Source organism: Strongylocentrotus purpuratus, unplaced genomic scaffold (genome assembly GCF_000002235.5).
Source record: "Strongylocentrotus purpuratus isolate Spur 01 unplaced genomic scaffold, Spur_5.0 spur5_scaffold_4, whole genome shotgun sequence".
NCBI classification, from domain to species: Eukaryota; Metazoa; Echinodermata; class Echinoidea; order Camarodonta; family Strongylocentrotidae; genus Strongylocentrotus; species Strongylocentrotus purpuratus.
Genome location: NW_022145610.1, coordinates 4,559,542 through 4,631,630, shown reverse-complemented (window position 1 = coordinate 4,631,630; position 72,089 = coordinate 4,559,542). Strand labels below are relative to the sequence as shown.

The window sequence follows — 72,089 nt, the reverse complement described above, 5'->3', positions numbered from 1 at the left end:
AACAACCTTCAAGTAAAACTTAGATTAGTTAATATAGGTTGATATACCAGTGGAAATTTTGTGTTGTGGTACTTACATGCATCAAAGCAATGTTGCTAGTTTATGTTATACATGGGATAGGATTTTTTGTAATAGAATCAAGTTGTGCGAGTACATTCCTGACATGCTAATGTCACATCTCTATGCAAACACTTTTTGAGAAAATTAGACCATATTGTTATATAGTCCTGCCCTAGTCTGCATGCCAGTTTGATACATGTATTTCGTTTTGATGTACCCATGTAATTCACTAAAAGGGGAAGGAATGTATGTATGACTTCTGAAAATAAGACTATGCATGTCTTGACTTGTCAGTTTATGTATACGCACGCATTGTACAGCGCGCAGTTTCCTTCGATGCCTTTATCGAATAAAGTCCATGCTACAACCATTTAGTGTAAAAGTTACGAATAAGTCTTTATTTGTCATAATATGGTCAAAGCAATTGCCTCCCATCCTGGCGACCCATATTTGATTCCCGGTAGTAATTTTTTTTGTTTTTTTGCTTTCGTTTTATATTTAATCTTATCGTTGATACTAAGCTGAAACTTGACATAAAGGTAAAACATGACGGGTGGAGCATTTAATGAAATAAGATGAAATTGTGAAAATGCATTCTTCATTATGTTGATAAGGGTCAAAAGTGTATCTGCTTATTGTACAGGGTCAATGATCATATTGTCTCTCTATCTATCTTCCATATAGATCCATAATGATCAATGCTACACATGCAGTTGAAACTTGACATATGGATAGAACTTAATGATAGGAGCATTCTATAAGATATGTAATCTTAAAGATGAATTCTTCAATATGTTTATTTGAGGAAACGTATCACCTAATTCGTCTAAGTGACGAATTAAAGTCTAGTTTCATATTGGGTCATTGAAATGATTGTGGTTGTGAAACAAAACAAAAAAGGGATTAAGCAGATGGAGGATAGATTCTTGCAGAGATGTAAACTTGATTTACTTTCATATCATTTGGTGTACATGTCAAGACAACTTCAACTTAGGGATTATGTTACGTTATGTATTTCTTTGTATTTTAGCTTTGGCTTTTTGGGTCGCAAAATTTGAAAATTTGGCCGATCGATATTTCGTCTCTTTGGGGGGGGGGGGGGAGGAGGGTTAAGATCAGCTTTTCGGGTCACCTATTACCACAATTATTTTTTTTAATAAAAAAAATTTAATTAATTACAAAAAAACAAAAGGGGGGAGGGAGGTTTTCCTCCAAAACATACACATACAAAAGTTAAAGGTGGGGGGGGGGGGGGGGTTAAACCCCCAAATCCCCCCCCCCCTGCGTACGCGCCTGCATCTTACAATACAAATCACACCTACCCTGTGGCCTCTCACAGATGTATGGTCTTTGACCCGGACACGGGATATCATTCCACTTCCCATGATATTCAACGGAAGGGTGCGTGTACATGCAGGCGCAGTCTTCTATCCCAAGGGAATCGTTTGGTTCTGATGGAGCCCATGAAGACTCAGTTCTTCTATTATACCAAATGGTTGATTTGGAAACAATGAATATAAAAGATAATCATCGTTCAGTATCACAAGGCATTTCTTTCAACACATTTATCTCAATGGCAATATATTTTATACTGATTGCACAAAGTATCTGTAGAAGAACCATGCCATGAGGAAATGCATGAGAAATCTGACAGTAAGCCCAATTATTGTACCCCGGTATTGTACTCACTAATCCTTAAAGTGAAACCAAAAAAAAAAAAATTTCGATGAAGCTATAATTGCATGTAATATGACTATGAAATATGTGTTTGTCATTAATAAAAAAGAAAAAGAAAAAAGAAGTAGAAATTCGATAGAAAATAAGAAGAACAATTTGAAATCACCTTTCCAGAGTGTCATCTAGCCATACAAAATTGCCACCGTTTTCTCGTCTAAGTCCAAACAAATAGCAAGCGCTTGATGGGTTCGAAGTTGATATGATTTCTGCCAGGAAACTCTTGACAAGATACCGTGGGGAAAGAGGACAAAACAATGATAAACGGAGGGAACAAAGATTCTTTTTTCCCCTCTCGTCTGAAAATAATATCCTTAACGTTGTCAAAAGTCAGTAGGCCTACTTACGACATAGTTTGCCATTAATGGAAAGTTCCTGTTGAAAGAAGCGTTTTCACGAATAACATTTATATGACATCATCAAATGATATGCAACCAGGCGCGTACGCAGGGGGGGGGGGGGGGGTTAAACACCCCCTTTGTTGTTTTTATGTGTGTATTTTTTAACAAAAAAAAATTATGGCAATGGCTGACCTAAAAAAAGTGACCTAACCCCCCCCCCCCCCTACAGAGCAAAATATCAAATGTTCAAATTTCGAGACCAAAAAAAAAAAAGAAAAAATGTCCTCTTACCACCCCCACCCAACCCCCCTCCCTCCCCCGCTTATTCAGCGGCTGGCTGAGTCTTTGCGAAATTTTAGGCCCGATTTCAAAATGTTAACCCCCCCCCCCCCTGCGTAAATCCTGCGTACGCCACTTTATGCAACAATATGAACATGTTTTTGATATACGTTTTTCAAATGTAGGCTTAAAGCTTATAGCTCCAGTTTAAAAAACTATTATAAGCCGGGTTATATTATCATATTATGGTTTATATAACCTATGGCTAAAGAGAGTTCCCCAGTGCCGTGACCTGTTAAAATGATTATGTATGCTCCTTTTCAATGAAAATAAAATTGAATGATATAACTCATACAGGTGAAAGCGTAGGGTTATTTTCTCTTACATTAATTTCCTCTGATTTGATTATGGCCAGGTCACCGCCATTGCTCATGCAGTTTGCTCTTGCATCTTCAAAGGATCGTGCTTCTCCGTAGAACCGATATGACGATTGGCCGAAACGATGCCACGAAAAACGAGAATCTGGCGATGTAAATATGACACAGGTATAATTCAATTTTCTCATTTAAAAATAAAATAAAATATTACTTTGTATTATTGGGCTGTTTGTTAGGTTATACGTACGGTACGTATACGTATCACCTTTTGAATTCAAGATTTGTATTATTATTAGGTTATCATGACGTCATCCAAGCGCCAATTTGTGAAAATCAAATGAGAACGCATTTATGATGATATATAAATGCGTTCATAACTTAGCACCTTCTTACCTTCAGGTAGGCTTAATCAATCCTAATGATGTACATGAGCATCATACAAGGCAAATAGACAGTGGATGTTTACGTGTGCCTAGATTTCACACTAATTGTTATAAGTGTAGCCCAATTGTTTCTTCCATATTTGAATGGAATAAGCTAGATAATTCATTGAGAACGGCTTCCTCTGTCAATTCATTTAAGAGATTGTTTAAACAAAGTTGTAATTTGTGAATGGCTCAGCCGTACATACCTTACGTGCATGTTCTGTAATATTTACATGACTTATTCACATAATTGCGACTTAATTAATATTTTCCTATTGACATTACTGTTTACTAGGTTGATGATTATATTTATTTTGCAAACGAGTTTTATTTTTGTAACTGTTCTGTATAAATGTTATAAACGATGTAAATATGTTCATTCAGGGCCCCATGGAAGACCACTACTTGTTGGTGAATGGGCTACCCTGTCAAAATATTAGAAATAAATAAAAATAAATAAATACAATTATATCTTCATAACGGAAGGGCATTTCTCATTCATATTTATCATGATCAAAGTCGATATCCGTCCGGTCAATTTCCGATAAAAAAACGCGAGCGTATGGCCCACGTCCATGTGTAAACGCACGCGAAAAAAATTAAATGTCGTCTCAAATTCATTTTTACGATTAAGGTCATTTTGAGCATATTTCAAAAGATCTCGTACACGCACATGCGCGCGCGTTTTCGTTCGTCATGTCTGTACACATCATAGAATCGACATTCCTTTTTCTTTCATTATATTTTCCATACTTTTCCGAACAATTTATACCATGTTTTTATCTTTATGACCATTAATAACGAAATGAGTGTCCGTTCAAGATAAATGTCCGTCTGCGCGAGCTCTTATAATACATATCATATATGGTCAAAAAATGCCTATAAAAAGTCCATTATAGCTCTTTGGTATGCTTGGGGACCGTCATTTTGAGTCGGAGATATGATGTCACGTCTCATTTTATCGTGGCATTATCATAATAGCCCTGGCACTCCATATACGAATTTGCATTATTATGACGTCAGCATATTTATGGGAAATTGAGTATACATGTATCTCTCTATATAGATGATTATCGTTTTACACTCAATTTGTAATATGTTGTAGCTAAGAACATTTTCTACAAATTCAACAGCCATCATTTATAATTTTGATGACGTCATCATAGTGAAAATTGCGATTAAATATTACATGTCAATATTATATTAATTACGTGTTATGCCTATGGAAGGTGAATTTCGTTAACATCATGAATCTACATGACATTGTCCTTTGAGCAGTATCTCGCTTATTCTTGCTCTTACTGGTTTCTCCAGAATTGTGGTATGTTATAGCTGAGACTACGGGTTATAGATACATGTTTTTTTTTTTATCTTGTTCAGATGTTATCATTATGTCGAAATTTAAAATTGAAAGTTGAATTACAAACTCTGTAGAACTTTGCAGAAATTATGAATATGTCACGTATGTCCCATCTGTGAAATTTAAACGTCAGCAGTGTCCTAGTATGCCTATTCAAATCATACAAGGAAACCCGTTTACTTTCTAGACTTTACTGTATATACTGTCAGACACTATTGAGTAAATTAATGACCTCTTTTTTTCTGGTAATAAATATACATAAATAAAATGAGCTTCAAAGGGAAGCCTTTACAGTCATGTACATGCGCATTTGTCTACATCAACCCATATCTTGTAATGGCCTAAAATGAACTGATTGAATCTCTACGCAGCACAATACAGTGCGTCCCAGAAAAAACGAAACCGAGAATTATTGATGTTTTATCTTAACTTAATCACAATAATAATTGATAAATGACACATATTTGGAAAGCTTAGATAATCGTCTTTCATTTGATGCAACCATGTACGACCATGCATTATGGCTCAAGGCATGGGCACACAGATTTTTTTCTGTTGGGGACCGAGAGGAAATTCAATGAATTATTGAAAATTTATTGCATTTTATTATTATAATTTTTTTTAAATTGTGGTAACTGCCCCCTACCCTAGCCCCGGCTGCGTACATTCATGGTTCAGTGGCCAAGCAATGGCCTCGAAACTGTGAGGCCCCATGATCAAAACCGTGTCGATATGCAATATTAGTGCCTTTTGTGGGGCATTAATCCCCATTACTGTCATTTATGACTTAAGGGCGTAGGTCCCAAAGTTGATAAGCATAGTAGCATACACATGCTTTAGCAGTCACGCAAAACAAACACTGGCAAATTATCATTCAATAAAATCTGAGAATGTATACTATTGTTTAGATCTATTAGGAATAAATCAGTGTCAAAATAATTCCATAAATTGGGGTAAAAAAAATATTCCAACTATATGAGCGATAGTGTAGATGTGAATGTTGTAATGACTAACAACCTTCTTTTATTATTCTTATTTGTTCATCGTCTCCAGACTCTATAATGCCATTAGAAAAATATTTGAGTCACAATGTAGAGTCACACTCACAGTGCAGATAAATTATTTTCAGTACCAGGTCTAATAATTTAAAGAAAACTGAATTTAAACCTGGGCTATTCTTTCTCTCTCTTTTGTCATTGCCTTCCTTTTCTCCCTTTTACTTCCTTTTCACCCCGGAGTATGATACAAACATTGAGAATATAATCACTTAAAAGGGTAAGCTTTAAGACAATAATTTATGACATGTTCTCTATTGTCATGATTGAGACAGAGCCTAGAGCTAACTAGCTCACTGGAGTGATTGCCTCGTCGAGATTAGTGATTTTTTCAAAAACACTAACTCGCACTAAATCTTGAAAAAATTGTGTCAAAGGGGATTTTAACACGATCGCAAAGAATTTTAAGAAATCAATTTAAAATGGCAATTGCAATAACCTATTACAGGGCTCCTCTTATTCTGGACCGCCCAGGAGGCTCTGTTTTTCAAAATCCTAAAAGGGTAGGGAGTAGAATCCACCCGGTCCCCTATCTTTTGATATCAACATTTGCATCAATGCCTTCGTCTTCCATTAGTCTATTTGCGCCAACGTTTACTGGTTAAAGCAGCTTATTGCCGGGAAACAGAGCCCCCTTTCCCACTGATAAACCTGCATACCAGAACTTCAGCTGTTGACTGTCTTATCTCTCGAAATTAAGGTGCGTGTATAAAAGCACGTATGTATAATATCAGATACATAATTTAAATCATTGATTAATTCAAACTAAATTTGCCCATTGTTTCAGACCTTTTAGCTTCCACGGAAATCACATCTGGTCTGTCAAGGAAAAAGTTTAAGAACCCCTACTCTACATGCATACGAGAACTTCCACTTTTGACTGTATTATCTCTTGAAATTAAGGTACGTGTAAAAGACACCTATGTTTAACATCACATACATCGTAAAAATCATAGATTAGGTCAAACTAAATTTGCCCATTGTTTCAGACCTTTTAGCTTCCACGGAAATCACATCTGGTCTGTCAAGGAAAAAGTTTGAGAACCCCTGCCTTACATGCATACCAGAATTTCCACTTTTGAAGTTGATATAACTCTTGAAACTAAGGTATGTGTAAAAAGACACGTATGTAAAATATAACATACATAATGTAAGAAGTTGATTAAGTAAACTAAATTTGCCCATTAATTCGGACCTCTTAGCTTTGATGGAAATCACATTTGGACTGCAAAGCAAACAAAATTGAGAACCACTGCACAAAAATCATGTCCGATTCACCCAATTCATCATTTCAAAAGTTCGAATATTTCAAAAGGTAGCGGACAATGCTAATGAAATACCATAAGGTTTTGCGATCGTGATTTTTTAAATTTTAAATGTTTCAACTCATGACCGAAATGTAAAACATTTTTTGAATTTGAATTTGCATCTGAAGTGAATTTAAGTTTTCATTTTAATATGAGTTTTGGTTTAAGTTTGAACTTGGAATATGAATTAAAATTTAAATCTAGATTATTTCACCTGTAAGATATCAATGGATAAGTAGGAAAAATACCATCAGTAGTAAATCATAATACAACTATAATACAAGCGAGGCAGTCATACAGGTTTTTACACATTTCATATTTCTCACAAGTTTGGATGATTATTATTTTGCATACTTTAATTTTAACGGACTAATATTTAAACAAAAAATGTGCAAGCCTGATACGTGATGCATCAACAATTGACAAACCAACATAATTTCTTACCTTGTACAGACGGAGCACTTTGTACAAGAAGATAAAAAAGAAAGGATAACACAAACCCTTTCAGATCGGCCATCCTTCAAACAGGACACCGGAATGGGTATGGGCATATAAACCTGACTGAATAATAACGACTTTAGTTTACTGCTGAACGTGGCACCCGTCTGCTGCCGACGAAAATGGTTCAATGAAGAAAGGAGGAAGTAGTTATGGCACTAAATTGCCTCTCCCATCAAGATGTTAAAAATAGCTATGACGCAAATACTTGAAATGTATGCTCGTATGTTGATTGAGACAGATTATTATGTATTATTACCCGTATCAGACATCTGAGCGGTGGTTTAACAAAATCATCATATGGCTCCGAATAGTCTCATTGGACAACACCCCTATCGTCAGAGTCCAGCAGTCTAACATGTTAGCCTATGGACTTTTAACAACAAACAAAATCGTTAAAAGCACATCCACCCCGACGTACGTTGACACTAGCTCTTTCATTGGAACCCTCATGTCCTATTGACTTTCGAAAGTTCACTCACCGTAATTTGATCAAAATAGGTCGCCAGCTCGTCATTGCCTATATAACACATGTGCAACGAGTCGAAGTTTGGACGCAATTTGCAACGCGATTGTAAGGTTATAGGTCAAGCACACGAAGGATAACAAGTACGAATTATCATAGATCAGTTCTGATCGGCTCATTATGTCCATTTAAGCCAACCCCCCACCGTATTTTTTTCCATTTAGTAAAGGCAAACATTTTGCCAAGTCAAGCCAAACATGAATATTCATGACACGCCATGGACTATTCGATTATTTACAGAGGGGTGCAATTGTGCACCACATCAAACTCCCCTACTTTCCGTCAAATAGTTCATTGTATTATGTAGTTCGGTAGGTTTATTTTACTAACTGTTTAATTATCAGATATCAATGATAGTTTAAAGATATGGAAATATCTAGGCGTCGTGGCGTGCGCCTGTAATCCAGCTAACAGTGGAAGTTACCAACTGATTCAGCCGAGGACGCAAGTTCGAAACTGAGTCACGTCTTTCGGATGTTGACGTTAAAAGTCGGTCCCCAGATGTAAATAATCATATCTAATTGATACACATTTGTAAAAACCCAAATACACACACACACACACACATACAATTGTATTTATGTTAAGCAAAGCAATCTCACTTGTTGACACACTCACAATTATCACACCACACACACGAACACTCTCACTTCCCCTCCCCAGCACACCATTTCCGCACACTCGGTTCACACGGTTCACACAGTTTACACATCATACCCAATGGCCCTGAAACATAGTGGAACATTCTAGTTTGGTACGACGTCGAACTAGCTACGTTTGTGCGGGCAATTGGTCCAGCGAAAATGAGACAACCGGAGCAATATGATTGGCTACTCGTGAACTCATGTTGGCAAATACATAAATGAACTCATGAACTCATGAACTCATGTTGGCTACAGCGAACTTTCTAAAGCTGGTTTTCTTGAAGTCGAATAAAGATCAAAACAACTCGTCGTCGCGGTTGAAATCGAATCTAAAGTCATGAAATTGAAAATAATAATTCTTTATGTTGTATAGCCCCCTCTCAAGGTCAAAATATAAATTAAGATATTAAAAAAATATTTCTTGACTAAAATCGACCGATTTTAGTCATTCACATCTGGAAATTATACCTCACAACTACATATTCAAACGGACGTAGGCGCTATTTGAAATTTATCAACATTTACCGGGAGCACCGATTAATATTTATATTCAATTTTTCTCGAAAGCAGAAGTGTTTTAGGGGCTAAATTTTCTAGTGCTAATAATACATCCACAGGGGCATCCAAATATATCAAAATTGTAAAGAATCACTATCCACCCAATTTTCAAAATTTCCCAAAATTTTGCATTACCTTTAAGTATGATATCAATTGCATATTCTCCAAATATATCTGTTAAACACACAAACAAATAAAAGTGCTTAGATGCCTCGTCCATAAACTGTACTATTTTTGGGGTTCTTCTACGTTTCATTTTCTTTCTTATTTTCTTTAATTTTAACTTGTAGGATCCAATAGCTCTCGCGAAGCAAGGAATTAAATCTGTGACAAGTTTCTGGCGTTAAACAGGTTCAAACATCGTCAAATTTATCACCATTTCATCGTAGCAAGCGACACAGAGAATATTTAATTCGTGTTCGATTCTTGCGCAGACGTTATCGTAAAAGGTTCTCTCGAATCCATCGGGATGTTGTAAAGACATGGGAGAATTGCATCGATTCTTACTGGTTGTGTCTTGGATATGAATGCATCTGTGACTTCTCTGCATTCTTGAAGTGGCCAAATGGTTCGTCTACATCAATCATTTGATGCCCACTTTCTGTTGAATTTGCAGGGGGGTCAGAGTACCAAAGTTTTCCTTATACGAGGAAAATAGAAAGAGATCTGGGATGTATTATCAATCGGGTCATTTAAGGGTTTCTCGAGGGGCTTGTGGAAATTTCAGATTTTTTTTGTCGAAGGGCAAGTTATTAAAAATATGAGATATAAAGGCAACTCAGGCAATCTAGGGACTGAAACGGTATAAGAAACATGGACGATCGTACCGATATTGAAGCCCTTCCCGTTCATATGGCAGAGATTTTATTTTTAACATTTTCTATTAAGGTAGGGAATTTATGAGAAAAAAATGTAAAAACACTGCATACTCGAGGATTTTTACTACCAATGGATTGCTTTGGCCTGAAAACAAATTTAAAAAAGAAGAAGACCTTCATCGGAAAGGAATGATAAAATGATAACACGACGAAGGCATCGATGTGTATATATCACTTTGCATTTAGTGCTTCAATGCTTAGATTGCATTTGGATTTTATACTGTTTTTATACTGTTTTTTTCTAACTAAAGCATATTAGTGAATTTGAATAATAAAGCAACTTATTTCAGCTAGCGCAAAGTGGATGATAGGTCGCCTAGATTCTAAGGGCAACAGCTCTATACAAGAAGCCATTAGTGAAAATGTATTGAGCAGCAAAAGCTAGACGGGATGATTTTATTCAAATTGCAGTAGGCAATTGAAAGCAGAAGAACTAAGTAAACTAGTTCAAAGAGACGAAGAATGTAAAGGTAGGTATAACACCAAAGGGTGGTAAGAAATGTTATGAAGTTTGGAAACATCCATATTTGAAAGAATCATGCAAACCTTTATATTGATAAGGTAGCCATACAACAAGTCAAAACTTTATTTTATTTAGGTTTTAACATAGATGTTGACATGAAATGGAAAAGTTATGTCGCAGAACATCGAAGTCAATCTTTAGGGATATTAGCGTCCTATTAGATTAAGAGAATTTATTCCGCGTAATAATATTATTGTTGTTGTCTTCTTGACATCTTATTGAAATAACATATTTGAATTGTTAGGATTACTACAAATTCCGATTTCCTGAGTTATTCCACGCCTCTCTTTAAGAAACTTAATGTCGTCTACGTGCATAACTTCAATAACTATAATTTAAGTATTTTTACATGTTTTTGTATGATGATAAACTCTTACCCAAAGTATTCAACTAATTGCATAATTATAATAATGGAGGGAGATTTGAATATCGAGTTGATTATGGTTGTACATACATATCTAGATCTTTAATAACATGCAAGGGGCCCATTTTTTAAAGAATAATATACCTCAACACATCAAGAACACTAATTCTTTAAACTCTTTCAAACGTACATTTAAAGAGTATTTATTGCTAAATGTATTGAATATTTAGATATACAAATATTAAGTTATAACAAGTTTGAATATGGTCTTTAATTAAGAATTCTCTATGCTATATGTTTTCAATATTGTATATTTTCTGCCCTTATGATGCATATTTTGTTTTTGTATTAATGGGATCATGTTTACAAGTTATACTAAACTTGTAATGATCAAATCGCATTTATTTTAATTAAATATTGTCTTCTTTGTATATTTGCTTGTACCATATTATTGCTGTTACGTATATTTTGTCATGCTTTATACACGATTCTAAGATGGAGATATGGAAATAAATAAAATGTAACATTCTAAAGAGTTCCACGTTTTATCGACTTATTAAATCGTGATAAATCTCATAGACGTTGCTAGAGAGGGAGGGATAAGTGACATCCCAAGTCTATGATTTCTTTAGCAAATTTGTGTTTTCGAGAATACTTTCATGCCTCCGCAACCACAGAAAGTGCCAGAGGCATTATGTTTTCGGGTTGTCCGTCCGTCCATCCTTCCTGCTTTTCGTTACCGCGATAATCCGAGAGCCATTGAGCGGATTTAAACTTAGCTTGGATGAAGAGTGTATGAGCATGCAAGAATGAACTGATAGATTTAAGAAGAAATCAATGGTCACCAGGTCATAACCATGTTTGAAATTACCAGAAAATAACTCGTTCCCTAGATAACTTGAAAAGCATTCAAGCGATTCAAACCAAACTTGGATGAATTGTGTATGAGTATGCAAGGATGAATTTATTCGAATTTCGGATGTAAAAGGTCAAAGGTGTCAGGCTCTTACAAGTCTTTAAAATGCCAGGGAAAGGAAAACATGCATTCAATACAAAGGAAAACGGGCACCTATCAGATTAAAATAGAGGAACTTATCAGAATTAAAAAGGAGCACTTATTAGAAAGAAAAAGGAGCATTTATGTGAAGTAAAAAGGGTCACTCATTAGAGGTGAAAAGAATCACTTATGGAAAGGAGGAGGGGGCACTTATTATAAAGAGAAAGGGGCACTTATCTGTAGTAGAAAGGGGCACTTCCTCACATAAATAAGATTTTGGGGTACTCGAAAAAGTGGAGGGAGAGCTGCCAGTACATTCACAACACAACCTCCCTTACTTAAATACTGTTATACTCGCCTATACAGTGCGTCCCAGAAAAAAACGAAACCGAGAATTAAGAGTTAAGTCTTTTGTCAATTTTGCTTGTTGCTACGGCAGGCGGCCAGTGAAAACGAACTTTTAAAATCAAATTATGGAAATGCAAGCATCACTTTAAATATACAGAACTCTGTTATTCCTTGCTCATTTTTTCTGATTTAGGTGTCATATGAAAGGGTAAAAACTGACTTTTTAGAAATGAGCTTTTCTCTTTAAAATTCAGATACCGTCCGCCAAATGACTTTTTGGTTTCCTCTCTTCAAATTGATTTTAATCACTCATGCGTGAAATATGCATCATATAAGTTGCATTAAATGAAAGAGGAGGATCTAAGCTTGACAAATATGTGTCATTTATTCATTATATCTGCAAGAATCTTCAGCAGTGAAGGAGGCAGATTATTTTGAAGAAGAAGAAGAAGTTATGATAAAACATCGATAATTCTCGGTTTCGTTTTTTCTGAGACTCACTGTATAGGAACTTCTATTTATGTGGCTATTTACTTTTGACTCCGATCGTCGCTTTCTGCTCTTCCTTCTTTCTTTTCCCCCTTTTCGGATTAGGTACAACAGTCCCCTCAACTCTAAAGTTTCTTGCATTCTTTTCTCTGAAACTACTTTTGGGTACAGCAGGTCCAGTAGACTGCGTTTACAACGTGCATAAGGGTTATGCACACTGTACCACCATTTAACGTCTTATCCCAGGGACTGGGTGTTTCCAACTGAATTCACAACGTCATAGGAAACTATTAATAATAAAATTCAAAAAACGTCCAACAAGCAACTTAAAAACAAAACTATCTCGCGATATCTCATTACCGTTAACGAGGCGGGATTCGTGTAAACGTAACGTCAATATCCGGCGCGTTTAACTAGGCTAGGTCAAGACAATGTAACATTATTTTCCATTTTCATCAATATTTTGATCATATTCACAATCGAGGTGACAACACTTGTATTAGTTACACTCCTCTGAGGTAACCTTACACCATTGTTTATATAGAAAAGGGTACTTTTAACTAGGCTTGTTAGGCTTTCATGATTATAAATCGAAAGTCCGGGTTGTTAAAGGATAATTCAATCTTTTTAATGAGTTTACTGGTATGCCGAAAGTAGAAAAATAAGAGTAACTGAATGGCAACAATTTCAAATAAATCGGACTTAATGCTAGAGAATTAGTGAATTCTTGAAATATAAGATCACTAAACCTATGTAAATTTCAAATTGGGAAGTTGATCAGTGGATAAAAACAAAAAAACTTACGATATCTTTTCAATTAATGTTGATTTTTTTTTCCTTTTTTTCTTTTTGAAAAGCCATCCTTTCTATATAACGGAATCAGAGAGCTATGGAAATTGATATAGAATGAGTTTTGAAACTTTTTTCACTTGCGTTGTTGGAAAAACGTACGTTTGGCAAGAATTAAATATATTGCCAAATAATTTTTGAAAGGAGTTCTTCCAGGAAAAAATAAAATAAAATTGTTTTGGATATACAGGCATATCGGACATTTTCGTAAGGGGGTGGGGAGGTAGATACCTTACCTGAATATCAACTTTCCAGTTTCAAATGTTACGAGTGAGCAAAGCGAGGGACAAAATTATAACAATTTTATAGTGATATCATAAAACGAACGAAAGCTGAATGAAATACAGACAAAATGAAATAGCTTGCAGCTAATCTTTTGTTAATATCGCAGAATTTAAATATTTTGTTCAATTAATTGCTTCACTGTGGGATACAAAGTGCCACTCTGGATTATTTTCAGAATTAAACAATATCTGAACTTATGATTTTGTGTGCGTGGGCATTGTATGTAATGCGCTTGTTAACGTGTGTGTGTGAGAGGTTTGACTCGTGGGTGCGTGTGTGTAATTGTTGTTTTACAATCATGTATCGATCAGAATGATGTGACATATCAATAACCCAAACTTTTGCATGACCCCACACTTCGAATTGATTTTACCCGTGCAAACGACCTGGATTATTTTGTCACGTTAATCCTAGTATGCGGAAGTCTACCGGAACTTATTTGATAGGGAGCTTGATAGCAATATAGATCAGGATATGGTTTACATTACAAGTGTTTATTAAGGACTGAAATATGACTGTCAATGCAATAATATACCGCCCGCGGATTGACAAAATGATCGTGTTTCAACATGCCGGAGGGGCGTTTAGATCCTTGATATCTCAACATCCCTCTTCACTGTTTAAAAAAAAAAAAAAAAATAATAATAATAATAATGGAGAAATGCCAGATCATATAAGATCCTTGATACCGCAACATCCCTCTTCACAGTTAACAAATAATAATGATAATGGAAAAATGCAAGATCAAATCAGATTGTTATTGAAATAAATCCTGGTGTGATAGGACTATCATTGAACCCCCTATAAATCACGACCGCATTAAGCCTAACGCATTTATTCCATACCTAACACTCCTCTCCGTTTTTATACTATCTTTTCCTTAGTTGTTATGGGCTTTCATCGAAAGGGTGCGGTGCGGTGCGGCGCGGTGTGGTGTGCTCAACGCACCGATTCGATGAAAGAGGGGGGGGGGGGGGGGGCTTTTCTCGAAAGGGTGCGTTGAGAGCGGAGTACCGTTTTAACACACCCTTTCGATAAAAGCGGGGGGCTTTCTCGAAAGGGTGCGTCGACTAGTCTTTCGCATCAGTCGTTTAAAATGAGGATCTGGGACAGAAGGTAATAGAGTTGCTAATTTAAGTATATCGATAATTTATTAAATAAAATGGAATGGTCTTGATTACAGAGTGGTCTCTTTCGTTATTATTATGTTGATGGGGGAGACAGAGAGAAGGAAAAAAGGGAAAGGGAAAGGGAAGATAAAAGGAAAGAAAGAAGAATAAGAAGAAAAGAGGGAAACGGGGGGGGGGGCGAAGGGCTCTTGCCTCCTCCTCATCCCCCCCTCCCCCGCCAAAAAATAAATAAGAGAGAGAGAGAAGACAAAGGGAAAAGGAAAGAAAATATAAAAGGAAAGAAAGAAGAGGAAGAAGAATAAGAAGAAAAGAGGGGAACGGGTGCGAAGGGCTCTTGCCTCCTCCCCCCTCCCCCGCCAAAAAATAAATAAGAGAGAGAGAGAGAGAGAGAGATTGGAAAGCGAAAGGGAAAGAGAAGATAAAAGGAGAGAAAGAAGAGGAAAAAGGAAAGAAGAAAAGATGGAAACGGGGGCGAAGGGCTCTTGCCCCCCCCGCCAAAAATAAATAAGAGAGAGAGAGAGAGAGAGAGAAGGGAGAGGGAAAAAAATATAAAAGGAAAGAAAGAAGAGGAAGAAGAAGAAAAGAGGGAAACGAGGGAAGGGCGGAGGATTCTTGCCTCCCCCCCGCCAAAAAATAAATCAGAGAGAGAGAGAGAAGGGAAAGGGAAAGAAAATATAAAAGGAAAGAAAGAAGAGGAATAAGAAGGAAAGAGGGAAACGTGGGAAGGGCGAAGGGCTCTTGCCTCCTCCCTCCCCACCCCCTCCCGCCAAAAAATAAATAAGAGAGAAAGAGAGAGAGAGAAGGGAGAGGGAAAGAAAAATCTAAACGGAAAGAAAGAAGAGGAAAAAGAATAAGAAAAGAGGGAAACGGGGGCGAAGGGCTCTTGCCTCCTCCCTCCCCCGCCAAAAAAAAAAATAAGAGAGAGAGAGAGAGAGAGAGAGAAGGAAAGGGAAAGAGAAGATAAAAGGAAAGAAAAAGAGGAAGAAGAATTTGTGTCCTGCCAGTGTCACAAATAGGTATAAAAATATGCTTATCTGACGATAATTTGATGTATAAAACCCCTCACCTTCTTGGGGCTCCGTCCCTTGGATCCAACACCAATTTGTGTCCTGCCAGTGTCACAAATAGATATAAAAATATGCTCATCTGACCGTTATTTATTGCCCAAAACCCCTGAGCTTCCTGGGGCTCCACCCCCTTGACCCCACGCCAATTCGTGACCCCTGTGTCACAAATAAGGTATACAATAATAATAATTTAATGTACAAAACTCCTGAGCTTCTGGGGGCTCCGTCCCCTGGACCCAACACCAAATTGTGTCCTGCCACTGTCACAAATAAGGTATAAAATTATGCTCATCCGACATTAATTTTGATGTTTAATACCCCTGAGCTTCAGAGGGCTCCGCCCTGTGAAAAAACGTGTAAAAAAAACACGTTATTGAATTTTACCGTTTTTGGGAGATAGCCCCCCCCTCCCTGGCGTTCAAGGGGGGGGGGGACGATTTTTCAAATTTTCGAGGGCCCCCCAAAAAGTTTAGTGCTCTCTAGTAATTTCGCGACTACTCCGGAACCGCGGCAGATATAAAGTTTTTCTTTCATGACTTTTTTCTTTCGAGTCTTACGCATCTTTTGAAACATTTTTTTGTTGAAAATTTGACGTATAGTTGCGGAGTCACGTGACCTTTTGTTTTTGCATGTCAGCCCTAAAATCGCTCATTTTTGTGATTTATGTACCAAACATATGGAAATACCATTTATTCTTTTAAAAAGAGAAAACATTGGTTATTTGGTCTTGTTTTCAAGTTAATGTGTTTGTTTTTGGGTCAAAATAGTTGAATTGTGGTTAGAAATGAAATAAAACAACAAAACAATATAATACATAAATACAAATTATCAAAACAAGAGATAACATAGGGATAAACTGGTTCTTCCAACTTTGTTGTCGTATTATTATTCTTACAAATATATGTAGTGAAAAAGAACGCTTGAATATGAATTATATATGATTTATGGGTAAAAATGTGTATTCTCTGACTTTGTTTGCATAAATTACCATAAATATGCAAATGAGTAAATTTTTCAAATAATTAAAATCACCATAGTTTTGTATACACTTCACTTGACATGCATGCATATTTTCGCGGCGATCGGCTGTGAAACGGCCGAGATCTTAGGGGGGACCCCCCCACCCTCAAGTCTACTCCAATCACATTGAAAAAAGTATGACTTAAATCATCTCTCTCATCATTATACCGCTATAGTATTCATGTTTTTAATATTATTCATTATCCTTCCATTAAACAAGTTCCTAGAGAAAATACTTATCTCTCTGCAACATTAAAAAAGAATCTTAATTAATATGTCTTAATTTGTATTGATAGCCTTGTGGTCGCCAACAGTGGCGTAGGTAGGGGCGTCTCCAAAGGGGGATGTGGGGGTGCGACACCCCCCCACCTGTCAGGATATTGTCGGTAAAATTGCGCTGCCGTCGGGAAAAAAGAGAAAAGGGGGAGGGGAAAAAAGAGAGGGAAAGGAAAAAGAAAAAGAAAGAAAGAGAAAAACGAAAAAGAGGGAAAATAGGAAAGAAAGGAAAAGAAAGAAAAAAAAGGAGGCAAGAGCCCTTTGCCCCCGTTTCCCTCTTTTCTTCTTCTTCCTCTTCTTTCTTTACTTTTATCTTCTCTTTCCCTTTCCTTCTCTCTCTCTCTCTTATTTATTTTTTGGCGGGGGGGGGGGGGGGAGGCAACAGCCCTTCGCCCCCGTTTCCCTCTTTTCTTCTTATTCTTCTTCTTCTTCTTATTTTCCTTTTATATCCTCTTTCCCTTTCCCTTCTCTCTCCCTCTCCCTCTCTTATTTATTTTTTGGCGGGAGGGGAGGGGGGGGGGGGGAGGTAAGAGCCTTTTGCCCTTCCCCCGTTTCCCTCTTTCCTCCTTCTTCCTCTTCTTTCTTTCCTTTTATATTTTCTTTCCCTCTCCCTTCCCTCTCCCTCTCTTATTTATTTTTTTGGCGGGAGGGGGGAGGCAAGAGCCCTTCGCCCTTCCCCCGTTTCCCTCTTTCCTTCTTCCTCTTCTTTCTTTCCTTTTATATTTTCTTTCCCTTTCCCTTTCCCTTCTCTCTCTCTCTCTTATTAATTTTTTTGGCGGGGGAGGGGTGAGGAGGAGGCAAAAGCCCTTCGCCCCCCCCCCGTTTTCCTCTTTTCTTCTTATTCTTCTTTCTTTCCTTTTATCTTCCCTTTCCCTTTCCCTTTTTTCCTTCTCTCTGACTCCCCCATCAACATAGTAATAACGAAAGAGACCACTCTGTAATCAAGACGGCGTAAATATTCATAATTGAACGATCCACGCCCTTAAAACTAAAACAACAACAACAACCATTCCATTTTATTTAATACATTTTCGATAAACTTAAATTGGCAACTATTACCTTCTGTCCCAGATCCTCATTTTAAACGACTGATGCGAAAGACTAGTCGACGCACCCTTTCGAGAAAAGCCCCCCCCCCTCTTTTATCGAATGGGTGTATTGAGCACACCACACCGCGCCGCACCGCACCGCACCCTTTCGATGAAAGCCGTTGTTATGGGCGTTCCAAACACAATCGTTTGCTTTCCGGGTTTTCGCCTCCAAATCAAAGCAAAATTTTATCCTTGTGATTTACCATCGGAAAGAAGAAAAACGGAGGCAAGGCGTTACTGAACTTGAGCTCTATAGGAATTACAGAAAGATACTGACATTGATTTTGAATTTATTAAAAAAAAAGTGTTTTTGACCCCTTTATCATAATGCCATATTTAAGCAAAACTATCATAATATGCAAATTATTAACCAACAAAATGTGTAAAATATCAAATTACAAGCAAAGAAAATGAACAAGTTATTTGATGCCCACAGGTGGGGCAAAGGTGGGCTGGGGGAAGTTCTGATAAATTCTCTTTTCTTTTTTGCAATTTCTTAATTTGTTTAGAAGTATCATAGGCCCTATAATATACTGAATGTATGTTTAACATAAAAACATGTAATACAATAACGTATTATCATGGTGTAAAGTTTAGATAAGTTATACGCGAAATTGAAGATTTCGAGTGAAAGATGACACTTAACCTTCTCCTTTATTGTAGAGTTTTCGAGGGTTGAGCCTCGATTGTAAAATTCGGATAAATGGAATATCCAGCACTTGGAATGGACACCTGGAAGCAGGATCGCAATTGGGGTGCCGAAGGAAGGAAAGACAACTATGGCGGGAGGGGGGGGGGGGGGGGTAAAAGACAAGCGAAATTCAACACGCTTTTATTTAATGGAGCAGAAGTTCTACACTTTTACATACTTGTCTTTATTAATTTGAGACTTTCTAAAAAGTATCCGCTTCATAAAAAATTATCCATTATCAATACAATTCTTGAAAATATAATATGGCTCTCCCCGGAGAGTGAATGGAACATTCTGAAATTTTCGTATCAAGCCAATATTTAGAACAAAGATTTGCCAGCATACTCTCATTGTCTGGCTGGTGACTAGGAGAGACACCACTTCAACCTTCAGCTCAAGCGTCAACTTAATTAGACTGCGTCCATGAGTTACCAGGGCCTACAGATGAAGGCCTTTGTTGCCGTCTGTGCTCTCTGCTTCCTAGCCAGACAAACGACTGGTAAGAGAACCTAATTTCAAACCTTCCTGTTACGTATCATTGATTCATCAATTAATATTAAAATTATGAGAATGTTTTCAAATTCCAAGGATTTTCATTTTAACAGCAACTACATGACAAAGGTTTTGGCATAGCAGAGTATAAGAAATAATGTAACATTATGGTCCAGGAGTTGAGGTAACTACTTGACATGCTCAGTTATGATAATATAGCCCGAATTGAGATAGCTTGCATTGTATGTTCATTAACCTTTTGAATTCTTTTTAATGATGAATTTTCATTTATTGATAGGTTAATAATTATTAGAAACCATTTTATTGGCTGACAAGCTATCACGTAACTCTCAACATTTACATAGAATTCGACGATATTTGTCACTGAAAGCAAAGAATAGGGTATGTTTCAGGACAGTAGGAATCCCACGGACATATTTAATGATACAGAAAAGCTAAGTGTTATCAACTTTCCCTCGGGAATGTTATTTCAATATTTTACTTACATACCATTCCTTTTGTAAAAAACTATGATTCATTTTGTAAGAAATATTATCTCCGTCCAAGAAGATAATATAATTTCGTTTTCAGCAACTAAGGAATATATTTCATTTCAAACTTTGCCATCCTTCCGAAAAAGAATACAAGTACTGTTATCATACAGCTTTTTACCCGGATCATTTTCCTTACTAGCTAATTTTGCCAGGGACATATAAGATATCAAGAGTCCCGGTATTGTTATTGTGTAGACAGTGCGTATAACAAAAGTGTACCCAAATTTGATAGCTCCTAATTAAACATAAAATCTAATAATGTCTGCTGTACCAAAGAGCAAACAAATCAATTCTTTGGTTGGAAACTAAATTATCTTTTAAGTTGGCGGCAACTTTGAAGTGGGCAACTCAAAACAATAGTATGCCAGTGTTTCATAAAAACATGTAAATTAACCATTGAGAATGATGTAATTAGTTTTTTTATTCATTCCACCCACTCCTTTACCAGAAGGCAGTGGAGTAAGTTGGCTATTCCACAGTTGCTAACTAAAGATTTTAGTTGACTACAAGGGCCTAGTTGAAAACTCCATTAGTGAGGTTTTTATGAATATTGGCCCAGAAGGCACGCAATGGCTAGTTATAAACTAGATGAGTTAGTTGGATACTCCATTGGTGATAACTAGGTATTTTAGTTGAATACTAGGGTCTAGTCGCCAAATACCTTACCAAGGTTTGTGAATATTGGCCCAGGTTATTATTTTATATCAAACAGAAGAACATGAACTTGCCTAATAATATTCGACAAATTATACAAATAGCGTTCAATACAACAAAATATAAGAACCGACAAGTGAGAATTTCCGAGTGATGTTATATTTCACAGAGGCTGCGGGCCGCGGTAGAAATATGATGGATGAGTGGAATTCTGCATTTGGAGGTGAATATATGGTATTGCATTAATTACGTGTTAATTGTGCCTGTTTTGTAATTCATGAATACACATTATATTTCGCACCATTGGATTTTCAAATAAATACTTTCAAAATGACGTGATGAATTAATGTCAAGATATCACAGTCGAGGAATTCATAGCAATTTCGAATTCACTCGTTCACGTATATCTTTCGGCCATTCCTGAATTAGGTTGTTCTGTTTTCAGGAATGGCCGAAAGTATAGCAGGAGCGGCGAATTCTTTGGTCATAACCGAGATGGGGCGGACATACACGAGGTAACTGTTACCGTTCGGTGAATGGTCTGGCAATACCCCCTCTCTAGGAATAGGAATTCCATGTTGTAGAATAAAAACTTCACATTTAGCGACGCCATGCAGCATAGGTATATAGGCACTAGGAATTTCTATCATTTTTTGCGAGGTCAATATTTTATATTTTCAAATCAAAAAGAATTTTGTTATGGCCACAATGAGCCGCTTCCAGGCGCGGATCCAGGATTTTCCAATAGGGGGGGGGGGGGGGCCGGAAATTTGAAAATTGCGCAGACCATTTTTTCAACTCAACATACCAATACTGACAAGGTCATATTAGAAGCACGATACCAGTAGAATTTTTGACATTTTCATCGGGGGGGGGGGGGGGGGCTATAGCCTCTTGCCCGGAAAGTAATTTTCTGGTTTCACAATTCGAAAAAGTGAGCGAAGCGAGCGAGCAACAATAATTTGTGAAAGTGTTATTTATCACCAAAATAAACGAGAAAAGATATCAAAAACTCATATTCGGGCAGCTCGCTGTCTCCCCCCCTCCATTACGCGCGAAGCGCGGAAGCTTTGAACCTTCATTAATTGTTACTAGAGAAGGAAGACGATTTGTTGTACCATTCTCGACTTTTAATCCTTGTCTGAATTCAGTTTCCTCCCGCCCGCGCGAAGCGCGGAAGCTTTGGCCTTTCATTAATTATTAGAGAAAGAAGAAGATTTGTTGTAACATTCTCGACTCTTATTACTTGACATTTTCGACCCTTAATCCTTCTCTGAACTAAGTTTCCCCCCCCCCCTCCCGCGCGAAGCGCGGAAGCTTTGGCGTTTCATTAAATTATAAGGGAAAGGAGACGATTCTTTGTACTATTCTCGACTCTTTATCCTTGTCTGAATTCAGTTTTCCCCCGCCCGCGCGTAGCGCGTAAGCTTTGACGGTTTATTAAATTATTAGAGGAAGAAGACGAATCGTTGGACCATTCTCGTCTCTTAATTCTTGTTTGAATTCAATTTTCCCCATCCCGCGCGAAGCGCGGAAGCTTTGACGTTTCATTAATTATTAGAGAAAGAAGAAGATTTGTTGTACCATTCTCGACTCTTATTACTTGACTGAATTCAGCCCCCCCCCCCGCCTACCGCGCGAAGCACGGAAACTTTGGCCTTTCATAGTTTAATGAAATTATTAGAGAAAGAAGACGATTCTTTGTACCGTCCTCGACTCTTTATCCTTGTCTGAATTGAGTGCTTTGACGTTTCATTAAATTATTAGAGAAAGAAGACGATTCGTAACTCTTAATCCTTGTCTGAATTGAGTTCCGCCCGCCCCCCTCCCGCGCGAAGCGCGGAAGCTTTGTCGTTTCATTAAATTATAAGGGGAAAGGAAACGATTCTTTGTACCATTCTCGACTCTTAATCCTTGTCTGAATTCAGTTTTTCCCCGCCCGCGCGTAGCGCGTAAGCTTTGACGTTTCATTGAATTATTAGAGAAAGAAGATGATTCGTTGTTCCATTATCGACTCTTAATCCTTGGCTGAATTCAGTTTTTCCCCGCCCGCGCGTAGCGCGTAAACTTCTGACGTTTCATTAAATTATTAGACAAAGCAGACGATTCGTTTTACCATTCCTTGTCTGATTTCAGTTGCCCCCCTTCCGAGCCAAGCGCGGAAGCTTTGACATTACATATAATTATTAGAGAAAGAAGACGATTCGTTGTACCGTACTCGACTTGTCAGAATTTTTTTTGGTATTCTTTGTCTGCTCCTTTTTCGTCTTATGTCCTCTTCCTGCCCCTACCGCCCCTGGCTACGCGCCTGCTTTAAAGGGAAAATGAAACAATCATGATTGTGATAGCACACAATTAGGTTAGTAGAAATGAAAGGGAGAAAAGATCTATTACACTAACCATGGATAAATCACGGCCGGGAGCGTCATATCATAGTTTTGTGTTATCGGGCGAGGGCCGGGGCGTAGCAACCAAGCAAGATTTTGCAATGTTGAAATTATGCATTCTAGAAAATTCCGCTATATTTCTTTCTAGCTATATTTCTAAATTTCCTGAGGGACGTGTCTCCCTATCGGGCCCAGGATTGCCGCCCTGTCCATGATTACTACCAACATGAGTTCAAATACAAACACGAGCGAGTTGGTATGAGCTGAATTCAAATGAAGGGCAAAATAAGAGTAATGAAGCGGCCCAACCGTTAATTTAAAATTTGACTGTTGAGTATATAGCTTCTATTTAAAAGTTGGGCTTTCTTCTTTATCTTTTCTTTTTTCTTTTCTCTTCTCTTCCTTTTTCTTTTCCCTTCTCCTTTCTTTTCTCTTCTCCTTTTTTTCTTCTCCTCTTCTCCTTTTTTTTCTTCTTTTCTTCCTCTTTTTTTCTTCCTTTTTTTGCGCCGCCAATAGTGGGGCCGCGGCCGTTTCGGCCCCCCCCTGGATCCGCCACTGGCTTCAACCCTCTCGGGTTTACTCTCACGAATACGTCTAGTTTGTGATATTTCAGCGGGTCGACCCGACTGATTTGTATGGAAAAAAAGACTATTTTCTCCAAACAGATCAGTGGTCGACCCCAACAAAAATAAAAATAATAATAATAATAAAAGTGTTACTTATAAAGCGCTTACCACCGAAGTCTCTAAGCGCTAAAAAAAAAAAAATTGTCACTGCTGCCTGCTCGCGATCGTATATATGCGTACGTAAAAGCCTGCGTCTGTGGAGAAGATGAGCTGCAAGCGCCCCTCTCAAGTATGAAACTACCTATAATGCCATCCTTTTGTAAATGTTAGCCGGGTTGACAATAATAAAACATAGTCGAAACCAGAATCCTGATAATTCATTTATTTCAGCTACAACACGAACTTTATCTAGCCATGGCCTTAACATAACCGATAAACATGTTTTTTCATTCTTTCAAGGGTGCCAGGAAATTCCTTGAATTTATGATTAAATTATTTCCTGTTTAAAACATTCATCAATTCACATCCCCGTATCCAGATGTCATTCAAATACAATCTAAAATCAAAACACACGCCTGGATTACTTCAAACAGTGTATAAAATAAAATGAATGAAGAATATTGTGTGCCCTTATTCCTCAACCTTTGGATCCATTAATCAGTTCCGAATTTACAGGTGGCATTATGAGACCTGCCACCTGTCATAAGGGATGAAGAAAAGGGGCAGCAAGGGAAGAGAGAGAGAGAGAGAGAGCGAGAGAGAGGAAGAGAGGGGGGTGGAGAGATCGAGAGAGAGGGAGAAATGAGAAAGGGGTAAGGGGCAACGTGGAAGACGATATGCCATCCGCCTCTTACTCGACGGGCAACCTAAAGCTAGTACACTTTGATTAAACCAACGAGGTACCAATACCTGAGTATTGGGATATGTGGGGAGGAAGCTATTATGGATGTCTGCCGGGGCCGATTTGCTGCATGTTGATTAAAAAGGACTCCAAAATATGTTTTATTTTCTAGAGCTATTTTTTACATTGTACCCGTATTATCCAGCGGATCGACCTTGAAGTGGTCTCTAGGAGACATGTCACTCGATCTTTGTTAATTAATATGTATGCTAATTAATTACCCTGCGAGTCTCCAAGTGCGGAAGCCTTTCTTAGCTTTTATCAATAAGTTTCCTGTAAGGTGTATGGTATCTGCCAGAAAACAATGGGCTAACTATCATAGTACAAAATATTTTGAAAAGATTGCTGTGAAATTTTTCGAACCCCGATTCTGTATTTTCTAAATTCATAATATCTTTGATCTTAATGTACAGGAACGCCTGCCTGTAAGCTTGATCCTACAGGGGTCAACTACAGAGGGAACGTATCTCAGACGTTATCTGGTCGCACCTGTCAACAATGGACCTCGCAGTACCCCCACGATCACACCAGGACCCCCTCTGAATACCCCAATACAGGGCTTGGAGGACACAACTATTGCAGAAACCCAGACAATGTCTTCACTGCTTGGTGCTATACCACTGACCCTGAGGTTAGATGGGAGTATTGTGCTGTAGGTGACTTTGACCCAGAGTGTACCATCACTCCCCTAGCTGGAGGTTAGTTTATGAATAATGTCTTTAATCTTGAATTAGATGCACCCAGAAAGCTTCCTTAAAGTTGCCAGGGTGTCCAGGTCGGAATTATAGTTCTTGTAAATTTGATTGTTTTGACCAGCATTTTCTTGTAAGCAAATGTTAAGAAAAGCAAAGTTTTACCCCCGACTTTAAGCATCCATATAATTATAATTAAGAGCCATTCAGAGGATGACATTAATTGACAATTACGTACTGCGTTCACTTGGTCCAAGCCATAGACAGTCAAAGACTACATTTCTACCCACTGAGCTTTAGACGTATTTTCTTGATTGATTGGCAAACCGGACTAGCTGGCGACCAAAGTAAGTTAGCTATAATGAAGCATAGGTAATTACAGCTATGTTAAGGTTAGAAAATAAGAGGGCGATATGTTTAGCTAGTTGATGGGAGTTATATGTGATAATCATGATGCTGGCAAACTGTAGCAGGCCGAAAGATCAGTTGGATCCCCGGCCTCAATAAAACAAAACATTCCTAGATACTAAAATAGATGACATAGTCATTATTGTGATTAAGATGCGATGCTAAAATGCGTGAATGAAGATCGAATGCTACATAATTGGGTTCCATGGATTTTTCTAAAAAAGACGAAATGATCAAAAGTGAAGTCAGTAGACTGTTGTATAGCATCATCAAATTATAATGTCTTCTGATTGACCGGTGCGCCCTTTTACCCCTGTTCCACTTCACCCCTCCCATGTTGCCGATTTTACATTTGCTGTTTGTTTTCTAATCCCTAAACATGATTTTGATAGGACTATCAGAGTGCTACCTGTTATCAAACGCAACTGACTACAGGGGAAATATATCGGTGTCCCGCAATGGCCATACATGTCAGCAGTGGAGCGTCCAGACACCTCATGAGCACAACTACGCCCCTTCTGACTACCCCAATGATGGTCTTGGTGACCACAATCTCTGCAGGAATCCAGGGGGAAGTGGTGACATGGTTTGGTGCTATACGACTTCCCCTACTCGCTGGGAGTTCTGCAACATCGGAGTGCCCCGTGAAAATTGCAACGAGGAAACAACTACTGCAGAAACAACAAGTGTTCCTACTCCTCCGACTCCTGAAACAGGTAAGACATATATACAAGTAAAGGTAATCTTGCAGGTGGAGATCAGCTTTGAATATGCTAACTTAACCCTGATCTATTCCCATGTTATTTGATATACTTATATCGAACGGTGATTTCTTTTTATAATGATATCGCATCATGCAGAGACTCCAACTCTCCCACTCTTGACGGAATTACAGTACAAATCACATTTTTATCCTCATATACTCATCCCCTTATATACGTGAAAAGAGAGTAGGGATGTAGGTAAACGGCCTTGCATAAGAATATACATTTGTTTCACAAGATTTCATACTAGGTATTCAACCTGTGAGGTTTACAGGTCCAGTCAACGCTTAATTTACTTGACACCTCTAAACTGATCACCCTAAATGATAGCAATATCGAGGAAAGTCGCATGATGAGAACTTTGAGAAATTTAGAAATAAAATGCCTGGATATAATTTTTGTCTTCTTCATTTTGAAAGCTACCACCACAGGATCTCCAGAGTGCCAGCAGGACCCATCAGGGGCCACCTACAGAGGGGAGGTGTCTCACACGGTTTCTGGACGTACCTGTCAGAAGTGGACCCTCCAAGCACCCCATGAGCACAACAGGACACCGGAGGAGTACCCTAACAGCGGGCTGGGAGACCACAACTATTGCAGAAATGTGGGGGCTTCCTCCTTCACTGCATGGTGCTACACCACCGATTCAGACGAGCGATGGGAGTACTGCCCTGTCGGCACCTATGAGCCCGAATGCATGGCACATACAACATTGAGTGAGTTTCAAAAGTCGCAAATATATTATTCACTCTACAGGCTCGCTCACTTATTACGCGCAGTAAACCTAACAGGCAGGTTTGAAAAATGAATATGTGGGTGTGAGAACAAAAGGCCTCTGAGCATATTCAAGCAGTAAATGTTTATCCGTGTTATAAGATAAAGGAGTGTAAAGCACACCTCACTTGTGCTATTTTTTGCAACAGTAATTTGTTAAGTTAATTTACTGCATAATATGGAAACAAAGCTAAATGAGCTATTCCAACCCATTTATAATAATAAATGGGTTTATGACACTACAATTAAACAAGTTAATGTCTTGTTTGATTTCACCATTTCCAATCTTAGGCCCAAGTGACTGCTACACCGATCCCTATGCAACGGACTACAGTGGGACCATCAACGTGACTCGCAGTGGTTATACGTGCCAGGCCTGGACTTCTCAGTATCCCCATGAGCACAGCAGGACCCCATTAGAGTACCCGAATACTGGTATCGGGGAGCACAACTACTGCCGCAACCCTGACACCTCAGACATGGCCTGGTGCTATACAACTGATTCCAACGTCAGATGGGAGTACTGCAGTATTGGAATCCCCCAAGAGGTACATGATGATTATATTATCTTCATTTGTTCCATGAATTATTAAATTAGCAGGCACGGAGTTTGTACAGAATGATTTATAATTATGCATTATTTGAGGAGCTTTTTTAGGAGATCAACTTTGGGGTTTTGCAATTCTGTCAAATAATGATTCCATTTAAAGCATAGAGTGAAATGAAAGATAATACATGTATTATGTATACATATATATATATAATACATGACACTATAATATTTACAACCTGTTTGTAAAACGTAGGATAATTTGTTCATTTTTATTCTCCTTTTGGTGCACCTCTTCTTTAAGGTACCGAACCTTAAAGAAGGGACGGTGCACCCAGAGGAGACTGTACCGACACCCTTCAACTCTTAGGATACCACACAAATAATCTCCCTGTGCCACTTTGTATTTATCATGTACCCAATGTTTAACTATTATATGACTGTTTCTAGTGCAAGATTAAAATTCGGTATTTAAAAGGGTTGTCATGGAGCTAATAAAGACTCGGAATGGGTCATTTTTCAAAGCCATGTGTTTCGGCAAGCAATCCTACCACAAATTTCTGCCGATTGCTTTGAGCAAAATTGCATGAATGGCGAATGAGTGACCATCCAAAGAGGTAAGCAAATTGTGAAAACTCTGTTCTGCCAATAGCAATGTGAAGAAGAACAGACTACACCCTCCCTCTCACCAACCAGTATGACAGACATTGTCCGTCTGAGCAAGGGTCCTAATTCTTGGACCGGACGTGTTGAGATCAACATCGACGGCGAATGGGGAACTATCTGCGATGACCTTTGGGGTCTGGATGAAGCCAGCACTGTGTGCAGGATGCTTGGGTACCGAGAGGGCGCTATACGGGCCAGCGTCAGGGCAGAATTTGGGTCCGGCTTGCCTACGGTACCAATCTGGCTTGACAATGTTGATTGCTTGGTCCCTTGGGATAACATCCTTGAGTGTCAACATGATGACATTGGAGTACACAACTGTCAGCATTCTGAGGATGCCGGTGTTGAGTGCAAGCCAAACGAAGGTGCGTATGTAAGCATGTCCACAACACAGTCCGGCAGCGATTTCAAATACTGCCATCATGCATATCTTGCCATCATATTTCTGTTTCCCAGTATCTATAGCCAAATATATAGAACCTAAGAGCCACGCCTTTGATGTACGCCATGTCCCTCTTAGAACATGAATCATGCAGTATGTCACAGCTCAGTAAGGTTGCCCACACTCACAGTCTCTTGCGCATATTTGCCGTGCATCTCCAAGTATGCCGTGCACCCCTAGGGCATCGCCCCAGACTTCCTCAGTGGCAGTTATTGGACATTTTCTTCTTCTTCTTGAAAACCCATGGCTGGATTTTAAACCAAACTGTGTAGGAATCATCTGCATGAAAGGAAGATCTAAAGTTGTTCAAATGTGGTATATGCCCATCAGACAATTATAATGTAATACAAATAGTAGTAGTAGTAGTAGTAGTAGTAGTAGTAGTAGTAAAAGTAGTAGTAGGAGTAGTAGTAGTAGCAGATCATTTGGGTCTCTCTCATATCCTTTCATATGCAGAAGCTGTTGAGACTACTATCTCATCAATCACAGCCTCAAACACAGCCTCCTCCGAGCAGATGACACAGGTATACTCAAATGGTGAGAGTTATGAACATGATAACATCCTGATTGACTTTGCATGATATATATCATTATTATTATGATCATTATTATTAATATTGTAGTAGTAGTTGTAGGAGCAGAAATAGAAGTAGTAATAATAGAAACAGTAATAGTAATAATAGTAGTAGTAGTAACTTACTAATAGTAATAGTAATAGTAGTAGTAGAAGTATAAGAAGTAGTATTAGTTATAGTAGTAGAAGTAGTAATAGTAATATTAGGAGTAGTAGGAGTAGTAACAGTAGAAGTGGTAGTAGTAATAGTAGTAGAAATATTAGTAGTTATAGTAGTAGAAATGTAAGTAGTAATAGTAGAAGTAGTAGTAGTAGTAGTAATAATACAAGTAGTAATAGTAGTAGTAGTAGTAGTAGTAGAAGTAGTAGCAAAAGTAGTAATAGATCATTTGGGTCTTTGAAACGTTCATAGCCTCTTTTATATCCCTTCATATGCAGAAGCTGTTGAGACTACTATCTCATCTATCACAGCCTCAAACACAGCCTCCTCCGAGCAGATGGTACAGGTACACTCAAATGGTAAGAGTTATAAACATATGTTATCATCTTGATTGAATTTGCATGATATCATTTATATAGCATCATAATCAGGCGCGCCGGAAGCAGTTTGGGATGGGGGGGGGGGGGGAAACATTCCACGGGGCTCACCTTCCAGGTGCAGTGACGTAATGAGCAAAAACGTTTGGAAGGGGGGGGGGCAGAAGAAAAATCTGCATCACCACCACTCTTACACGTTACATGCATGCCCCGCCGAACGTTTCTCAAAGTGTTGTATTAAAGATTAGGTAGAGCGTAAATTGGCGTGTGGTCCAGGGCCTGAGCCCCGGAAGGAGGTCAAGGGGCTGAGTCCCCAGAAGCTCAGGGTTTTAGGCATTCAATTACGGTCATATAAGCATATTTAGACACCTTATTTGTGACACTGGCAGGCCACTATTTGGCGGAGAGTCCAGGGAGCAGAGCCCCCGGAAGCTCAGGTGTTTTAGGTATTTAATTACGGTCAGATGAGCATCCAGGGCCCCGCCTTAAGGCCCCTCGGTGGGGTCCAGTGGGCAGAGCCCCCGGAAGCTCGGGGTTTTAGGTATTTAATTACGGTCAGATGAGCATCCAGGGGGCAGAGCCCCCGGAAGCTCAGAGGTTTTAATATTAAACTGTGGTCATATGAGCATCCAGGGGCCGCCTTAGGGCCATAGGTGGGGTCCAGGGGGCAAAGCCCCCGGAAGCTCAGGGATTTTAGGTATTTAATTACGGTCAGATGAGCATCCAGGGCCCCGTCTTAGGGCCCTTGGTGGGATCCGGGGCGGAGCCCCCGTTACCTCTGGGGTTTTAGGCATTTAATTACGGTCACATGAGTATCAAGGGGGCAGAGCCCCCGGAAGCTCGGGTTTTTTTCTTCCTCTCTTTTTTTCTTTTTCTCTGTAACAAACTTTTTTTCAAAAGTGAGGGGGTTCGAGCCCCCGAGCCCGGTCATTCTGCAGACCCTGACATAAATGCTTCTAAACAAGCATATTTTTCGCCCGACTGTAAATTTTGGGGAATTCTAATTTTCGAACAAACGCATAAAAAGGTATGACTTACCAACAAATTGAGAAAAATACCGGAAAATCATGTCATTTCAGCAAAATTTGTAAATCACTGGTATCGAATAAGAAATAACCCCCCCATTAGTACGCAAGCATTCAGGGGCTCATGTCTTCTCACTCCTATAACAAAAAAAAAAAACAGACACGCTTTTCCATTCTCTCACAATATGTCCATGATTTGCGCGTATCGCTTTTATAAAAACCTTCATTGATAAATATAGGTGGCATGTGCAATGTTTAGGAAATTTAATTCCTGTTAACTTTTCTTTGAATGGAATTTTATATGTCATTTAATTCAGGTTTTTATTATTATGTTCTTTTGGGGTTAAAAATACAAACCATCTTTACTCCTTTAATTTACTGCTTTTTTTTTTTTTCCTCAGTGGAGTGTAAAATTGCATTAATTTTAATCTTGTGGTATGTATATATGAATATTAACACCCATATTGTTCAATGAGAAAAATAGGAAAAAAAGTGTAGGTATTCTGTACAGCTTGTCAAGTAGCAAATGTACCCTCTTATCATGAAGAATGCTTGATTATAATCCCTTCAATAACGTACAAACATGTTGAATTATATTTTAAGGAGGTAATTTCACTCTTCAAGACGGAGACAGTCTGTACATCTCTTCTCCCAACTACCCTGCCAACTACGATTCCAACGCCAATGTTCTATGGGTCATCACCATGCCGGAGGATTGCTCTCTGGTTCTGAGTGTCCTCAGCTTTCAAACTGAGAACTATTTTGACGCGCTGACCGTAAGCAGTGAATCAGAAGCTGATCAGTCGGTTGTGCTAATTAGCAGATTTTTAAGTCGTCTGGCGCCGTTCAACAGAACTTATGCTCCGTCAACGTTAATGCGAATCCAATTCAGAACTGATCGTAGTGTAGTGTATCAAGGATTTGAGGCAGAATTAAGAGCTTCTTGCAGTGCAGGTAAGCAAATTGAGCTTTGATATTATCATTATTGTTAGTTTTTATTTTTGTTGTTTTTATTGTTATCATGATAAGTATTATTATTATTGTTGTTATTGTAGTAGTAATCGTAGTATTAATGGACGTATGGCCAGTAGTTGTAGTAGTAGTAGTAGAAGAAGAAGAAGTAGTAGTTGTAGTTATAGTAGAAGTAGTAGATATAATATTATTAATAGTAGATCACATGGGTATTTGAAACTTCCATAGCCTCTTTCATTTCCCTTCTTATGCAGAAGCTGGTGAGACTACTATCTCATCTATCACAGCCCTAAACACAGCCTCCTCCGAGCAGATGACAGGGGAAGACTTAAATGGTGAGAGTTTGTTTGTTAGTTTTATTTATTCACCATGTAAAATAACTGTTTACAGATAATAGAATTCGGTTCGATATATAATAATAATACGTAGTAGGAACAATGCATAAACAAAAAATGTTTGAAGCGCAACGTCCCTAAGATAATAGCTGGTAATTATTAGGTTTAAATAAAAACATGGCTTAAAATAAGACATTCTGTAATTACAAAGTAAAACAAAATACAAAATCATGCCCCTTAATGTACCTCTTATTGACCAAAAAATTGGAGAGAAATAATTCCTTTTTTTTTTTAATAACAAAAGATTATTGCAAGTTCGTATTTCCTGTGGGAAAGCGTTGCAAATGTCAGGACCTACATATCGAATTGATCTGTGGGCTAAAGCACTCCTTGGTGTAAACAATTAAAAATCAGAAGAATGTCTGGTTAGGTAGTTATGAATGTTTCTATTTAGAGTAAAATCGTTACAAAATGATAAAGTCTGTACATGAAAACTGCAATTTGCATAAAATGAATATCAGTAACTTTCAAAGTTCTCAATCTGAACAATAATGGGTCAGTGTGATCAAAGTACCCAGAGCCACAACATAGTCTCATCAGTGGCGGATCCAGGGGAGGGGGGGGGGGAGGGGGCCGGGGGACCCGGCCCCCCCCCCTTGCGAAAAAAATCATTGTAAAAACACATGATTTTTACCTTTTTGAGGGGTTGGGCCCCCCTGGCGCTCAAAGGGGGGGGGGGGGGGGGGGGGTGCAAATTTTAAAATTTTCGAGGACCAAAAAAAAAAGTGCTCTCTACCCCCCCCCCCCCCCCCCCACTGATCGAATTTTCGGTCGGTGCGATTTTCAAATTTTCGGGAGCAAAAAAAAGTGCTCAAAGTATTGAGATAGGCCGATAATTACTGAATAAACTAGCATCGTCTTTCTTATAGATAGGTACTACTTTCGAAATTTTCATCATTGAAGGAAAACTACCAGACACCAATGACAGGTTGAATATGTAAACGAGGGGCTTAATTATACTTCCAATTATGTTTTTTAGCAAGTGTGTATTCATCTCATCATGTCCAGTTGAATGACTGGAACTAAGTGATGCAACAATCCTCATTACCTCAACTGGATTTGTAGGGTTTAAAAAAATACTGTTTACAGAGGAATCAAAAAGTTATAAACCTGTTATCACCTTGATTGACTTTGCATGATATCCTTTATCAATATATTATAATAATAATTATTATTATTGTAGCAGTAGTAGTAGTAGTAGAAGGAGTAGTAGTAATATTAGTAGTAGTAGTAAAAGGAGTAGTAGTAACAATTACAGTAATAGTTGTATCAGTAGTAGTATCAGTATTAGTAGTAATAGTAATTGTAGCAGTAGTAGTAATAATAGTAGCAAAGTAGTATACGAAATAGTTGCAGTAATAGTTGTATCAGTAGTACTAGTAGAAGTAGAAGTAGTAGTAGAAGTAGTAGTAGTAGTAGTAATAATAATAGAAGTACAATGAGTAGTAATATTAGTATAAGTAGTAGTAGTAGAAGTAAAAGTAGTAGTAGAAGTAGTAGTAGTTGTAGTAATAATAATAGAAGTAGAATCAGTAGTAATATTAGTATACTTACTAGTAAACTTATTAGTAGTAGTAGAAGTAGTAGTTATAGTAGTAGTAGTAGTAGTAGTATTAATAGTAGTAGTAATACTAGTATAAGTAGTAGAAGTTATAGTAAAAGTAGTAGTAATGATATTATTATTAGTAGTAGATCATTTGGGTCTCTCTCATTTCCCCTTCATATGTAGAAGCTGTTGAGACCACCATCCTATCAATCACAACCTCAAACACAGCCTCCTCCCAGCAGATGACACAGGTACACTCAAATGGTGAGAGTTATGAACATGAACAGTAGTAGGAGGGTAACATTAGTATATGATATTTTCATTTGATGCGCTAGCTTTTTAATTTACTTTGGTTGTTCCTTTTCCATTCATATTTCACTTTTTATATCATTATGTTTATGTTTGTACTTGTAATTCCTATTTGTGTATTACCTTTCTCTCTTCACCTCGTTTTATATTTGTCATCTGTAAGTATAGTTTTTCCTAGGTATGTATTTATATTCAATTCGGTATCTATATGATCTGTTTTATGTTTGTAACACGGACTTGCTGAAAAGCAGTCTTTTTAGGCTGATGTGATGTTTACCGTGATTATAGATATTAAATAGAATTAAAACAAATTAATTTAAGCACGTACCATTTGAGAAAATTAACCTAAACCATAAGTTTTATGTATTACCAGCAGTCACATTCATCTTGTTTTTAAGACATCAAGTGTAATATGCTTTACAGTTCTGTATCTACAAAGTAAATTCAATACATGTAGGACCTCTGTTGTGTGCCTAGATGCCATTCATTTACATATATAGTGGCGGTTTTTTTGTAGCTGTTTACCGCGTCACATCCAAACAAGCCTTTTTTCAAGCAATTGCTAAATATCAACTTTCAAGTATTGACTTTTTATTTGGAAAGGTTTATTGTTTTATTGTTAGATTAGGTATGAAATATATCACATGGGAATACGCTTTAAAACGAAGTTATTGCTTCTGTTTCACTAGAAATGTACCCATATTTTAGTCTCAACTGAAATGTTTAAGGTCGAAACAAACGTGTTTAATTTCGTAGGGACAGCATTTCTATTTGTGATCACTAAAATACGATGAATGTACATTTGTTATGCTATTAGAATCTTGAACTTCCTGTATCTAATACAGCGATCTTGATATTTCTAAAATGATTAACTATCTTGCTGTTTGCCTAATTTTGTTCAAATATTTCTTACAAGTTTCTCTAGTTCATGAGTACGTCTCATACTTCATTTATTCAGGTGCGTTATCTGCCTATCTAAGTAGCAAATGTACCCTCTTACCATAAATAATGCTTGATCCTTTCAGCTGACAGCTGCAGAGTTATGGAATAAATTACCTAGTCAATTTAAGCAGGTTGATACAGTAGAAAATGTCAAGAGTCTCTTAAAGACACCTTTTTTCGCTTGTTAAAATAGTACAATGTTATGACAAAGCAGTCATTCTTTCTCTTCCCTTCCCTTCCCTCATGTTTGCTATTATCCCTTTTCTTTTCTACTGAGCGCATAGGGACTTAAATTTATTTTCGTGATATACGCTATATGAGAATGGTTTATTATCATCATTATTGATTATGATCCCTTTAATAACGTACAAACATGTTGAATTATAATTTAAGGAGGTCATTTCGCTCTTCAAGACGGAGACAGTCTGTACATCTCTTCTCCCAACTACCCTGCCAACTACGATTCCTACGCCGATGTTCTATGGGTCATCACCATGCCGGAGGACTGCTCTCTGGTTCTGAGTGTCCTCAGCTTTAACACTGAAAGCTTTTATGATGCGCTGACCGTAAGCAGTGAATCAGGAGCTGATCAGTCGGTTGTGCTAATTGACACATTATCAAGTCGTCTGGAGCCGTTCAACAGAACTTATGCTCCGTCAACGTTAATGCGAATTATATTCAGAACTGATAGTACTGTAGAGTATAAAGGATTTGAGGCAGAATTAAGAGCTTCTTGCAGTGCAGGTAAGCAAGTTGAGCTTTGATTCTTTCATCGTATTGTTATCATTGTTATTTGAATTATTATTATTATTATTAATTTGTTAAGAGGTCAACTGCTATGAAATTTCAGGGTTTTAGCCTTAACATCATGATATGTCAATCACTTAAGGTATAAACTGTTAACTTAATGGTAGCATGCATCACGACAGTGACATAAAATGATTAGATTTTGGAATGTCTGGTCAAAAGTGAAGGTCGTAAAAGATCAACTGACATAAAAGGCTGTTTGTTATTAAAAAATGTTATAATTCAAGCCATGGTTTTAACTGAGTTTATTAATGAAGGGCGTGATCAACACATACGGGAACCTATAATGTGACAGTGGAAGCTCGTGGTCATAAATACTTCTATTGTAAAATTTATATTTTTATCCCCTTGACATATGCGTGCTCCTGTACCTCATTTCAGAATATCATCAATTTATCTATTTTGTACAGAAACAACAACTGCAAGCCAGACTACAAGACAGACTACACAAGATTCTAATGGTAAGAGTTGATGTGAGTTTATTCGAAAGAATCTTCCTTCTGGTAATTACTCACACCTTCTAAACAGAATTGTGAAATTTTGCCTAAAACATCGATTGTGATAGTTTATGCAAATTTATTCGAAATATATATATATATATATATATGCATTTTTATCCCTTATTTATAAACTATTTGTCTTGTCCGATAGGGCATAACAGGGTATTTAAAAGTTCTAAACAGAATTACAAATTTTATCGTTAACGTTAAATATGGTTCGTTGGATGAACAAAACTTCTACTCGATATTTGATATTTAATATTTTAGTTTGCCTCAATCATAATTTTGAAAACTTCTACAGATTTATTCAATATTTCAAAAAATCTTTATTCTTTCTCTTTTCCCAACCAATTTAGCAGAGAAAAGTACATTGTGACACTTTATCAAGTCATTGTTTAAATGCACAGAGGGCTACTTGTTCACATCATTATAAAATAATCGTCTTATTACATCTTTATCTTATAAATATTTCAAAACGTCAAGAGAGTACTCTATGGATTGTTACACACACAGATGGAGCAATCACGTTTGCATCTCACGGGTCAAAGGTCAGCATCTCCTCTACAAATTACCCTGCAGCATATCCACCTTATATGGACAAGGTGTCATAATTTATTGTCTATTAAAGTAATATAAGAATGACTATTCCATGATCTTACTGATGGTCAGAACCATCTATACCAGAGCTTGGCCAACCCGGTTCGAGTTGGACACAATATGGCGATTACTGCTTTAATTTGTTGGGCAAGCACAAAACATTACAATATACGCCATGTTGTGACCCAGTGAAACCAAGTTGGCCAAACTCTGTGTATAGGTGGCTCTGCTGATGGTAATACAAGTATTCCTCAAACACTAGTTTACCCAACTCATATATTTCCTTTTTTATTCAATATATCTTTCCTGTATTTATCAACAGATATGACTAGTGAAGCACCATGGACCATTGGTGGGAATGTGGATTCTACAGGTATGATGATGATTGATTGTGCAATGTGCCATGGAGACATCAGTGTCAAAATCACCTTTTGAACTCTATTTTCTTTTCTAGGAACTGACTTTCATCTCATTCTTATTATTTCAAGAACTGTGTTAAGGTATCTGAACTGATTAGAATGTAGGTGTAATTAAGAGATGAAATGCGAATGATCACAGGATCTTTAAAAATGTTGAAATCACAGAAAAATATCCCGTTTCTGCGAATACAAAAATGATCCAATGTCAACCAAACTGAGCTAAAAAAAATTAAGGAATCATCACAAGATTAAACGAAAAAATAGTTTGGGTTTCAGAGCTAGGTAACAGGATGCTTGGTTGATGAACGTACATGTAGGTAGAGGCTTATTAGAGACAAAGTCGCATTCCGTGATCCTGTTCAAACTGCTTTGTAATCGCTGTTTCAGGTGGACCTATCGCTCTTAGGGAGGGACAGGACTACTTTATTGGATCCTCTAGCTTTCCAAGCAACTACCCAAGCAATGCAACCATTCTGTGGCAAGTGACAACCTCGGACCGTTGCGCCATCCATATCACTTTCATGGCCTTCAGCACCGAGCCCATATATGACTACTTGGTTGTGGGGTCGCAGGACGTAACACCCAAGAACATGGTCCATCGATGGACAGGAGGGGAGGTTCCTGCACCCCTCCATTTGAACTCCAACCAGGCATGGTTTCTCTTCATGTCAGACTCTGAGACGGAAGAGCAGGGGTTTGTGGCGAAGCTACATGCTATGTGTTCAAACTCAACAGGTGATTTATATAATCTTTTGAATTTTTGCCATATCTAATAAAGTGATTTATTTAATCTTTTGACTTTTTGCCATATCTAATAAAGACTTGTGAGAGAATTAATTGTAAGTCCCCCTGTCAATTGCCTTAGTCATCTGTACAACGTTGTCATTGATATAAATGTTATAAATGATTTAGATCAATCCCAGCTCATATATAAGACAGGGTCCTGATTTAACTTTAGGTTCCAACATACATGAGATACAGCGATATTATTGCCAGCAAACGTAATATGGAAGTACTAGATATAGCATAATTATGGTCTGAAAATAGACCATTTATTTTCCTTGAAGTTACCACTAAGAACACTAGCTGTGACAGTTCACTATTAGCGTATTGATCAGTTTCTTTTAAATGTGACCAGGAACAAACAATCAAGAAATATTTTAAAGTGCACATGTAAACCAGAAAGAGTGCCTTGCCAACTTTCCTCTCCATGCATGCAGCCTCTATAGAGGATGTGCGTCTGGTTGATGGCAATGTACCACAAGAGGGCAGGCTTGAAGTCCTTTACCAAGGCCAATGGGGAACTGTTTGTGAGGACCTGTGGGAGAGGACGAATGCTGAGGTTGTGTGCAGGATGCTAGGGTACGAGGGAGCCGACTTGGAGTACTCGACCACCGACTTGTGGTGGCTCATCAAAGGCTCAGGACCTATCTTGATGGATAATGTACGTTGCCAAGGCAACGAGTCTAGTCTTGATGAGTGCAGCCATCTTGGATTGGGTGTCCACAACTGCGACCACTCCAAAGATGTGGGTGTGACCTGCAGAACAGGATCAGAAGGTATGTAGACATCCTGGTGTTCTATTTGCTAGAGATGAATGTGACTGCATCTCTCATATGCCTAAGCCAGTATATATGTTTATGGATCCTGTGCCCCTCAGCATCTGACCTCCCAAACCCCACTATTTTTTAAATTAATATATTCATGCTCATATCTAACTGTACTTGGGCCAATTTGGTCAACTTTGGTTCAGGTTTTGCCAAGTTATCACAATATAAATATATTTCTGGCATTTTTAAACACTTTTATGATCCTGTGACTTTTGACTTCTCTCACCCAAATCTGTTCATCCTTGCATACTCATTCACAATTCATCAAAGTTTGGCTTGAATTGGTTTAGTACTTTTCAGGTAATCGTGGTAACAAGCTATTTTGACCCTTAATACCTTTCACCTCATACACCTGGAATCTAATCAGTCTATCCTTGCATACTCATGCATACCGGATCCAAGTTCGGTTAAAATCCATTCAATGACGGTACTCGAGTTATCACGATAACGAACTATTTTCTGGTAGTTTTTAACACTTGATTACCTTTACCTTTGACCTTTTATACCCAGAATCTATTCACTTCATTCTTTGCATGCTAATACATACTTGTTCCAAGTTTGGTTAAAATCCTTTCGATCAACGTTTCTTGAATTATCGAGTAACAAAACGCATGACGGACTGATGGACGGGCAACATAAAAACATAATGCCCCCTGCACCACCTTTTGTTGCAGAGGCATAATCATCTTTTACTCTTGCGTAAATATTCAAATGCACATCAATTGTCTAGGGCTACACCTTGTTCTAGGAAAATTCTCCATGGAATGTTTAAATATTTCTTGCAAATGTTTTTCTTGATTAGTGATTTGATGTTCAGAGCCATTAATTATAATTCATGCCGTTTGAGGAAAATATGTTGAAGGATGTAGAACATGTCACCTTTTCCCTTTAGATAGCCTTTCCAGACAGATACCTCATGTATTAAGCCTATAGCTAATGAGAGGACTCAGAAGTCAACTAGTTTATCGGCTCTTATTTCTTTTCCATATTTTTCTGCAGCCAACCCATCCACTGACAATTCAGCCATCATCCGCCTTGTGAACGGCAACCGGCCAAGCGAGGGCAGGGTAGAAGTATTCCGAGGCCGAAGCTGGGGGACGGTCTGCGATGACTACTGGGGGATAGAGGATGCAAACGTGGCTTGTAAGATGCTGGGATACGAGAGGGCCGAGTTGGCTTACAGAGAGGCCAAGTTTGGTGAGGGAGACGGGGCCATTTTGCTTGACGATGTCTCTTGCACCGGGAGAGAGCCCAGTCTGTTTGCATGCGATCATAGCGACTTTGCTGACTGTTCTCATGCTGAAGACGCTGGTGTGAAGTGCCTTGAGACCAGCGGCAGAGATCTGTCGTTAGCCTAGGGGGATGCAGACCAGAAGCAGTCCTCCCGGGGGACCCCACTTTTCAAATACCCCAAAGGTGCCCCTTTTTAACATAGGAAAAGTACTCCTTTTACTTTAACAAGTGGCCCTATTAATTTGTATAAGTGCCCCTTCCCCATTTAACCTCAGATGAGTGCCCCTCTTTATTTTGACACATGCCTCTTTTCCTGTACAAGTTCCCATTTTCCTTTTCAATAAGTGTCTATTTTCCATTCTCATAACAAATAATCCCTTTTTAATCTTTAGAAAGCGCCCTTTTCAGGAACGAGAAGTGTCCCTTTTCACTTTTGATATATGCCCCCTTCACCTCTGATAATTGCCCTATTCAAATCTGAGAGATGCCCCTTTTACTCTGCCAAGTGCCCCTCCCCCTTTTAATAACTACCCCCTTTTTAATTTGGATAAGCGGACCTTATATTTTCAGAAGTGCCTCTTTTCCTTATGATAAGAGACCCCATTTTAAAAAGAGCCCCTTCCCATAAATTCCCTTTTCAGGTACTTTTCAGGTGCCCTTTCACCTCCGATAATTGCCCCTATTCAAATATGAGAGATACTCGTTTTACTTTGACAAGTGCCCCTTCCCCTCCTGATGAGTGTACATTTTCACCTCTAATAACTGCCCCTTCTATATGACACGCGCCCCCTTTCCATTCTAATCAAAATTCATGTTCTTTTTTCTTCTTATAAGTGCCCCTTCCCTTCTCATAATTATCTCTTTTCATTTCTGATAAGTGCCCAGTTTATTCTAAGATGTGCCTCTTTTTCTTTTTAATAAAGAGCCACTTCCCCTTCTCATAAAAGCCCCCTCCCATTAAATTTTGATCATTGCCCCTTTTCTTTTAACTAATGCACATTTTCCTTTATCATAAGTGCCCCTTTTTCATTTTAATAACTGCCCTTTTTCATATCTGGTCAGAGCCTAGTTTCAGGTGCATTAAGTACCCCCTTTTCACCTCTGATAATTACCCTTTGTACTTCGACAAAATGACTCCTCTTCTTTTCTAATAAGTGACCCCTTTTCCTCTCATCATTAAACGTGCACCTAATTTCAAGCGCCTAAGAGCAATTTCCCCCAAAGCTCACTCGCATTTATAAGTGATACAATTATGTTACTTATCAAATGTCTTTTCAGTCTTCCGTTGCGAGAATGTGCTTATATTACATGCAGCATCTATGTTAGAGAAGAAATGAATAATTACTTTACTTGTGTGTTATTTCTTTATCAATATGTGTGTAATTACTTTGTAGTTGGAAAATAGAAGATTGTACTGCACGGACCGATCAGTCTTTTAGCTTAAACTTTCTTTTGTGTCACACTCCTATCTAATATACTTTCCATCATTTTCGGGTGTATATATTATGCGTCCGTGCCGTATAAAGGTGAAAGCGAAAGAGACAGAAAACAGACAGAAAGGTAGGAGGGAGAGTGAAAATGCGTATACAAAAATAAGGAGGTAGAAAGTGGTAATGGCTGTGTGTCTTTGCGTTCGAATGTGCGGGTGGGTGTGCGATAGAGAGAGAGAGAGAGAAAGAGAGAGGAAGAGAGGGGGAGAAAGCAAGTTGAAGAAAAAGAGGAGTAGAAAGAAACGTGCGAAAGATAATTGATAGAGAAGGGGAAGAGATTGAGAATGAAGGAGAGATAGAGAAAGAGAGCGAGAGATAGGGAAGAGATTTAAAGAGATAGAGAGAGAGAGAGAGAGAGAGAGAGAGAGAGAGAGAGAGAGAAGAGAGGGGGGAAAAAGCGGGAAAAAGCAAGTTGAAGAAAAAGAGGTGTAGAAGGAAAGGAAAGATGGTTGATAGAGAAGGGAAGGAGATTGAGAATAAAAGAGAGAGAGAGAGAGAAAGAGAGAGAGAGAGAGAGAGAAAGAGAGAGAGAGAGAGAGAGGGAGAGAGAGAGAGGGAGAAAGAGAGAGAGAAGGGAAGTGGGTTGTCTGCTACAACTACAAGTACATAAATTAATAAAGACATACCACAGATTTAGGTAGAACATTATTTAATTAACCAATAACTACGCCTTAGTACATATTTTGAGAGGAAAATTGAAGAAAGGTGGAAAATATATTTTATAACTGAATAATCTTAAAGGTACTATGTCCCTTTTGCAGCCAACATCAAATTTTGTTGAAATTTGCAGGAATTATGAATATATCATGTATGTCCTATCTGTGAATTTTAAACATTAGCAGTGTCCTAATATTCAAATTATGCAAGAAACCCCGTTTACTTGCTAGACCTCACTGTCAGACACTTTTTAGTGACTGACTGGCTTTTTCATCTTTGGTAATAACATACATAAAATAAGCTGTAAAGGGTACATGAGCATTTGTCTACATCAATAACCCACTTCTTATAATGGCCAAAATTAAACTGATTGAATCTTTGCCCAGCATAAAACGTACGAACATTCGGTACAATGGTCTGAAAAATCAGACTATTACTTACTGGCTCTATAGCTCCTAAGTCGCTTTGACAACTAATAGTCGTTATTTTCCCACTTAAAGATATTTTCAAGCCCCCCCCTTTTTTTAGGGAAGTTCTAAATTAGTATTGTCTTTCAAATGCCGTTGGAATTTAACCTTTTCATTTTTGGCCTGCAAATGGGACATAGTACCTTTAACATAAATTACATGTATTATACAATTATCATTTTCTTTTCGATTCCAATGAAAGTTGACGAAAAGGATAAACCAAAAGGCGAACGCTTTAACCTTCGATTTCAATTTCTATATCTGAAAGATCTATATGTAACCCGAGCTCAAAAACTTTCGAGAAATCAACCTAGAGCGATTTCAATAGCCATGTGCGCCACCTTAGAGTGTGCGAACATTACAATGACGTTATTATGAACTCTGAAAGTGATCTCGAAAGTCTTTGCGATCGAGTTATACTTAACAGAAGAAAAAAACGAGAACAAAACACGACAATTTATGACGTTCATATCCCTACGCACTGCTGATACCAACAAAGAAAAGCAGATGAAATCTTTATCTCCTATGATAAAAAGTAACAATTTAGAGAGATTCTGCCATTATTAAAATGGACAATGGAACAATACGCAACTAGGTACTGCATGTACTTAAGTTTAGCATTACGAATATTAAATGAAAGAAGAAAACAGTTTGAGAAGATCTGTGTAGAAATACATGGGATTGCATAGAAGACATATTTATACAGGTGTATATACATTTGTTTAAAGGCTTCCTACTTCCACCTAAAGGTACTATTCTTTATATCTGTTTGACTATCACACAAAAATGAAAGTGTTATGGGCAAAAAAAAATATGAATCAAAGCACATGACACCGTCTCCAATTTCTAATCACCAATAAGATACCCTTCACCAAGAGACTGCATTAATAAAAAATCGTAGTATTTATCTTGATGTTTGAATCCATATTACAGAGGTAACATTTCCATATTACAATTGATTCCGTGCGAAGAGCCTAAGAGGAGCTTTGACACTTTAAAATTATACATGTATTTGTAATTTTACTCCAATCAGATCGATGTATTTTTTTTCTCTCTCTCTCTTCAAGCGTTAATAGCTATTCTCGGTAACGCCCACTCTGCGATAGCCAATCAGCTCGTGGCGATGACGACGCATGCGCACCATCATCAGCGCCATGATGACAGTAAGAGCGATGAGAACACAGATGGCGCTCACAGCAACGATCATCAGGGGGTCATGAGATTCGGGTCCTGGAGAGTGATAAACAAGTTAACACGACACTAATAAGAAATAAGAATAAGAACGATGACCATACTAGTGATAATAATGAAACTATTAGGGTTAAAACTAATAATAAACACGTACCTACATTAAACTGCACGATTATCGATCCTCGGGGAATCTCAAGCCATCTTGGTAATAAGCCTATTATTACCAAGACCTATGCCAAGCTGAATGTGTTGATTCATTCACTGGCGGGTAGGAACGGGGGGAGGGGGGGGGGGGGGGGTGGTGGTACAACCATTGCAAAAGAGAAGGGGAATACTGTAGTACACAACTCGAAAAAACGACCCACTTATTCAATTCGTTTTACCCCACGGCAACATACATTTGTTATCAACCCTTTTTTCTTTTCTTTTTTGAAATAGGAATATTTCTTTTATTCTCGGGACGTCTCTTTCTTCCTCTCTCGCGCTTATTATAAAGTTTTACAGAATTATAGTGCCCGTGGTCCCTTTTAAAAAATCAGGTACTCGTTCTGAATCAATTAGGCATTTCCGCAATGTCATATGATTCATTTAAACGTCTTTGTGAGGCACCTGGATACGAATTACTTCCTTCATCTGTTACGAATAATTGTACTTTAATAGTTATAATGCAAATTACATTACGTGTTGTTCGGTAGGGCAAGCAACATATATTGTTTGGAGTTCGCATTCCAGGACAAACAATAATGTTAGTCCTACCTAGCATCAAGACACTTCACAGTGACGTATGCATTTAATTTGGTTTAGCCTACATTACGAATGTGGTAAACGATACATATCTCGATGAAATCATTGGAATTGTGCTAAATATACCAATCACAGCGGTCCGGGCGCGTCTTATTTTTGGGAGACGCCGGGCCCGGGCGCGTTTTATTTGTTCGTACCACGGCGAGCCCAGATTCCAGTATGAACTCATTTTCATACATAACAAGTTACGAGAGCTTGCAAAGAGGTCACAAACAATTCGACTTTGATTATTTATTGCTTTGCCTCACTATATATAAAGGCAAAAAAACAACTAAATAAACTGAGATTTGAACCCTCACGGCAACTCCAAAGTTTTATTACTAACACGCTGTCCTTACCGATTGAGCTGGCGATGGGTTGACGACAGATTGATTTGTATAATTACTATCACCCTATTAACCACCCTAACGGATTCCACGTGCGCATGCGCTGGTTCCCTTTGAGAGTGCGCATGCGCAGGTTTACCTCGCGAGTTCAATCTGGGCTCGCCGTGGTACGAAAAAATAAGACGCGGCCCGGGCCTGCAGAACATTTGACTTTTACATCTGTAAGTTACACTGTAAGCTGCTCGCATTGTCTTGTAATGTTCGCTGTTTCATGTGACATGAATTCCTTTGCATAAATCGGTATTGTCAGATGCTGCCTTATCTATTGCACCATGAACATACAGGACATTACGTACTCTTCAGAAACTACTCACCATCTTCAAAGCTATCAAGCAACATAGCCCTTTTAGAGCGTGAGGCATCGGAGAGCGGCCCGCTCGTGATGGTGTGGGGTTTGGATCCCGAGCCTGACGGCTGCAGACTTCGACGAGATCGGGCTAGGCACCCCTGAGCGCAGCGGGAGCTCGAGTCGTTTTTGTCACAGATCAGGATTGAGCAGTGAACGTAAACCTGTTTTGAGAGACGATAGAGCTAATTAGAAGGTGAAAAATAAATGCAAAGCATCTTTACGACATAAAAGATGGTATAACGCTAATCGTAAATTGTTATCGTGAATCATAAAAATGTCCCATATTTCGAATGTAAAGGCTAAAGAGGACCTTAATTATAGTGTGCGGTGGTTCTAAGACTCGTGCTACGTCTACTGAATATAATGCAGTAGGCTTACTCAACCAAAAGCTTTATTCCTTAATAGGTACCAAGCACTAAGCCCATGAAACAGAAAATTTATCACCATAACCATGATTACCCTGAGAGTTAATAAAACAGATAAACGCATAGCAATACAAACCTAATGAGTACTTGATTTTGAGATTTTAATCAAGAAACTGAAGGAATATTAGCATGCAACGGTAATTTAAGTCAATATTTTTTGCACTGTAGTTTTTCATTCGTTAATTGTGTGGTGTTTTTCCCAATTGGCATGTGAAAGACTGCGCCAGTTGTTGACGCATGCCTACGTCAGTATAGCTTAGAATAAAGCCCCAGTTGCCTATGATGTGTCATTTTGATTGCGTTATTAGCTGCGCTTCTGTGCTAGTTAACCGAACCTGTGGTTAAGTCAAGTAGCCCATGCTTCCGTTTGAACTCACTGTCTGCACCATTCGGAGCAACTTTAGAATACCCCACCAGACGTTCGTAGGTTACACAACGCTTCATCAATGAAGCTAAATCTGAGGACTTAAGTTTCTTAGGTAGTACTAAACCTAATCCTATTCATAACCCCAACCTTAACTCTAACCGTAGGTCATTGACGTTTATGTTCATAAACCCTATAGGTGGGGGGTATTCTTAAGTTAAGCCCATCCTTCATTTTAGAATCACCGTTTGTTACTTTCACATGCCGCATCGGAGAACATATTAATCTAGGACGCAGTACTACGTCAATACAATGACGCATCGGGTGCAACGGATACGAGTGGTACAAAGGGCCATTGTTGTACTTGACACTCACCTTGTCGAAATCGCCAATGAAGGCGAAAGCAGCGATACTGAATCCCTTGGAAGTTGGAGAGAGCCAATTGTAGATGACTGTTGTGCTGTCCACGGCACATCTACAAAACAGAAACACATTTTTAGAAATAAATTGGCCGTCATGATGAAGTACGTCGTGCATTTATTATTTAGGCTAATGCATTGACGGACTAGGACTGAAATTCGGTTGAGAATTTCGATACGACCGGCCCACTCAAACCTCTAGGATACATATATCAACCGGCCACCAGAGCACCTATCGACTGGCCCTTGTGGCAGAATAAATAGTGGGAAACTCCCCACACTCCCCTTAGTCAGTCCACCCCTTATGAATGGTACGGTGTTTGCCCATTCATGAGAGGGCGTACAATGCTCTTACTTGGTGGATGCAATGCAAGAGTCAACACGATAAACAATGGGTAAGCAAAGGTAGAGAACAAGTCCCACCCATTCTCGATGATATCATAGTGGTGGTCGTCCCGTGGGCTTGGCGAGCTAGTTGCCCAGCACGACTCGATGAGAAGCGTGAGGTTCGTGACGGACGTCAGGCCGACGCTGAAGTATAGCGGGGCGCCGAGTGTAACTTCGCCGGAATCGTTGGCAGGTTGGTAGAAGCCTGAGTTTGTATACCGGTCAAGGTTTAGGGTGAACTCGCCGTACCCTTCCTAGAAATTGAGTACACATTTGAGAGAGAGAGAGAGAGATTTTTTAACTTATACGTGTGTCTAAGGGAGAAATATGGGTATATGGGACACAAAAATGTACCAGAAAAGTTTGGTCGAGACATATAAACTAACAAAATTTCAAATGATAACAATAATATTCATATGATAATATTCATAATTAGATTAATGATAATGGTAATAATACTAATAATAATAACATCAATGATTATGATAATAATAAAAAAAACTAATGGTGTCTTATGACACAGTACCCAAATGCTAATGCCGTATCCGGTCGTCGTTTAGGTGACTGGTTCTAAAAACAGAGTCTGCACATGAGGTTCACCGCAGAATCATTCAAGTAACGGGCTGGAGTAGGGCGAATTCAGTGTTTGGGGCGAGTATGATCACCACATCATTGTTTAGCACAAACATTGTTTGGAACCAGCAACCTTCACAACTTAGCCAGTATGACGTCACGCTTCGATTAATTTATTTCGTGCAAACGTCCTCGCGCTGTCGTGCTCCCGGCTCTCGAACATGATTACACTGTTCGTGCCAATTAAAGGACGTTAGCGCCGAGTTGGGATTAGAACCTTTAACTCTTGGATTGATAGCCAAGTGAATGAACTACTATTCCACGACATCTCCACCAACATATTACGTTGCTCCTACCAGAACTCGCTTTACATTCAGCTACAAAGTAATTGAAACCTCACCTCTTCGAAAACATAAAGATTTGCTTGAGGCAAGAAGGACTCTTCCAAGGCCTGCGTCCTCTCCAGGTTGCAAGTAACAGGGATATGAAGATATTGTTCTCTGGTAATGAGCTCATTAGTTCCATTTTCAGGGCGGGGCTTGTACGTCACCATGTTGGTAAATATTATGTAGTCGTCGTCTTGCTGCAGGTATTGATGGGTAGGAGGGGGCATGAGGGCATATTAAACGAAAATGTTAATGGAGAAATTGTTATGGGGACCAAAAGATAACAGTGTGCCGTTTTTTTAGAACAGTTAAACGTTTTAGTTGTCTTCCGATGATGATGATGATGATGGTAATAATATCAATGTTGACAATAATTATGATTATAAGAAATGAATAAATAGCTGTTCATAATAATATATCAACTATGGAATGCCGGAAAGGTGAAAACCAGAATAATAATAAAAAGTACGAATAAAGACAAAGAACAACATTTTGTTCATCTTTAGCCTCTATTGCCATCTATACTTCGGTGTTCTATTCCAGGGTTTACGCTTAATCCGCCTCTGAAGATTACGTCCTTTGGGCCGAAAATATCGTGTTAAAAAAAAGGGAAAGAAATACATTTGGCTTGACAGACAGCTTCAATATGTTTTTTCATATTTTAACCTTGGGTCTTGGACTCAAAAAGATGCATCTAGAAAATATATTTTCCCCCAAATCGATGATCATGACCACCCTGTGTTATTCATCTAGCCCATATATATTCATAGTGAAACAGATGTTAGACATGTATGCAGAACCCTGACGCTATTTATAACTATACGTCTATTACTGATGGGAAAAAGTATCCTACGAGCACTTGTAAATATAGATAATTAACATTGTCACTGAAAGAACGGAACAGCGATTCATGAGAGTTTGTTATTGAAATCTTCATCAAGCAGTATTTTTGTGATGTATCAATTGTACATAAAGACCTATTGACCATACCTCTTGCGTAGTACCACATCTGTCGTACGTGGTGGTGATCGCTACATGCTCACTGTCGTGGACGTATGCAACACAAGACTCGTCTTCGAAATGGACATCGCGGGCGTCGTCGCCGATCTCGAGAAGGGCTCTGTCCAAAATAAGCGTCATCGACACGTTGTCACAAGTCAGGTCTGGCCCTGTGAGAAGATATCAAACGAATATTTGTCCATGATTGATCAAACTATGAAGTACTTGTTCTTGTAATTTGTGGACCTCACATGGTGAGAGTGTATTCCCAAGGGGTTAACTATATCTCAATCTCTTCTTCAAATCAGCAGGATTCCTTTTTATGTCCTTTTTTAACTGAATTTTTCCAACAAAATCATCTCTCCCGAGTGAAAATATAAAAACGAATTGAACGTTGATCCCAAAGTCAAGATATGTTGACTTCATGTGAGCACCCCCCATAACCAGTGGCGTAGACAGGTTCGTACACCTGGGGTGGATGACTGGGCTGCCAACGCTAGTGAGGGCGCGAAGCGCCCGAGCGAGGGAGCGAAGCGACCGAGCGGGGGGAGGGTGTGGGAGGGGGTGTCCCCCCTCCCACGGTAGGGAGCTTTTGCAATTTTGAACTTGAAATCGTGCAATCTGATGCATACTTAATGAGGTAAAATGAATGAAAACAGCCTCTGTGGCCATTTGTGAATAGAACACATAAACAACAAACAAATAACGATTAAACTTTGAACAATATGTCTGTTCATTATAAAGCATAATGAATACGTACATACTATGCTTTTTTTACCTCAAAGAAACAGGCATAGTATCCATAGATGGATATTGGCTGGCGGCTCATTAACGTACAGATACAAAAAAAAATTAACAGTATCACTATGATCCATGGAGTAACAATACTGCTTTGTAAGTTTGTGAAGAAATCGGAACCATAACGGCATTGCATCGTTTCAAATTAGGGCATTATTTACTTCTATTTGATCTCAGTCTTATAATAGTAATAGTAATAGTAATAATAATAATAATAATAATAATAATAATAATAATAGAAATAAAAAATAATACTAATACAAATAATAATGCTAATACTAATAGGTTCCTTTTATCTCGCATTTCAAGACAGGGTAAATTCACACTGCGCTTTACATGAAACAAACTTCTTTAAACATTTCAAACTTATGTCTTCATGCATCAATCAACATACTTTAAATGAATACAAAACAAAGTGCATCTTAAATAAAACAAAATAAATAAATAGTTAACAATACAGAAAAGATGTAGCTGCTGCAAGCTTAACAACAAACTAATGTATACCAGTCAGTCCTGATATCAGTATTAGTGTAACAATAGTCATATAGTGGGAGCATGAAGTTGAACAATTCATGATTATACATAATTATATATGTTTGTTTGAATAATACTTGTTATAAAGATAGTAGTATGGTACTCTCTGTCACGAATTATTATGTATACTGTTGTATCACATTCATTTTCTATTCTGTTTTAGAATTGGCTTTCACCGTGTGAATGCGGCTAACAATAAACACAATTACAATAATGATGAGGATTATTATTATCATCATCATAACTATTATTATTATTAATATTATAATTGTTATCATTATTATTATTACTATTATTATCATTATTATGACTTATTAAGTAAGCAAATATTCCCCAAAACCTGGGGGGATGATTGTACATGCCATCCCCCTCATCCGCCCCGTTGTCTACGGCTACGCCCCTGCCCATAACAATCAAACAATTCGTTTTTTTCTTGTGAAGGTGTAATCGTACATATTATGAATCCAATAAAGCAGGCGTTGATGTGTTTGCTGAATGGTCACTGTAGAATGGTATAATTTCCTTAGTATTTATTGTTTGTGCTGCTCGTTTTGCAATTCAGTTTCAGCGCACAGTCACTCTCACAAGGTGCGAACCTCTCTCTGACGCAGTCCTGCATCACCGATTTGACGCCGCGTGTGCAACGTGTAGTTAAAACACAACTAAAACCTTGTCGGAATGCAAGAAAGACGGTCTGAACATACATAATCTGAACTCAATGGACCCTCTACTCTACTTCTTGTGAGTTATTTGACACAACCAGAGACTAGCTGATTAAGGTTCGATCTGCTCAAGACTTTATGTAATTGCGTTTAAAGAGAAGGTTGAGTTCTGGGAGAGGTGAAACATACTTTTACAAGTAACAGTTTAAAACGAGGCCCGAATTTTTTTTGCCACATGTTTGTGTAGTCCCATATACAATGACGTTGTTCTTTGAGCAGTATCTCGCTTAGTTTTGCTCTTTTTTCTCCCAGATTTTGGTATGTTATAGATTTGGCTATACGAATTGTGCCTTTTGCTTTTTGACCAGGGCCCGTTACATAAAACTTACAATTGATAGTAAATTTGCCATCAATTACAACTACCATGGTAACATGACACAACAGCCAATCAAAATCAAGGTCTCCATGGTAGTTACCATCAATGGTAAGTTTTGTGCAACGGGGCCCCGATGTAAGGATCATGTCGAAAATTCAATTGAACTTTGAAATTGCGACTAAGCCGAGGCCATTTGTCGGCTTCGCAACAGTATAGCCACAATCAGGGTGCAAAACCATTTAAACTTGGATCCAAAAATGAAGTATGCAATAGAGCAGTTTCAGCAACCCCAAATTGTTCATCCATACCCTAGGGTTAATACCCTGCAATATCCTGGAGGAAACTATTTTGGTTATCATTTTATGAACAGCAACACAACAGGGGGTGCTATAGGTATTAATACAGACACTACACAGAGCTACTAAAATGGAATTTTCCAAGCATTATTTATCTTAACACACAAATATTTTGCACTTCTGTGGGGAATTTATTGGCCATTTGTGAAAAATAAAAAAATTCACACTCACTTCAGTCCATAAATTAGATTCGGTATACACATCATAGATAACACAAGGCCAAATCTAATAGTCCAATGGCTTCTATTGGTAAATCAATAATGATAAATCAAAATCGATTTTAGCAACTAAAATCTTGGTGGACAGTTGCCAATATCGATTATGAAGTATCAGTAATTTATCACTGGTTCTTCTAACTGTAGATTATGAATATATCGATTATGAAGTATCAGTAATTTATCACTGGTTCTTCTAACTGTATCGATTTTGTCAAAACCTGAAACTTTTTTAAAAGCCAACCAAACTTTGGTAAATGAGACAAATTCCAAACTTTAGTCCCATCTGTATACATATAAAAAAGCACCAGGAAAGAAGGAAGAAGAGAATAAAAAGGATGACAACCTAAGAAAAAAAAAAGAATACAGAACAGGATAAGAATTAGAAATAAGGAAAAGGAAGAATAATACAATTAAAAAGAGGATAATACAGTACATCATGTAGCATAATCTATGTGATATTAGACATAAGCATGGAAACCCTAGATATTTGAAAATACGAAATTAGAATGTACCTCATTATGTCCTTGTATATTATGTGGTGCATGATTCAATGTGCGTTCGGAGAAGATTGCACTGCATGCGTTGTCCTTGTATCGTATGTGCTGCAGGATATATTCAGTATTTTTAGAACCCAATTTTAGGAACTCGTTAAAATAGCGTTGGAAAATTTTGGGTCATAAAAAGACCACAGTCTGTACTTTATGAAGAGTATTTGTTCAACCAACTTAGTGGTATACTTGTTTCACCTTAGACAGTGTATGCAAAAAAACATCATAAAAAAACATATTAAAAAAGAAGTGATAATTAATCTATATGCAAAAATCATGGTGTAATCAATAATTATTTCTGATACGTTTATTCTATACTCGTCAGATATTTGATCGTTGTTGGTGGTGGCAATTAAACCAGTATTCGTAAAATCCTCAGATATAAATTCAAATGTCGGTAAACAAGTCAAAAGTGACCTCAGTCTATTTTTTCTCTCTCTCTTCATTAAATAGTAAGCTTAATTTATCGAGAGAAATTGTGAGCAAAAACGTAGACAATGAGATATTTAATTATTTATATGTAAATCCCCTCAAAGGGGGTGTCCTCAAAAGAAGGTATTTATCCATAGTCCTCAGGAGACACTAGTCATACGCGTACTGGTGTGCGCGCAAATGTTTATGCGTGTGTGGATATTAACTAAAATGTAGTGACTTATACATTTTGTAGGTAGGCAAGTAAATGATTAAAATAATGTATTTTCTCATGTAACGTACATATTTGATGTCATAGACAGCTTTTACATTGTTAACGTTTATTTTAGAACGCTGTTACCCAGAAAAGGAGGTACAGTTTGGCTTGCATGCCTTGCACGCCTTGATATTACTCATTCTGTAGTGTCCGTAACAAAGATCTGTAGTGTCCGTAACACTGGCTCCTACTCTTTTCTACCCTCTGTATTGAAACTAAAACACAATGATGCATTTAATTTGATACTTTATTACATCTATCTAAAATTGTTGAAATAAAATGTTGAAATTGAAGTCAATTTTTAAAAATCTTAAATTAAATTCATGGAAAATAGCTTATTTGTTTGCGAAATATCATATCCAGGAGAAAACCTTTCAGGGAAAGAGAATTTTTTGTATTCACTGAGAAGAGCACCTGTGTCAAATCAAAGTGTGAATTAAAAATTAGCAGTAATTAGTTATCAAGCTGTACTTTTACACCACCTCACACTTGTGTTACGGACACTACAAATTCCATTCATTAAATCGCAAAAAAAAAACACACACACAACTGTTATGCTTAGCCGAATATTATTATACCACAGCTAGTCCCCGGGGGTAGTTACACAAAGCAAAGTATATAAGAACTTTGAAAACATTGTCATATAGCAGGATTGACACCGTTACGGACACTACAGGAACTTCCGGACAAAATTATGATCGGAATGTTTTCATATATTTTTGTAAAGTTTGTATCTATGTTTGATTTTTTGTTTGTGATGATAAGACATCATGTTACTCAGAAAATACCAACTAGACCTGCAATCGTGTCACAACGATATGCGTGCAATGACGGGCGATGTGGCACTAACGGTCGTCTATACTAACATAACCATAAACAGTATAATATGGTGTCTAAAATGCCCCCTTGACATATTATAAAAACCATTTCAAGGAAAAAAAAATCGTTCTGGGGGCCAAAAGTGTGAACCCGATTTGCCCTATAGACAATGCGTGTAATGCATGGGCGGAAAATGTACAGGATATGTATTATGACCGGATCGACTTAAAAAAAAAATTCTCTCTCTTTATGTCTTTTCATGGCCTTTTTTGGTATCATTGGAAAGAAAATTTCGTGGTTGTTATTGTAAACTACTCTATTTTTTCTCTGATAATCCTATCGAAACACGTGATGCAAAAAAGATTAATAGGACAAAATGGCGTCCAATTTAAAAAAATCCGGCTTCAAGGTGCCCTGCGTATTGCAACTCGGAATGTCACTGCAAATTCTCAGGCAAAAAAGGAGAACGTTTAGGGAGCGAAAAGCAGTCTGAAAAAAATACGTCATAGCCGATACGTGTCATATTCGGACGGAAACTCGGTGGAATTCGTATAGTGACACTTGTCCAAATGCGATGTACTCACAATTTTATGTGTGAACATATACCATACTTGGGGTGCGTTTATCGGGTCTTGCCACTATATATGTACATATCGAACCCCGCTATTGAACCCCACTATAGAACCCCACTCTACGAAAGTTATTTGCGGGATGTCGCGTTTATCGTCTCTTCACGATTTAAAATAAAGGCCTTGTCTCTGCGCAGCTGCTTTGCGCCGTTTGACCCGGGAAGCAGACAGTTTCTCAGAGGTCAACTTCACACACATGCGTGTACACAGCACATGGTGCGCGCTAGTCTTCGAACCGGGAATTAACCTGGGAAGGTCCGATTTGTATGTGGGGTTCAAAACAGCTTTGCGTTTATCATCTCTCAGAAACGTGATTCTGGCTGTATGTCACATTCAAAACACACTTTTTTGCGTCTTTAGATCTGCCCATATCTAAAGACGTTTAAAAAAGGCTTTGCGTTTATCACCTTAAAAATTTGCCTGAAAGACGTTTGAGAAACCTGATTCTAGGCAAAAATTTGGTCAATAAACGCACCCTTAGTATCATTCGAAAGGGCACTTCATTGCAGTCAGTTTGACATCAATGTCTTCTGCGCGCAATGTACTGCACGCATCAAACGCGCTATTACGTAATGCATAGTAAATTCATCATTTTTGGTAATAACTTTCCGCTGACATAATCGAATTTTACCAAACTTGGCAGACAGTTGTCACATATACGGATACATATGTCTGCGAAGGTTCATTGATGTAGGTATAAAGATCGCCGTTTTAGAGCAAGTTGAAGTATTTCGAAATTTTCTTGAAAATGGCTAATTTGTAGGGCAATTTTCTCAAATTTGGTCAGAGTTAAGGTATATAATTTTGTATATGCATGGTTGGGAAGGGCATATCTTCAAGTATCTAAATCCAAAAAAAGGTACGGGTTTGCCAAACCATAATGGAGATACGGCCACAGAAAGAAAGCCAATTCCCAGAACTCTAGAGGGCGCTATTTATGTTCTGCATAACCATTGGAGCGTGAAATTTGACATGGCTGTGTGCAGTCATAACATAAAGATACTGTGAGATTTAAAAAAAAATGGAATTTATATGAGAAAGTTATGGCAGTTTTAGATTTTTAGGGGTAAATTTTTCAAGAATTTTAGAGATTTTTGACGGAGTCGGTTTCATATATATATCTAAAGAAATTTGTTAGAAGTTTGTAGGATCTAGGATAGTGGAGATAGGAAGGAAGAAATAAAGGCCTTAAAATGGACCAGAAACGGATAAAATGGCGCCTGGACGGTTATGCATGAGAGATGTCGAAAATCGAAGAATGTAGTGACCGGGATGAGATGCTAGAGATGATGCCTACGAAATTTGAAAGGAAAAGGACTTGAGGAAAGTACCTAACTAGGAATAACAAGCTCTACGTGCAAAACGAATGGCATTTCCGGACGATAAGGAAAAGGAGGATAAGTATATTAAAGGGGCAGAATGTGAACGAAAACAAGGCAATGACCAACTAATAAAATGCTATAATATATGAATTATAGAGTCAAAATTATGCACAAAGCTGTTTTTCAAAAAAGCGTTACGCTTGTCTCTCTTCACAGAAATAACCACTGTATCGCAATTCTTGGGTCAATTCTCAAGCTGTAAAAAAAATACTCAGTGGATATAAAAAAGGATAACAACATGGCATGAAAAATATGGCATATCTTGTGTATAGTAACACCTTATGAAAAAAGACACATTTTCAAAGTGCAAATTGGTAACAGCCAAAAAGTGGTATTTTTGGCCCTCTATTACCATTCTCACACAACCAACACAAATGAAATTCAAACACAAGTTGCTGCCTGATAAAGAAGTCATATGGTCCAACATTTCAGATCACAAGACATTTAATTAAAAGACTTTGTGTTTCCAGGAGAGATGCGTAACACGGTAGGTAGAATAGTTGCACCCTGATTGTGGCTATACCGAAAGTCTAAGCGAATTATCTATTAGTCTGTTGTGTATGACGTCTGAAATTAAGACTATGCATGTCTTGACGTGTCATTTTATGTATACGCATTGCCTGATGTACCGCGCGCAGATTCCATCGACGCCTTCATCGAATAAAATCCATGCTACAAACATGTAGTTTTAAAGTTACGAATAAGTCTTTATTTGTCATCTTTATTTGGCTGAACAGCGACGAGGTTGAGATGATTAGTTTGGTTTGCCGCAGTTTGCTGAAATAAAGACTTGAAAAAAGTTTCTCCAGCGCAGACCCGACATTTTTTGGAATTATGCCTGTACACGTGCAGTTTTTTTTATGGACGCTTAGCCGTACAGCACGTACAGCTATCGAGAATTGTGCATCAAGCCATCATCATGTAGTCAGCAAATGAACCGAACTAATGCAGCCGAGTTAGCCTAATTTGGATGAAACACTCTTTAGCCAGGAGATCGAGCCGTTGATCGTAGGTGAGCCAGTTTGTTTTGCTGATGTTGCCTCATCAGTTTAACTTTATTAGTCGCAGTTGGATGAATGGTGAATGGATGCCCCCAGCCTAACTTTCAACTTAACGATCAACCAGTGGCAGTGCTGCAGTAGTACTACAGTAGGCCAACTCAGTGGCAGTAGCCAAGCCCATGCAAGCTCCAACCAAGTTCAAGGTCCAGCCCAGCCATCCCCGCCAGCCCAGCCAGCCCCGCATTGTTTCAGAATCCAGGTTCCTGCAAGTTGATCTAGGCCTACTGAAGCGTAGACTAGAGAAGGAAGTGTTTTAGCCTGAAAATTGAAATACTGAAGTTGTTACTTCATGATTTCCTTCAATTTAGGACCAGGATCTAGTTCAGTGACAGTGTCAGTTCATATTTTCGGACTAACAACCCAGCCAAGTGAAAGCCAGCCCGCTCATCATGAATTGATGGTGATGTTGATGCAAGCAATAAACATTAAGAACTCATTTGATATTATTGTCGATTGTCATGATGACTTTGTTTTGTAATTGAATGTAAGGACCAGTCCCAGACCAGGATTAGTAACATTACAAGGTAAAGTGTGATTCAAGAGTGAAGATGTGGATCTAAGTAGGTCTACAAGTTTGGAGTTAGACATTAGTCTCAGGTTTTTACAATGTGAATAACAGTAGAACCTATTAACAATCAGACAATAATTACAACAGGTCTAGTCTTTGCAGTCTAGTCCAGGTCTAAAGTCAAGAAATTTGTTCTTCAGTTGTAAACAGCCAAGATCTGACCGAGACAATTAAATCAGCCTTTGAAACCCTGCTTTATATACAGACAAGTTGTTCGTCGATAAATTTGTCACAGCAGTTGAATCTGGAAATACACGAATTTCTTTGCAATGAAGTCAAGCAATCGCTCGACTTCGACATCGAATCCCGAGACGCGAGAATCGTAGCGCTTGAAAAGGAAATGGAACAACTAAAAGCCGAGAAAATGACAGCGATTCATGGCGACTTGCAAGACGTGAGAGGATCCATGGACGACCTAGAACAATATTCCCGCAGGAACTGCTTAATCTTTTCAGGTGTAGAGGAGAAACGAGGAGAAAATACAACAGAAGTGATCAGAAGTCTATGTCGTCAAAATCTTAGCGTCGAGGTCAACGTTGCTGATGTCGACCGGATTCACAGGCTTGGTCCTGCTCGACCGAATGGCGAACCACCGGAGAACGATCGTCGACCATCGACTTCGAGAGCGACAACAAAGGCAAGAAACATCATTGTAAAGTTTAGCAACTACGGTGCCCGCGAGAGAATTTACAGCGCACGGAAACGTCTGAAGGATTCTCCAGCAATTATCCGCGTGTGCATCAATGAAAACCTGACGAAAATCAGATCGAAGCTGTTGTGGAAAATCAGAAGAGCAACCAAAAATACAGAACATCGAGTATGGACACAGGATGGTGTAATCATCGTCAACAAATCCGGTGGTGGACGCATCAAGGTAACCCGTGAACGTCGTTTTGCTAGATTATCTGAACTAAAGTTTAATGAAGGATTTCGGACATTTTGAACTGTGATGCATAAAGCTTTATCTTAATTTTCTACTTTTGCTCGTTAAATATTATTATTGATTTCATGTATGTTCGTTTCAATACTGCATTCTGTTTAAAATGCGCTGTACTATTTGTTATAAGTGCACCAATCCATATATGCTTGTTCATGTGAAAGTATTTGTCATGTGACATGTGCTAAAGCAGAATCATTTGCATTACCCTGGATATGCCAACCTTGTTTAAGTAATGCAATTCCTTTTAATCACATAGTTGATGATTTAGACTTTAAGTTCGCTATTCATACCTTTTTTTCAAATAGACCACCCTTCATTTCATAATAGAAGTCACGATGATTTACAATTTGATATTTTCTCCCTGAATGAAGTGATGAGTTCCCGGTTAGATGACCATATTTCTGATTGTAATTATTATTTCAATGACACCTTCAATGTTAAAATTAATAATCGAAAATCAGAAAGTCAATTTTCATTGTTCCACTTGAATGCTCGAAGTCTTATTTCAAAGTTTTCTCATGTTCAAGATTAAATACATACACTTCACCACGACTTCACAATATACGCATTTACGGAAACCTGGTTTAAGGGAGACCCACATTCATTTTATAGTTTGCCTAATTACAAACTTATTCAAAAACATAGAATTGGTCGTGTAGGCGGGGGTGTGTGTATGTACGTCAGAGACAATGTCACCTTCAAACCAAGGACGGATTTGGATTTTTGTACTTCAACTATAGATACTGTTTTTATTGAAATCGTAAAGGAAGGGAAGAATTTAATCGTTGGAACTGTATACAAATCTCCCGATACTTGTGGTGCAGAGTTTAATGACCATCTTGAAGAATGTCTTGGTAAAGTTAACAAAGAGAATAAACAATGTTATATTGCTGGAGACTTTAACTTTGATTTACTTAGTTACGCCCTTCATTCCGATACCAATGCATTTATCGATAAAATGTACTCCTCTTTTCTCCCACTTATCACGAAACCAACCCGTTTAACAACTAACTCATCTACTTGTATTGATAATATCTTTACGAATGTTTTGAATAAGCCAATCCTGCCTGGTATTTTGTATTCAGATGTGTTTGATCACTTTCCCATCTTTCAAGTAATGAACTCTTTACCACCAAATCACCACACCCACTTAAATAGGAACAATGCGAGTCAAGTTAAACACCGAATAAACTTAAACTCATTGTGTGAAGATTTAGCATTGTATGATTGGTCTTTGGTATCACCCAAAACCAATGTCAACGAAGCTTACGATACCTTTATTCAAGATTTTAAAAAGATGATTTCAAAGCATTCGAAAACAATACCTGGTAAGGATAGACGTAGATCATCAAAAAAACCATGGATTACGAAAGGCATTCTTAAATCCATTGGTAGAAAGGAACGCTTGTATAAGCGGTATTTAAAACTGAAAAACCCCTCCGTGAAGAAAAAGTATACATCTTTCAGAAATAGGCTTACTCACATTATACGTGTCTCTAAAAAGAACTACTTTGCTGAAAAGCTTGAATCAAATCGCCACGATTTAAAGAATACTTGGAAAACTCTGAACAACCTGCTTGGTAAAGATAGTAAATCGAAATTACCCTTATTCATTCGTAGAGATGGTGTAAGGCTTACTGAACCAAAAGCAATTGCAAATGCATTTAACTCGTTTTTCATTAATGCTGGTTGTTTTGATGATCCCCAGACCCCAGATGCTTTCGTGACTATTTGAAAACCAGCGTAACACATTCTTTGTTTCTTTCACCAACAGATCGAAATGAGATCTTGAAGTTATCCTCTTCCTTGAAAAATAAACACTCATGTGGGGTGGATGATATGTCACCATACGTTATAAAGAAGTTAATTTCTTATATTGTTGAACCTTTAACCCATGTGTTTAATTCATCATTTATGTCTGGAACATTTCCTGAATCAATGAAAGTTTCAAAAGTCATACCTTTATTTAAAAAAGGTGATATACATGATTTATCGAACTATCGCCCAATATCATTGCTTTCGACTTTTTCCAAGATTTTAGAAAGCCTAATGTACAATCGATTATTTACTTTCCTTCATAAGCATTCATTTATTTTTTCGGAACAGTTTGGGTTTCGAAAATGTTATTCAACAGAGTCAGCTTTACTTTTTGCATCCGAACTTTTGTACAAATTTTATGAAAAGAAAGAGATAGCTTTAGGAGTGTATGTATACCTTAGCAAGGCATTCGATTGTTTGGATCACAAAATCTTATTAAGAAAACTAAGTTTTAATGGAATTAGAGGCATTCCATTGGAATGGTTCCAAAGTTATCTGTCTCATAGAACAAAATATAATGAATCTGACTCTGAATTGCTATTAATGAAGCAAGGTGTTCCTCAAGGTAGTATCTTGGGCCCGTTATTATTTTTGCTCTTCATAAATGACATTGTTGAGTCTTCAAGGAAATTACATTATGTACTGTATGCCGATGACACAAACATCTTCTATTCTGGTAAAAATTTGAAAGACTTAATTTTCGAAGCCAATGTTGAACTTCAAAAGGTTGCTAGCTGGTTTTCAGCAAATAAACTAAAAATTAAATCAGACCAAAACAAAGTTCATGATATTTAACTTTGGCAAAAAGAATGATACTTTAATTGAAAATGTTAATCTGACAATAGATGGTAACTGTATTGACCAGGTATAATTTGCAAATTTTTTAGGAGTTGGCATGACAACAAACTTACATGGGCAAAACACATTGAATTAATTTCCAGGAAGATTCGGTCCCAAGTCGGTTTAATGAATAAGCTCAAAAGTTTTCTACCATCCTCTACCATGCTTTCTCTATACTATACCCTCATATATCCTTATATCAAACTTCAAAAGCGGGCTGTTCGGTTTTGCTGCAACGCTTCCTTCAGGGCGCACACCTCTTCATTATTTAAATCCTTAAATTTACTCAAACTTCCAGATATTCTTTCTCAACCGACTTTTTATATATGTACAAACTCCAAAATGATTTGCTACCAGTAACGTTTTATGACAGTTTTCATTTGAACTCGGATGTCCACTCCTTTAATACAAGAAGAAAAAAAAGACTTCCATCTACCAAAATTCACTTACTCATTTTTGCAAAATAAATCAATTAGATATCAAGGTCCTCACAAATGTAACTCCATGGCAAGTTATTTAAAGGGTATTAAGAACCACAACGCATTTAAACTTAAACTGAAAAGAACAGTACTTGCCACTTATTGATATATTGAAATACATAATTGATTCATATATTTTGTTAGCATGTAACATTATTATTATTATTATTATTATTATTATTATTATTATTATTATTATTATTATTATTATTGTATTGTATCGTATTTCATCGTATTGTATTGTATAGTATCTGTATGTTTTTATGTTTGGGGTTGCTTGTTTACAAGTTTTTAACTTATTTTAGCAATCCCGGTATTTATAATGATTTCATTTGTAATGATTTCATTTTGATGTTTTTAATCTTTTGCCGAATAAATGTGAATTTGAATTTGAACTTGTTTGTCAAAGAAATGTGTATGTTTAGATACGAGATTTAAGTCCAGCATTTATGCAAGTTTTTGTTATGGTATAAAATTGTTCATTACAAGTTAAATGCTCCTTGCATAAATATGGCAGCACAACTAATGTTTGATAATGTCCCTCAGTTGGACTCAGGGTATAAATTTGAAGATTGGACTGAGGTTCTTGAGTCATGGTTTATAGCAAATGATATCAGAGCAGATGAAAAGAAGAAGGGTATATTCTTGTCAGGATTAGGAAGTATACACATGATGCACAGGTTTGAATGCGTCGGTAGGGATTGTGTGCACAAGGTACCTTTGAATGGTTTTAGACCAAATTTAAAGGTACCACGTGCACACAATTCCACTGACCCACGAATTAAACCTGTGCATCACCTGTTTTATAAGATGGGGCTCTCAACATTGTCAAAAATACAACATTTTGTTATTTTACCTTTTACCGGATGCATGGCAAAATCATGCTTTCCGGCAGTACCGGACGCATGATTTTGCATAATTTGTCTGTTCTTAGTGCAATGGATTAAAAAAAATGTAGAATGACTAAGGCCTAAACCTTAACAAAATAAAGTCGGGCCTCACTGACCTTAACATGAAACCTTAACAAAAGAAAGTTATTAAATCAATAAAACCTTATTTTGCAAGCTTTTTTGAGTTTTGGGGATGTGCAGTCTAAATTAGAAGAGGTCTGGATCAATTGCAGAAATTGAGACTGTCCATCATCCTTGGTCTGAAGAAATTTCATAAATACTTACATGAAAGGAAATTCACTATAGTCACAGATCACAAGCCCTTACTTGGCTTATTTGGAGACAAGCCAGCAAGCCCGATGGCCTCTGCAAGACTGTCGAGATCTGACACATGATCATGTCAACATATGATTACACCCAGGCGCGTACGCAGGGGGTGGTTTTGGGGTTAAACCCCCCTCGAGTTTTTTTTATGTGTATGTTTTATGTATGTTTTTTTGGAAACCCCCCTTTTGATTTTAACCCCCCCCTTGAAAAAAATCCTGCGTACGCCACTGATTACACCATTGTTTACAAGGAAGGCAAGAGACACCAGAATGCCGATGGATTGTCCAGATTACTAATGCCTTCAACTGATGGAAGTAAATGGCCAAATGAGGACTTAGCAGAATTGAGTGATCTGCAGCCAGGAAGAGTCAACGTGTTGTTTGACATAGACTCTCGACCAGTTGATGCGAGTGAAGTGAAACAAAAAACTGACAAGGACCCAATATTGCAAAAGGTCAAACATAACGTTATGCAAGGATGTCAAACATAACGATATGCAAGGATGGCCAAGTTCCAGGAATTTAGATGATGAAGTTCGCCCATTTGCTCGGAAGAAAACAGAGTTGACTATAGAAGATGATGTTCTTCTATGGGGACAAAAGAGTTGTCATACCCCAGGATCCTGATATGCGTACCAGGATAGTAGATGAGCTTCACGCTACACATCCAGACATAGTCAAGATGAAAGCCCTAGCTCGATCTTTTGTTTGGTGGCCCGGAATAGACAGATGTTTAGAGCAGAAGGTTCGTACGTGTTCAGTGTGCAAGGAACATCAGAACAACCCTCAAGCAGCTCCTATTCATCCTTGGGAGTTCCCAGAGAGACCGTGGATGAGAATACACATCGATTACCCCTCAATTGAGAACCAAGATGTTCTGATAGTCGTAGATGCACATTGCAAATGGATAGAAGCTGTTAGAGTTCCTAATGCAACCGCTTCTGCCACAGTAACTGCTATGAGACGCCTATTTGCTACACATGGGATTCCGGAAACGTTGGTTAGTGACAATGGAACTCAAGTCAGCTCAGAAGAATTTACCAAATTTCTCACTGACAACAACATAGAACATATGTGCAAACTGCCCTCACCACCCATCAAGTAATGGCTTAGCAGAGAGAGCTGTTCAGATAGTAAAGAGGTGTTAAGAAAACAAGTGGAAATAATTTGGAGATGCGAGAATCCAAAAATTCTTAATGACATACCGGATCACACCCCATGAAACCACCGGTACATGCCCAAGTATATTTGTAAAGCGCTATATAAAAATTAAATATTATTATTATTAAGTGAACTTCTGTACAAGAGAAGGATTGGGAGCAGATTAGATCAAGTCCGTCCAGAATTGACGAAGACTGTGAAACAAAAACAATCTGCCATGAGACAGAGGTGAGACAAAAGGACCAAGATAGACGTTAAAACATTCAAGACCGTGTACTAGTAAAGAACTACACTTCCGGTCAAACATGGTTATATGGTCAAGTACCCGAGTTACTCAGTGAGTCAATGTATATTGTAAAATCATATCAGAGGTTACATTCCTGCTCAGCAAGTTGAAACTCCATCTCATGAACTTAATCCGGTTGAAGATGTTCCAAGGCCAAGCATTCAACACATTCCGGATAATGGAGTTCCTTCTGAGAATGTAATACCTACCCCAGTTGAAACCTTGTCAGGCCCTAGACAAGAGTCGCATGAAAGTAATGATGTTACCCCCACAGTTTCAATCCCTAATACTGACACAGAAGAAACTGCAAGAAGAGTTTCACAAAGAAACACAAAAAACACCTGCAAAATATGATGATTTTATTATTTATCAGTAGGTTTAAAGCACATTCCAGAAAAGCAATTCAGTTTTGGATTATATATTATTTTCTCAGTTGTAACTCACATAATTTGATTAATGTTTATAATGCATATACTATCAGAAATATGGTAAAACATAACAGACAGTCATCCGGTATAGAAGTGACTGATACAAAATAGGAAGGTACAAATCTATTTCGTCCAAGAAATATTTTGCAAGATAGTTGTATTTATGCCAAGTGAAACTATTGTAGATCAAAATTTATTTTTGTGTGTGGGTTAAACATGTTTTCATATTTTGGTATTGCATTAGTCTGCAAAAGTGCAACAGGTATTGTTTATGTGTTACATAATTCAGGCAATGATCAAAAGGAAAAAAAAGTTTTTCTATGGCGATGAAAGCTAATGTGGTGCATTTATCACAGGTGTTGATGTTTTAAAAAGTAAAAGTATAAATTGTTCCACATTTTATCCGAAATACTACATGTATTTTCATGGAGAAAATGTCACTTATTTTGGTCTGTTCATTATTATGCCAGGAGATAAGTTAGTTGATAAAGTTTGGATCCAATCAGATTTTGTATTAAAGTACAAGGATTTTATTTAATTGTTTTGCCATGTAAAGTTATCATGCATAAAGTAATGTATATGTTGACTATTTTCAAGGAGGAAGATTGTTGTTCCTTAGGTGTCAAACAACCTTCAAGTAAAACTTAGATTAGTTAATATAGGTTGATATACCAGTTGAAATTTTGTGTTGTACTTACATGCATCAAAGCAATGTTGCTAGTTTATGTTATACATGGGATAGGATTTTTTGTAATAGACTCAAGTTGTGCGAGTACATTCCTTACATGCCAGTGTCACATCTCTAAACAAACACTTTTTGAGAAAATTAGACCATATTGTTATATAGTTCTGCCCTAGTCTGCATGCCAGTTAGATACATGTATTTCATTTTAGTGTACCCATGTAATTCACTAAAAGGGGATGGAATGTTATGTATGACTTCTGAAAATAAGACTATGCATGTCTTGACTTGTCAGTTTATGTATACGCACGCATTGTACAGCGCGCAGTTTCCTTCGATGCCTTCATCGAATAAAGTCCATGCTACAACCATTTAGTGTAAAAGTTACGAATAAGTCTTTATTTGTCATCTTTATTTGGCTGAACATCAACCTTGAATATTGATAGAACATAATATGGTCAAAGCAATTGCCTCCCATCCTGGCGACCCACATTTGATTCCCGGTAGTAAGTTTTTGTTTTTTTGCTTTCGTTTTATATTTAATATTATCACTGGTACCCTCCCGTTGTGGACTATCTGACAATGAGATCGTTGGTACTAAGCTGAAACTTAACATAAAGGTAAAACATGACGGGTGGAGCATTTAATGAAATAAGATGAAATTGTGAAAATGCATTCTTCATTATGTTGATAAGGGTCAAAAGTGTATCTGCTTATTGTACAGGGTCAATGATCATATTGTCTCTCTATCTATCTTCCATATAGATCCATAATGATCAATGCTACACATGCAGTTGAAACTTGACATATGGATAGAACATAATGATAGGAGCATTTTATAAGATATGTAATCTTAAAGATGAATTCTTCAATATGTTTATTTGAGGAAACGTATCACCTAATTCGTCTAAGTGACGAATTAAAGTCTAGTTTCATATTGGATCATTGAAATGATTGTGGTTGTGAAACAAAACAAAAAAGGGATTAAGCAGATGAAGGATAGATTCTTGCAGAGATGTAAACTTGATTAACTTTCATAGCATTTGGTGTACATGCCAAGACAACTTCAACTTAGGGATTATGTTACGTTATGTATTTCTTTGTATTTCAGCTTTGGCTTTTTGGGTCGCAAAATTTGAAAATTTGGCCGATCGATATTTCGTCTCGTTGGGGGGGGGGGGGGGGGGGGGGGGGGTTAAGATAAGCTTTTCGGGTCACCTATTACCACAATTAAAAAAACAAAAAAAAAACACAAAAATTAATTACAAACAAAACAAAGGGGGGGGGGGGGAGGTTTTCTTCCAAAACATACACATACAAAAGTTAAAGGTGGGGGGGGGGGGGTTAAACCCTAAACTCCCCCCCCCCCCCTGCGTACGCGACTGTATCTTAAAATACAAATCACACCTACCCTGAGGCTTCTCACAGATGTATGGCCATTGATACGAACACCGGATATCATTCCACTTCCCATGAACGGAAGAGTGCGTGTACATGCAGGCGCAGTCTTCCTTCCCACCGGAATCGTTTGGTTCTGATGGAGCCCATAAAGACTCATTTCTCCTATTATACCAAATGGTTGATTTAGAAAAAATGAATATAAAAGATAATCATCGTTCAGTATCAGAAGGCATTTCTTTCAACACATTTATCTCAATGGCAATATATTTTATACTGATTGCACAAAATATCGGTAGAAGAATCTTGCCATGCGGAAATGCATGAGAAATCCGACAGTAAGCCCAATTATTGTACCCCGGTATTGTACTCACTAATCCTTTAAGTGAAAAAAAAAAAAAATCGGTGAAGCTATAATTGCATGTAATATGACTGTGAAATATGTGTTTGTCATTAATAAAAAAGAAAAAGAAAAAAGAAGTAAAAATTCGATAGAAAACAAGAAGAACAATTTGAAATCACCTTTCCAGAGTGTCATCTAGCCATACAAAATTGCCACCGTTTTCTCGTCTAAGTCCAAACCAATAGCAAGCGTTTGGTTGGTTCGAAGTTGATATGATTTCTACCAGGAAACTCTTAAAAAGATACCGTGGGGAAAGAGGACAAAACAATGATAAACGTAGGGAACAAAGATTCTTTTTTCCCCTCTCGTCTGAAAATAATATCCTTAACGTTGTCAAAAGTCAGTAGGCCTACTTCCGTCATAGTTTGCCATTAATGGAAAGTTCCTGTTGAAAGAAGCGTTTTCACGAGAAACATTTATATGACATCATCAAATGTTATGCAACCAGGCGCGTACGCAGGGGGGGGGGGGGGGGGGGGGGTTAAACCCCTTGTTTTTTTATGTGTAAATTTTTTAACAAAAAAAATTAAAGTGACCTAACCCCCCCCTCTACGGAGCAAAATATCAAATGTTCAAATTTCGAGACTACCCCCCTACCCATCCCCCCTCCCCCGCTTATTCGGCGGCTGACTGACTCGTTGCGAAATTTTAGGCCCGATTTCAAAATGTTAACTCCCCCTTGAAAAAAAAACCCTGCGTACGCCACTGTATGCAACAATATGAACATGTTTTTGATATACGTTTTCCAAATGTAGGCTTAAAGCTTATAGTTCCAGTTTAAAAAACTATTATAAGCCGGGTTATATTATCATATTATGGTTTATATTACCTATGGCTATAGAGAATTCCCCGGTGCCGTGACCTGTTAAAATGATTATGTATGCTCCTTTTCAATGAAAATAAAATTGAATGATATAACTCATACAGGTGAAAGCGTAGGATTATTTTCTCTTACATTAATTTCATCTGATTTGATTAGGGCCAGGTCACCGCCATTGCTCATGCAGTTTGCTCTTGCATCTTCAAAGGATCGTGCTTCTCCGTAGAACCGATATGACGATTGGCCGAAACGATGCCACGAAAAACCGGAATCTGGCGATGTAAATATGACACAGGTATAATTCAATTTGTCTCATTAAAAAAAAAAAAAAAATACTTTGTATTATTGGGCTGTTTGTTAGGTGAAGCGTTCGGTACGTAGTACGTATCACCCTTTTTTCCCGTCAAGATGTGTATTATTAGGTTATACGTACGGTACGTATACGTATCACCTTTTGAACTCAAGATTTGTATTATTATTAGGTTATCATGACGTCATCCAGGCGCAATTTTGTGAAAATCAACTCATGATCATATCTTCATAACGGAAGGGCATTTCTCATTCATATTTAACATGATCAAAGTCGATATCCGTCCGGTCAATTTCAGATCAAAACACGCGAGCGTATGGCCCACGTCCATGTGTAAACGCACGCGAAAAAAATTAAATGTCGTCTCAAATTTATTTTGCATACGATTAAGGTCATTTTGAGCATATTTCAAAAGATCTCGTACACGCACATGCGCGCGCGTTTTCGTTCGTCATGTCTGTTCACATCATAAAATCGACACTCCTTTTTCTTTCATTATATTTTCCATTCTTTTCCGAACAATTTATACCATGTTTATATCTTTATGACCATTAATAACGAAATGAGTGTCCGTTCAAGATAAATGTCCGTGCACGCGAGCTCTTATGATACATATTATATATGGCCAAAACATGCCTATAAAAAGTCCATTATAGCTCTTTGGTATGCTTGGGGACCGCCATTTTGAGTCGGAGATATGATGTCACGTCTCATTTTATCGTGGCATTATCATAATAGCCTTGGCACTCCATATACAAATTTGCATTATTATGACGTCAGCATATTTATGGGAAATTGAGTATACATGTATCTCTCTATATAGATGATCATCGTTTTACACTCAATTTGTAATATGTTGTAGCTAAGAACATTTTCTACAAATTCAACAGCCATCATTTATCATTTTGATGACGTCATCAAAGTGAAAATTGCGATTAAAGATTACATGTCAATATTATATTAATTGCGTGTTATGCCTATGGAAGGTGAATTTCGTTAACATCATGAATCTACATGACATTGTCCTTTGAGCAGTATCTCGCTTATTCTTGCTCTTATTTCTCCAGAATTGTGGTATGTTATAGCTGAGACTACGGGTTATAGATCCATGTTTTTTTTTTTATCATGTGCAGATGTTATCATTATGTCGAAATTTAAAATTGAAAGTTGAATTACAAACTCTGTAGAACTTTGCAGAAATTATGAATATGTCACGTATGTCCCATCTGTGAAATTTAAACGTCAGCAGTGTCCTAGTATGCCTATTCAAATCATGCAAGGAAACCCGTTTACTTTCTAGACTTTACTGTATATACTGTCAGACACTATTGAGTAAATTAATGCCTTTTTTTTCTTCTGGTAATAAGTATACATAAATAAAATGAGCTTCAAAGGGAAGCCTTTACAGTCATGTACATGCGCATTTGTCTACATCAACCCATATATTGTAATGGCCTAAAATGAACTGATTGAATCTCTACGCAGCACAATACAGTGCGTCCCAGAAAAAACGAAACCGAGAATTATCGATCTTTTATCTTAACTTAATAACAATTATAATTGATAAATGACACATATTTGGAAAGCTTAGATAATCGTCTTTCATTTGATGCAACCATGTACGACCATGCATTATGGCTCAAGGCATGGGCACACAAATTTGTTTCTGTTGGGGTCCGGGAGGAAATTCAATGAATTATTGAAAATTTATTGCATTTTATTTTTTATTTTTTTTTATTTGTGGTAACTGTCCCCTACCCTAGCCCCGGCTGCGTACATTCATGGTTCAGTGGCCAAGCAATGGCCTCGAAACTGTGAGGCCTCATGATCAAAACTGTGTCGATATGCAATATTAGTGCCCTTTTGTGGGGCATTAATCCCCATTACTGTCATTTATGACTTAAGGGCGTAGGTCCCCTAGCTGATGAGCATAGTAGCATACACATGCTTTAGCAGTCACGCAAAACAAACACTGGCAGATTATCATTCAATAAAATCTGAGAATGTATACTATTGTTTAGATCTATTAGGAATAAATCAGTGTCAAAATAATTCCATAAAATGGGTTAAAAAAAAATATTCCAACTATATGAGCGGTAGTGTAGATGTGAATATTGTCATGACTAACAACCTTCTTTTATTATTCTTATTTGTTCATCGTCTCCAGACTCTACAATGCCATTTGAGCAATATATGAGTCACAATGTAGAGTCACACTCATAGTGCAGATAAAGTACTATCAGTACCGGGTCTAATAATTTAACGAAAACTGAATTTGAACCCGGGCTATTCTCTTTCTCTTTTGTCATTGCCTTCCTTTTCTCCCTTTTACTTCCTTTTCACCCCGGAGTATGATACAAACATAGAAAATATAATCACTTAAAAGGGTTAGCTTTAAGACAATTTATTTATGACATATTCTCTATTGTCATGATTGAGACAGAGCCTAGAGCTAACTAGCTCACTGGAGTGATTGCCTCGTCGAGATTAGTGATTTTTTTCAAAGACCAACGCACAGACTCGCACTAAATCTTGAAAAAAATGTGTCAAAGGGGATTTTAACACGATCGCAAAGAATTTTAAGAAATCAATTTAAAATGGCAATTTCAATACCCTATTACAGGGCTTCTCTTATTCTGGACCGCCCAGGAGGCTCTGTTTTTCAAAATCCTAAAAGGGTAGGGAGTAGAATCCACCCGGTCCCCTATCTTTTGATATCAACATTTGCATCAATGCCTTCGTCTTCCATGAGTCTATTTGCGCCAACGTTTACTGGTTAAAGCAGCTTATTGCCGGGAAACAGAGTCCCCTTTCCCACTGATATACCTGCATACCAGAACTTCAGCTGTTGACTGTCTAATCTCTCGAAATTAAGGTGCGTGTATAAAAGCACGTATGTATAATATCACATACATAATTTAAATCAATGATTAAGTCAAACTAAATTTGCCCATTGTTTTAGACCTTTTAGCTTCCACGGAAATCACATCTGGTCTGTCAAGGAAAAAGTTTAAGAACCCCTACTCTACATGCATACCAGAACTTCCACTTTTGACTGTATTATATCTTGAAATTAAGGTACGTGTAAAAGACACCTATGTTTAACATCACATACATCGTAAAAATCATTGATTAGGTCAAACTAAATTTGCCCATTGTTTCAGACCTTTTAGCTTCCACGGAAATTACATCTGGTCTGTCAAGGAAAAAGTTTGAGAACTCCTGCCTAACATGCATACCAGAACTTCCACTTTTGAAGTTGACATAACTCTTGAAACTAAGGT

General features: G+C 37.8%; 4 protein-coding genes across 6 annotated transcripts in view; 2 read left to right on the top strand and 2 right to left on the bottom strand.

Moving 5' to 3' along the window:
* Positions 1-7,627, bottom strand: part of LOC100890444 (ZP domain-containing protein-like) — a 29,272-nt gene extending 21,645 nt beyond the window's left edge. Inside the window, exons 1-4 of the mRNA XM_030998179.1 lie at positions 7,383-7,627; positions 2,800-2,936; positions 1,904-2,016; positions 1,383-1,540 (exon numbers count right to left, since the gene is read on the bottom strand). Coding sequence (XP_030854039.1) covers positions 1,383-1,540; positions 1,904-2,016; positions 2,800-2,936; positions 7,383-7,455 — 481 coding nt within the window. The 5' untranslated portion in view covers positions 7,456-7,627. The remainder of the gene's footprint in view (positions 1-1,382; positions 1,541-1,903; positions 2,017-2,799; positions 2,937-7,382) is intronic.
* An 11,916-nt stretch (positions 7,628-19,543) lies between these two features.
* Positions 19,544-41,367, top strand: LOC100892577 (deleted in malignant brain tumors 1 protein). 3 transcript variants are annotated; one of them, XM_030998145.1, is made up of 17 exons: positions 19,544-19,671; positions 25,140-25,424; positions 26,219-26,542; positions 27,010-27,306; positions 27,656-27,912; positions 28,567-28,945; positions 29,479-29,559; positions 30,035-30,115; positions 31,762-32,112; positions 32,385-32,465; positions 34,258-34,335; positions 35,716-36,066; positions 36,540-36,590; positions 37,549-37,599; positions 38,033-38,380; positions 38,866-39,204; positions 40,255-41,367. In XM_030998145.1, exons 1-17 carry the CDS (start codon positions 19,596-19,598, stop codon positions 40,611-40,613), a joined length of 3,789 nt encoding a protein of 1,262 aa, XP_030854005.1. In that variant the 5' UTR covers positions 19,544-19,595; the 3' UTR covers positions 40,614-41,367. The 3 variants fall into 3 exon arrangements, with proteins under 3 accessions (XP_030854005.1, XP_030854004.1, XP_030854006.1); XM_030998144.1 differs by having other exon boundaries at positions 34,255-34,335; XM_030998146.1 differs by lacking the exons at positions 32,385-32,465; positions 34,258-34,335; positions 35,716-36,066.
* A 4,880-nt stretch (positions 41,368-46,247) lies between these two features.
* LOC115929274 (ZP domain-containing protein-like) lies at positions 46,248-51,805 on the bottom strand. The gene is made up of 6 exons (XM_030997968.1): positions 51,769-51,805; positions 49,377-49,555; positions 48,401-48,583; positions 47,464-47,681; positions 46,997-47,096; positions 46,248-46,292 (listed from the first exon to the last, which is right to left on the bottom strand). The coding sequence occupies exons 1-6, from the start codon at positions 51,803-51,805 to the stop codon at positions 46,248-46,250; spliced, it is 762 nt and encodes a 253-aa protein (XP_030853828.1).
* Positions 51,806-63,894: 12,089 nt separating this feature from the next.
* Positions 63,895-64,422, top strand: LOC115929273 (uncharacterized protein K02A2.6-like). Its single transcript, XM_030997967.1, has one exon. It carries the CDS (start codon positions 63,895-63,897, stop codon positions 64,420-64,422), a length of 528 nt encoding a protein of 175 aa, XP_030853827.1.
* The last annotated feature ends 7,667 nt before the right edge of the window (positions 64,423-72,089 follow it).

Bases quoted from the DNA above. Each gene is read 5' to 3' on its own strand.
- LOC100892577 (XM_030998144.1), top strand. From the start codon at position 19,596: ATGAGTTACCAGGGCCTACAGATGAAGGCCTTTGTTGCCGTCTGTGCT. The intron at 27,307-27,655 runs GTGAGTTTCAAA...TTCCAATCTTAG, and splicing joins CATGGCACATACAACATTGA to GCCCAAGTGACTGCTACACC. The intron at 36,067-36,539 runs GTAAGCAAGTTG...TATTTTGTACAG, and splicing joins AAGAGCTTCTTGCAGTGCAG to AAACAACAACTGCAAGCCAG.
- LOC115929274 (XM_030997968.1), bottom strand. From the start codon at position 51,805: ATGGTAGTTGTAATTGATGGCAAATTTACTATCAATT. The intron at 49,556-51,768 runs GTAAGTTTTATG...ATCTTCTCACAG, and splicing joins TGGCAAATTTACTATCAATT to GGCCAGACCTGACTTGTGAC. The intron at 47,097-47,463 runs GTGGGACTTGTT...TCTGTTTTGTAG, and splicing joins TATGATATCATCGAGAATGG to ATGTGCCGTGGACAGCACAA.
- LOC115929273 (XM_030997967.1), top strand. From the start codon at position 63,895: ATGATGTTCTTCTATGGGGACAAAAGAGTTGTCATACCCCAGGATCCT.